General features: G+C 44.1%; 3 long non-coding RNA genes across 3 annotated transcripts; all 3 read left to right on the top strand.

Moving 5' to 3' along the window:
• Positions 1–6427: 6427 nt before the first annotated feature.
• Positions 6428–40683, top strand: LOC140696339 (uncharacterized). Its single transcript, XR_012072519.1, has 2 exons — positions 6428–6638; positions 40479–40683. It is a non-coding gene; the product is annotated as an uncharacterized lncRNA (long non-coding RNA).
• On the top strand, positions 7512–27584 carry LOC140696338 (uncharacterized). Its single transcript, XR_012072518.1, has 3 exons — positions 7512–7661; positions 13160–13295; positions 26675–27584. It is a non-coding gene; the product is annotated as an uncharacterized lncRNA (long non-coding RNA).
• A 5645-nt stretch (positions 40684–46328) lies between the features above and the next one.
• LOC140696340 (uncharacterized) lies at positions 46329–50417 on the top strand. Its single transcript, XR_012072520.1, has 2 exons — positions 46329–46395; positions 49680–50417. It is a non-coding gene; the product is annotated as an uncharacterized lncRNA (long non-coding RNA).
• Positions 50418–60948: the final 10531 nt, after the last annotated feature.

Raw genomic sequence — 60948 nt, 5'->3', positions numbered from 1 at the left:
CTTTGCACAGAGCCCTGCCTTGCTCTGAGCCTATCACAATGTTGATTTATTTAAATTTACCCTTCCCCCCAAATTTGTCATTTCCACATTTCCTCCATGTGCAGTTCATGTGCGTAATTTCATAGTCATGGGTCAGTAAACTTGATTTTGTTAGACTACTGGTTTGCTCCTGGCAGTCTTAGGCTGATTGGGCTAGGACGGAAGTCCATTCGAAGTGTAAAACACAAGGAAAGAAAAAGTGGTTTTAACTGAGTATTCAGGAATGCTTCAAGAAGGCAGTGCATAATTTATTAGATGTCATTTTTTAACAGTTTGATACTACAATATGAGGCCAAGTAAACTGAATTGATTTTTTCCACTTTGACAGTTTTCAGTTTAGCATTAAATATACATGCGTGTAATGTAGTTACATAATATATACATTACATATATGTATGTAATATGTTTTGGGTATAGGTTTTGTGTGGATAACTTTTCTTTCACAAGGTAATATCTCTTCCTGGAGGGTAGAGTCTGCTTAAAATTCCATCCGCTTTTTTTTTCAGTGTCTTGACCAGCATTGTGCATACAGTAGATGTTCCATAAACACTTCCCACGTTGAATCAAAGATGCTTCACATCTTACCTGTTTCCTTGAGACTTTCCCCAAGCTTGAAACCTGATTGTCATGTCCTGTTCCTCACAATTCTACCTCTGTCTAATAAAGTACACACTACCCCGGCAGTGAGGCGCTGTGCTCCACTTGAAGTTTTTTATAGCTCCGTCTGTCTGCAGTCCCCTAAATGTCAACGGAGAGATGTCTTTGTCATAATGTGCAGTAAGTGCAAATAAGCCCCCTGTTAGTAGTATCGTTAGGGATAAAATAGTTGCACAGGAACTCAAAGAGGTGATACGCTGTCAGATTGCACTCTGAAGAAATATAGAATGTCATTTGCAGCTGAACATGTGCAGAAGTAAACGCACAATTCCTCACTCCAACCTGATTTATTTTTCAAACCTTTGCGGATTTACTTTTGTTCATCCATCACTTTGGTTGGCATAAACCATTCATTAAAAACAGCTCAGGAAAACCATAGACGACATTAATAGATCTGAATACAGCAGCATCAGAAAAGCAGCCTCGATTTACTAAGTTGTCTTCTGAGTGGGCTTTGCCATTTACGTACAGGAGGGTGGAGAAGCAGAAACCTGGCATTCAGTGGCTGTGGGTGGATCTGTGTCACTGATCTACTAACGCCTCAAGTAACACTTTTCCTTGAAACTTAGGTAAATGCAGGGATTCATAAAACCAGCAGAAGTAGGAAGTGATAGAGAAAGCCTGTTGAGTAACTAGAAAGGATTTGGTAAAAGCCCGCGTTCTGAGTAAACCCATGCTCTTCCCTCACGGTGGTGCCCCTCAGTTCATGCTTGCTTGACAGGCAGTCTTGAAAGCTCTTTTATCTAGTGTGTGGTCCCTAGTGAATGTCAGTACCTTAGATTTTGAGCTAGTGGCAAGGGGACTTACCTGTGTTCCTGTCCCCACATTCCTCCGGGCTCACTAACTGGTCCGATGAAGTGAGATCACTTCAGTGATGTACACCTGAAACAGTCTTATTTTCCCCCAAACAATGCACGTGGAGGAACCAGGAGGGAGCCATCCCAGTGTGTGCTATTACCCTCATGGAGATCCACTGTTTTGTGATCTAATCAGGTTATTAAAGTTGCAGTCGCAAGTCATCTCAAAGCCCCTGTCCTTCACCAGAGCTCAACTTGGCTGGGGCTACTCCAGGAACTTGAGGCTAAGATGTCCGGGGTCTGACCTCTCTCCTCTCACCCTCTTCTCCTGCACCTGCTCCACCAGGGGTGGGAGCTTGGGGAGTTTGCTGTCCTCTCCTGGAAGAGTTGCTGCCAACCAAGTTTCCAATCCTATAGATGCATGATGGTCAGACGGGCAACAGTAGGCCTTGCTGACTGTGCAGACAGCCTAGGCTGGTGCCTGGAGGCATCATGTGCACAGTTCTTAAAAGGCTCCTCCTGCTGTGAGGGCCCCGATGAGCTGTGGACCCCACCTCACGCACCATCCCTGTCCCCAACGACAAGGCCGGCCAGATCTCCAGCTGGAGGATGAGATGCAGGTATCTCCAAACATCAGGAAACATTCTCTTAAGGTGAGAGTTTGGGGACAAACTGAACACTTCCCTTTCTCCATGGGAAGGAGAGAGAAAAGCCACATTCTCCAGAAGAAAATTGTGTAAGGCGGACCCAGTTATCCCCATCTTTCTCCTGTGCGATTCTCAGCATGGCGGCTCTGTGTTCGGGACATCTCTTCCCATGGTTGACAGTGGGGGGTTGCTGCTTCAGGCTCAGACCCAGGCGTAATCAAGTCCAGCGGCAGAAGAGACATCTCTTCCTGGGTGGTCTTTTTTAAGAGAAAGGGCAGTTTCCCACACGCCTCCCAGAAGAGGTCTCCTTGTGTCTCCATGGTCAGAATTACAGCGCGTGTCTGTGCTACGTTGAGCGGATTTCAGTGACCGGCTTAGTGAGAGTAAGTGGCAGAGTGTGTCTTACTGAGACACGCTGGCTGCCTGGAAGGGGGGTGGTTGTGCAGGTTGGAGTGTCGGATACTCAGCCAGTAGTGTCTGCTCCACTCAGACCAGAGCAGGGACTCAAACCCAGTCTGTCTCTTCCCAGAGCCTGGGCTTGTCTCATGCAGTCCCCCAGACTCACACGTGTATAATTGTGTGTGGCTCTTATGGGAAGTGTGACTGGAACAGATCCCAGTGTTTGAGGGATTTACACTTGAAATTGTATTTGGGTTAGGTAAGTATTAAGATTTGTTCACATCCTCTGAACATTGGCCAAATGGTATGCAGAGCAACCATGGTCTTGAAGAGTGGGACTTCCTAGCAACAGGGCAACAAGCATTTAAAACTTAATTCCTCTGAGTGGTGTGCATGGTTTTCTCACACAGCGCTCCCACTCCCTCCTTAGTCGTGGCTGGTGGGTCTGGGGGGCAGACAGATCGAGGACGCCCTTGAATTCAGGCTGAAGGCTATAGGCTTTCGTTTTCTCTAAGGAATACGGAGTCATTGAAGACTTTTGCCAGAAAAAGACATGACCCCAACTGTGACTTTAAAAAGATTAATTTCTCTGAGTGGATGGGAAGAATTGATTGAGAGAAAAATTAGAGTTCTTTACATTTGTAGGAGGTATGACCCCCTGTCCATCAGGTCTAGTGTACAAGAAACACCCAGTTTTCTATGTTCTTCAGGTTGAGTTTCCAGTTTCATTCTGCTGGGCTGATAGGAAGTTCAGTCTCAGTCACTGTTTGGCACCCCTGCCTTCCCAAGGACGCTCTCAACCTTGGGAAGGAGCCCTACCCTCCTCTCCATCATGGTCGTGCTGGCATCTGTGAAGCCTACTGGTCTCCTGTGGCGTAGTGGATGGGAAGCTTTCCTAAGTCTAGGACCCTTGCAGAATAAACAAAATATCTAGGAGGCTCTCTTTCTGGAAGATGGCTGTACTCAAGGACACTAATTTTTCTAAATGTTTAGAAATCAATTCCTAAAATTCTACCAGTGCACACAGAGTGGGGAGCGTTCAGAAACCGGGGAATGTAACAGTGTGTCTGTGCAGCTTCCTCCCTCCTCCTCCCTCCCCCCCTCCATGGGTCCTGGTTGTTTCTTGGATGTAAACTCCCTCTGCCTGGAGTTGGATAGGCCCCAGCGCTAAGCCCCTGGAAGATGTGCTCCAGGCCTCTGGGAACTCATTCTGTGACAGATGGTGGCAAATTAAACAGGCAATTGAAAAAGACAGAGCATTTCCAGGCCCTCTGAGAGGGAAGGGATTCCAGAGGAGGAGAGGCAGGGAAGACAAACAGCTAGAAAATGGCCCCAGACATTCAGTGCTCGGCATCAGTTTGGTCAATAAACACTTCCTGAACGCCTGTGTAGAAGGAGCTCTGTAGGCACATACACAGATCAGAGAGACCACATCCTGTTCTCTGACTAGTAAGACTGACAGCACTCGGAGGGGCGCAGGGACAGTTCTAGCCTGGGCAGAAGGAGGAAGGGAGGCTTCTGTAAGAGTGAGCGGAAGATTGCAGTTACCATACAATGACGTGGTAATGTCTGTTGACGGGTAGGTCTTGAATGACATGAAGAGGATGAAAGAAACAAAATTCTGGGGCTGAAATGACACAAATGAACTTATTTACAAAACAGAAACAAACTCACAGACATAGAAAACAAACTTATGGTTACCAGTGGGGAAAGGGGGTGGGGAGGGATAAATTGGGGTTTGAGATTTGTAGATATTATTATATGTAGAGTAGATAAACAGCAAGGTCCTACTGTAGAGCACAGGGAGCTATATTTAGTGTCTTGTAGTAACTATAATGAAAAAGAACATGAAAAGGAATTCAGAAATTGACACAACATTGTAAACTGACTATATACATCAATAAAAAAAATTGGGAGGCTGGAAGGGAAATGTGGCATCCCCCCCGATTTAAAGGTGCAAGATGAAGTGGTTTGTTCAAGGTCAAGGTCATTCAGTTATCTGGTGCTCAGTGATTAACAGTACTCCTACTGCCAGCACTAATAATACAACAGATAATAGTACTAACTAATGAATGAGAGTGGCAATAACAGTACTAACAGTGCTACGAACAGCTAAGATTATAGAGCACGCGCTGTGTGCCAGCCACTGTTCTAAGTGCTTTAGGTGTATTATCTCATCTGATACTTGCAGCTGGTTATGTTGTTTTTACCTTCATTTCACAGAGGGAAAGACTGAGGCAGAAGAGTGCAAGTACCTTGCCCAACGTCAGCCAGTAAGTGGTGCAACTGAGGTTCACCCCAGGCAGTTGGGCTCCAAAGCACGTGCTCTTCATTTCTGAGCTACACGGCCCCTTAGGTCTCTTGACTCCTGGTCCAGTGCTCCTTGTCCAGGGACTTGGCATGTAAGGGATTGAGGAGACACTGAACAGGGAGGGAGGTGACAAAAGTGATATTAAGGTTGAATCGTGTGGCTTCAGTGGTCATGGTGGACTAGAGAAGAAATGAAGACAGGAGATCAAGTAACAGATTGTCTAGAGACAGCTGAAATGAACATCTGGACCACGGCAGGAACAGAGAAGATTGCACTGGACAGGAATGATTAGTTAGCTATCATTCAATCCACAGTATGGATCAGCCTGCTTGTTGCTTATCCTCTTAGAAAACAAAACTGTCTGCAGAAGGAGGTAATAGAGAGAGGGTAGAAAACAAAACAAAACAAAACAAAACAAAAAAGAAAGAGTAGAAATAGTACAGTATAGAGAAGGGGCAAAGGAGCAAAAGTAGAAATGGGACAAATGTTGATGGTTTCCCTGGTGTTTCTTACACATAAGACCTGGTCTTTGGGGGATGGTTTAAGTTACTTTAGGTTAATGCCTGTGTCAATTTCTTACTGAACAAGAGTAAGAAAGAACAGAATGAGAAAGATGCCATCTCCTAGTGGGAATGAGACCTTAACAAGGGAATAAACACCATAACCACATTAGGGTTAGATCAGCTGGCTTTCACATATGGGGGGTGCCCTGAGGCAGGGACCTGTTGTCCCGCTCCTGGGAGGCCTGTCAGCAGACAGCCTTTGGTTGTAGAGAGCCTCCTTGTCCCCAGTCCTGCCTTTGCCAGGTGCCCCATACCCAGTGACTGACAGATGTGCGGGCAGAAAGGCTGGGACATCTTCACAGCTCAGTTCTCCCTCCACCCACCCCTGCTTCGTCTCCCCCACCCCCGCACCACAGCCTGCCCACTGGACTGCAGAGAGGCTTCCTGAGGAACCTGGGGAACATTGGGGAAGCCTCTGGTGGCCTCCCCTGCCACCCACTGGGGCCTGACTGTTATTTGGTCTAGTGTACAAAAAACTCCTTCCTTTATCCTGTGCACTTCTTCCCCAAACCTTTGCATTGTGGAAGATGTTTGGAGAAAATCTGCTCCTCAGTTGAGCAGGTGTGTAGCCACCTCCCTTGCTAGAACCTCCAGACAGGCCCAGGCAGGTTGGTTTCTCTCACTGTTGACCACAGATATTATATATTATATAGAGTATAGAGTCTTGGAATTTTTTCGATTAGAAGTGATTTTTTTCTTTTTTTCTGTAAGGTCCTCTGACTCCCTGAGGTCAGGCAGCTCAGGCTTCAGGATCTACTGACAGATCTTCATCATGGGAGTGTGTCTTGATTAAGTTTGCGTAAGCAACCACAGCCTACTCTGGGAGGAACAGGGGGATTCACTGTTAGACACAGTGAGGCTCATGACGTCCGAGGGCAGCATGCTGCCCGGGACATGGAATGCTCCGGAACACGGAATGCTCTGGAACACCGGCAGGAGGGTCTCTGCAGCTGGCCCTGCCAGGGCTGGTGTCTGCCTGTGGCCGGCCAGCCATGGTTTCTCTCCTGCGCACGGGGGGCGGCCTCTCGGCGGCCCTGGCTGCGCAAGTTCACAGGTTCTGAACGCCATTTCCAAATTCCCAATTCTGGAAGAGCGAGAATCTGGCTGCCCAGCTGCAGTGAGATGGCCATCCCAGCCCAACCAGCTGTGGCCGGGGTCTCAGTGACAAGCATGCCAGAACCCCCACCTTCGTTAGGGGTGCGGAGTCTCAGAGGAAGGGGCCATGGTGAGCTGGAGGGGAGGACCCCCACAAAGGGAGTAATCACCGTGTGTGAATCTGTCCGGGGAGGGTTGGACCCGACAAGCAAAAGGCTTTTGAATCCAGGGATGACTAGATTTCCTGAGATACAACTCAGAGATGAATGTCCATGATGCAGAGAAGCAGAACTACAGTTCAGGGAGGAAGAGAATAGACAAGGAAGGGCTGCTTGATTTCCTGTCGTCCATCCTTCTCCGCGGGGGATCGTTCCAAGACCCCCAGTGGATGCCCGAAACCATGGACAGTACCGAACTCGGTAACATCCTATGCTTGGTACACAGGTACTATATGTACACACCTATGATAAAGCTTACTTTATTAACTAGGCACAGTAAGAGATTGACGACAGTAACTAATAACATACGACAATTATAACAATATACTGTGATGAAAGTTAGGCGAATGTGTGTCTCTCCCTCAAAATACCTTATCGTTTAAATTTAATGCCTTTTCCATCTTAACTTTCTAACTTACCACGTGCTGTGGCCATAACGTCTGCAGTTTTGAGGTTCCATAGCAAAACTGGCGTGGATTCCTTCTTTCTTCTTCACAATTTCACAGATTGATTTGTTCTTGCCGTTCATCTCAGTAACCTCAGCGTATGTTTTCTTTTTTTCCCTTTCCTCATTAAATCGAGAACTCTCCCCTTTTCACGTCAAGGGAACATTTTATTCTTTGGCGTATCTGAACTGCCAGCACCACCTCACTGGGGCTTTGGGGCCGTTATTAGGTAAAACAAGAGTGGCTTGAACACGAGAACCTGTATCACGGCTGTTGATCTGGCACCCAGACGGTTACTAAGTGTCCAAGGGGCGGGTCCACTGGACGGAGGGATGATTCATGTCCCGGCGGGATTTAAAACCGCGCGAGATTTCATCCCGTTGCTCAGCCGGGCGCGGCGTTTAAAAGGTACACACCGCTTATTTCTGGAATTTTCTCCTTAATACTTTCTGACCGTGGTGGACCATGGGTAACCGAAACCGCACGCAGGTAAGGGGTGTGCTGTGATTGTAAACTGGACAAAGGGGGCCAGAAAACAGACTCTGTTGAATCCTTCGGATTGGTTCTCAGAACCACTGTGCGTGGAGTCAGATGTTTGCGGGAATGAGCCCGACTTTGGGCGCTGAGCTGCCGTCCAGGCTTGGGGTGGTATTTCCATCGGCATTCTGTCGGCGAGCTGCCCTCAGAGGCTCTCTTTCAAGCACAGGACGTGAGCAGTTTCCCCAGTATCCACCAGGTGGTACCTTCCTACCAGAAATTAGGTTTCAGGCTGAGGAACTCCAAATGAATTTTCCACCCCGCCGACAAGCTGCGGACTCACATGCCCGTCCGGCTGCAGTCAGAGGAAAGCTGGTAAGAATGAATCCCGGGGTGGGGGTGCGGGGTGCCTATACTTTTTATTTTCAAGAATATGGAACAGAAGTCGAGTGTCCTTTCTGTGGTGGGGGAGCCGCCTTTAGAGTGCGGAACAGAGTCACAGAGAAGGTCATGTGCCAGGACAGGGCTGCGAGGGGAGCTCCCCAGAGGACCTGGTCCTCAGAGATGCCTCTGTGTTATCCCGCGAGTTGCCAAACACCTTTGGAGTCTGTGCGGCGAAATTATAATCAGTTGCCCTGTAAAAGAAAGCCTTTGTTGAGGAGGGAGGCTTCTCATATGTTCAACACTTTGGATGCTAAGCCTTGAGATGTAACCCCTCCACCCTCCCACCCCGGTTGTTCAGCATCCTTGAACTGAGGAGGGGGATAATGTTTACTGCAGGGTGATTGTCAGGTCCTGGTTGGCCTGATTCTTTCCTGCTTTTAGTGCTGAGAGTAAAACAAATTCAGAGGGTCGGTAATCCTAGTTGACTGGAACATACACACTGGGGACAAGGCTAGACCATCACACACGTTGAGTGAGCTGGGCGACTGAGTGGGGCGGTGGGATAGTATTTTCAAATTATGACTCATTTTATTGCTGGTTCTCTTCCTTGCCAACCCCCTTACCCCATTTAGCCATTGAGACGTACATCAGGAAAGGCAAAGTTTGGGAGAAAGGGTTCTTGTCTTGGCTTTTGAGTTTCAAAAATTTAGGCCTCCCTTGATAGACTTGGAGAACACGTGGTAAATAAACACACCTTTCCCAGGTTGCTGAGTGAGAAGGGAGGGGTGCAAGCGGGGCTGGTGACGAGAGATGGGGTGCAGTGAGCCTGAGCGCAGGGAGGCCCCATTGCTCTTGTCCCCTTCAGTCAAGTTCCCTGGGGAGGGACCTCGGGTGAGGGACCTGACGCCCCTGTGCTGGGGAGAACACGGGAAGGGTGGGAAGGTCTCAGAGCTGAGAGGGCTGTCTCCTCGCCCCAGAGCAGAGGCCCAGAGAGATCAGGTGCTTTGAGGGGCCCAGAACCAGCAGGGAAATCTGTGGGCTGGAAGGCACCTTTCAGTGCACTGAATCACATAGTGTCACATCCAAATCCTTGTCAACCTGGACCCTCACTCAAAATGTGACCTGATTTTGGAAATAGGGTCTTGCTGATATCATCAATTTAGGATGAGGTCGTTCTGGTTTAGGGTGGGCCCTAATCCAATAGTTTACTGTCCTTATAAGCAGAGGGAAATTTGGACAAGAGCTCCAGAGAGAAGACAGCCACTCAAAGGTGGAGACAGAGATTGGAGTGATGTAGCCACGAGTGAAGGGGCGCCACCTGCTGGCAACCACCACAAGCGAGGAAGAGGCAAGAAAGGTTTCTTTGCTTAGAGCCTCAGGAAGGAACATGGCTCTGCAGACAGCTAGATTTCAGCTTTCCAGCCTCCAGAACTGGGAGAGGACAAATTTCCATTATTTTAAGCCATCGGATTGCGGTTCTTTGTCTCGGCAGCCCTAGCAAACAGATCCTGACAGGAGTGAGGATGAGGGAGCGGGGGGGGGGGGGGCAGAAATGCCAGCACTGGGAGCTGGATGGGCCCACCCTGGCCAGCACGTCTGCAGCCAGAGTCCTGAACTATATGGCACAACATTTCCGACATCAGGGAGAATGAGGCTTGGAACAGAAACTGAGTATGAAAAAAGGAAAAGCTGCTTTAAAAATTTTTTAACTGCTTGAGTTTGTAAACTAAAATGTAATACCAGTTGCACACGCATTCTCTTATTCAATTGTCTAAAGAGTAAGGACCATTATCCAAATTTGATGGGTGAGGAGCTGAGCTCAGGGAGTCAACCAAGGCCCCCAAGTGATCTGCTGTGGTGGCTGTGGGGTTCAGGCCCACCTCTGCCTGCTTGCCAAGCCCTCCTGCTGCTTGTTAGCATTCCCATGTTTTCCTGCTACTGGCCTGATCGCTTGGCCAACCTGAACTGGGCCCCATGCCCTACTCACAGCCCCGAACTTTCTCCTAGAGCCCTCGGGTCAGGCTGTATCTCTGCAGAACAGGTCCTTCCTTTCTTGCTTCCTGTCAAAATCCTACCCTTTATTCCAGGCCCAGCTCCTGACGTCTTTCCAAGTCTCCCCAACCAGTCGTCACCTCTTTTTTAGCTCTGGGAATTGATTTGAAGTCTTGTTGCCCGCAGCGCCCTGCATCTGGTGCTCCTTTGTGTCCCCATCACACTAGCATGGTGCCCTCTGCCAGGGCAGGTCTTCATGTGCAGCTGTTGCTAGAAGTAAGAGTGTTCCACAGGCACTGTGCACAGTACCTCTTGGTGTGTGACAGAAGCAGGCCCTGTATGATTTAGGGAGTCGCCTCTTACCCTGGCTGTACTGGTCCAGTGAATGAAAGGCCGTCATCAGGACCAGAAAATCATAGGTGTGACCGGTGACTTTCCAGAAAAGTGAGTGAAAAATAAGCATTTGAGACCTCTCTGAGGGCCTGGGCCCCCTGCGCTGGAGGTGGCTCTTCTGGTCTCCCTGATAAAGTGGACTGGGATCATCAAGCCCTTGGGTGGCCTGATTTCAGCACCTCACTGACCATCTTTCACTCTCAGATCTCCCTCTGCTGATGCCTGAAATCCTTGGACTGGCTGTACACACGTGCATTCTGGAATCAGAGATCAGAAGGCAGGTTTTTCTGGGCGAGAAAAGCAGTGATTTGAATTTTCAATGAGGTCTAAGCTGCTGATAGCCAATTCTTTCCTGAGAATAGGTTTCAACATGGAGGAGGAGGTTGGGCAGAGGGAGAGCAGGGGGCCCTGAGCTGCCCCGTTGACCAGGGCCATGGTGAGCAGAAAGGAGGGGGTGGTGGGTGGAGGGAAAGAAGGCTGGGGACCCAAAGGTGAGGTTTATCTCTACCCCTTTTTTTGTCCTGGGCCCTGTCTGACTCTGGCGTTACACTACTGGATCTCTGACTTCTGATTTCACAAACCTAAAAAGTAGTTTTCTAAAAACATTTGGGAACACCAGAAAGTTGCCGTTATTTGTTTGATTAAATAAGAATATTAACAACAACAAAAAAATAGACAGAACCTCTATCACATATCGTAGCCATCCTTCCATACAGGAAAGCTGGTTTCAGTGACAAAACATGTCCTTGGGAAAGCCAATCTCAGAACAAAGGGTCTTCCTTTAAATTGGATGAATTGTTTTATAGGGGAAAAAACGACTGCTTTGCCCCTCTCTGTATCCCTTTGCTGTGGGCCCAGGGACATGTTGGCAGAGCCTGGCATCCCAGCACCAGCTGGTTTTTGAGAATCACATCCACCCTGATTCTGAAACCCGGAGCAGTTTATCATTCAAGACACCATGCTGCCCCCTGGTGACCAGAAGGAGTAGCTATAGCACACAGCGAATGTGGACCTTGTGCTGTTGATTATACTCATATTTATTTCACCGACCAGCCACTAAGGGTGAGACCATGTGGGGTAGGGACACAGGAAGATGAACAGGGCCAGGCGCTTGCTATCAAGGAGCTTTCCTAGACATTTCACAAACGTTAGCAAAATTGCTTGGATTTGTGTGTTGAAATACCAACTCCCCACCAAGGTGGTTTGACTTCCTCTCTGGGTCCAGAGGCCTTCGATGGTCAAGATGTCTGTGTGGTGGAATGCAATCAATCTGTCAGCGTCAGAGCAGTTCTGTGAACTTGGGCCCAGCAGCCAGCTAGTCCTTTATCTCCGTCCCGGCACAGAAGCCTGGGGCCACCAGTGCTGAAGACGCTGGAGAGTGACAGTAGAGACCAACGTAGTGTTTTCCACAGGACACCCCTGCTCGCAGCTCCTCTGTGCCTAAATCCTACGTATCTGACCATCCCCAGGTCAGGCAAGCCTACCTTTCCCACGATGTCCTTCCACACCTCCTTCAGACCCACTGTGCCCGCAGGGCTACTCCCTACCATCGCTTTATCTCATTTTATTTTCCAAGTAGATGAGAGATTCTTTGATGGCAGAGGTTGTGTTTTATCAGTTTTCTCTCATCTCTCCTTCTCAAATGACATCCCAAAGCTTTCAGTTTTTTCTTTTATTATGTAGAGGAGCTGCCTACTTCCTTTCAAATATTAAGCTGCAGTGCACTTAGGCCTAATCAAAATATTTTTCCATCAAAGATGGGAAATTAAGTCAGTTTAGGCTGTTTGGCTGTAACAATCCCCAAGTCTCTATGGCTTAATTAATGAAAGTTTATTTCTTCCTAATACTGCATGGCCCATGTAGGTCCCTTGGGGTTAGCGTTGTCCTAGTTAGTAAAGAAAAATATAAAAAACCCAGCTATACTTGAATTTCAAATAATCAGTCTTTTTTAAAAAAAAAGTATTAAAGTGTCTCCAAAAATGCATACTAAAATTTATTATTATTATTATTAGAAATTCAAATTTAACTGGATATCCTGGATTTTATCTGGCAAACCTACTTGAGGGTTGCCTATTGAGGTTTTCCGTTGCCCTGGTGAAAAATCAGTCTTGGCTTCCTGATTATATGATGAAGATATTGGCAGTGACATTGGGAAGGATGAGAGGATGGGAGGGTACCCACAGCTGTTTCTACAAAGCAGAACTGAGGCTGAAGTACTGAGTAGATTAAAGAGGGCCACAAATTCTTTGCTACTCATCCCCTTGAATCTGGACCAGCCTTAGTGGCCCAGTAGAATGTGGCCAAAGTGACACTGCATTATTTCCAAGTCTTGGTCAGAAGAAATTTCTTGAAGTTCCTGACTTGGTTTCTTGGAGCACTACCTCAAAGCCTCAGCTTATTGGGTGAGAACTCTGACCACCCTGAGGCTGCCGTGTTGGCACAGCTACGTGTGGGTGCTCCAGGTGACAGTCCAGCTGAGCGCATTCATGCCAGGGCCCCCCAAGGCTGGCTTGAAGCCTCCTGTTCAGCCTGCTCACCATCTAAATACCACAGACTGATCTCAGTTGAAACCTTGTGGAACGGAAATGCCCCCCAGCTAAACTTGGCCTGAACTCCTGACCCACAAAATCATGAGATATAATATTATGGCTATTGTCTTAAAGCCACTAAGATAATGACACAGATAATGTACACTTAATACTCACTCCTAAGGGCTTGATTTTCTTTTCCCCTTTACCCAGATACTTCATATTGCATGCCTAGATGCTGTAACCAGATTTCACCAGTGAGGACCTATGATTAACCTGGGATTTCCATCTTCAACAGAGATGGTCCAGTTAAACTCTACATTTAAGCAGGGTTTGGACTACACTGCAGGTACAATTCTGTTGTCAGCTTAAATCCAACAAGTAATCAATCCAGTGTTGAGTGAGCATCTCCAGGGGGAGGGAACTGTGTTGAATGGTAGTAGAAGAGGACACTCTCTCTCTCCTCTCAGTAATATAAGAGGGGTCACTGTGGTTTAACAAATGCACTCACATGCTTAATGAAATCGTTTCTTACTGTTAACCTTGTGAAGCAAGTATTATTTTGTCACACAGACAAGTCAATCAAAACCAGGGCGCACAAGCAGTAAGTGCCAGAGATGGGATTTGAACCCAGGCTTATTCACCAATTATTTACCATGATCTTAAAGCCTTGAAAGACAGATGCAAACCTTCATTTTACAAATGAGAAGACTGTAGACCAGGAAGATTAGTACCACTCTGTGCTTTCTTACTAACAATGAATTCTGAGCAGTAACACTCCAGCCTGGCCCTCAAGACTCTCTGGAGTGTAGACCAAAGCTGTGTTGAGTGTCTTCAGAACTGCTGCTTTAGGGAGGACAGTAGAGGAGATGATCCCTGCACTGCCCTTTCTTGTATGTTCCCAGGGAACATGAGTCCTTGGTCTTTCTCCTGTGGCGGATGGGGGCTATAATCTGGCTGATGAACAGTTCATGGGCCTAAAGCACTGAATTGGTAGTGTGAGCTTTTCTCTGGGGAGAGCATCCTCCCACGAAACCATCCATCCCTGTGGTTCAGGGTAAACACAGAGATAGTTTTGCCTTTGCTCCAAAGCACGAAAAACAGAGAAACAGGAAATTGGTGGGGCTGTTTGTGAGCCGTAACTTACTCAAAAGATGGTTCCTGATTCGTCCTGGGTCTCAGCTGGTCAGAGTGGTGAGATCCAAGTCAGTGTCCACCAGCAGCAGGGGAACCAGGAAAGAAGCTAGTGTGGAACATGAAACATTTACAAACAGATAGGGACCCTGTGTGATTTAGATAAGAAGTCCAAATGAAGTCAGATGCTTTAAGTTGAAGTCTTTCTGGATATTAAGTATTTATGAAGTACTTTGTACCCACAACGTAAATTTCAATCATTTATCATCTAAAAACACAGTATCACCATAACATACAAATATTTGTGTTATGGCTGATGACCCAAACTTGAATTATTGTCTATAAAAAAGGGAGACATTTTCATGCACTTGGGATCTATTCTTAACACTATTGTGAAGCAAGATCAGGAATTTTGGAAATAAATACCTGAGTTTTGATCCAGATCCATTGTTACTACCATGCAAACCTATAATTCTCTTCTATGGTGTTTCTGAAGGTTCTGGCTCTCCTGTTGACAGATAGTGAAAGGTGGGTTCTTCTGGATGAATCTCTAACTTCCCTTTCCTCTTTCTTCCATAACATGATGATTTGCCTTTGTGTAGAGCCCTTTGGGTTTGAGATGACCAGATGACATGTTGGGGTGATGGGGATTTTGAATGTGTGGCTGAGAAGACCTATTAATTAGTTTTCATCTAGAATTTAAGGTGAACTCTGCTTTGCATTGTGGTAGTCGAAGCTGTTTGCAAAACCAGGGGTTGACTGGGGCTCTTTCTGAGATAACCAAGAAGACTCCAAGAAGCCGTGGCTGCTTTTCATTTCTCCTCTGACTGTTCAGATGACCCTGTTTACAAAAAGACTTCTCTCCTTAATCTAGCTTCTTTCTCTGTTTGTCTGAGACCCTACTTTGCTTTTTAGTTTGAATTATTGACCATAGGATCTAAAAATAATTTTATAGACCGTCTGGTTCAACCTTCTTGTTTTACTGATGAAGAAACTGAGATTCTAAAAGGTTAAAAGGAAGACTAGAATCCAGTTTTCCAAGCCTTCCTTCCACTCTGTATTTCAGAATCTTGTGCTGTTTGATGTTAAATGAGTTTCCCCAGCTACTGAATACTCTTTACCTTGGATTTTTCTACATCTCACAGCGTGCCTTGTACAGGGCTCATTCACAGCACAACCAGTCGGCAGTTGATTGTTAAGGGCTGCCTGGAGGCCTGAAGACCTGGATACCTGTGTTGAGGAGTCAGTCAGACCTTTTCAGGCTGGCCCTCTGTCACTGGTCAAGTTTCTCCCAAAACGTGCGCCCCTACCTAGAGAACTTTGATCACTTGAACTAAGTGCCTTCCCTCTCCCATCTTCTCAGCCATGTTCCATCTTCCTTCCTTCTTAATTGTCTTCCTCTCATATCACATCATCTAAAATACTCTTTCTTGTGTATTGCCTTCTTCTCTCATGAGAATGTAAGCTGTAATGTAAGAAGGCAAGGACGTTGTTTTCCTGGTCCTCTGCAGTGTCTTCTGTGCCAGTTAGAGTGCTGACATGTCGGAAACACTCAGGGAATATCTGTGGAATAGATGGCCAAATGCTGTAATTGATTAGTGATGTCTGCCATGGAACATGGAGGGACAAGTCATGATGTCAGTGCCAAGCTTTTGTCATCAGAGGATTGGTTGTTATTTGCCTATCAATTCTGGATACAAAACTGGTTTCCTCCTGACATTCAGCTTGGTTCTAGTGCATCTTCGGACAACCAGTTATTAAGTACCCTGGAAATAGGAATTTCTCTTAATTACTGATTAAGAATTTAAAAGGAGAAGGCACATTTTCTGTTGTTACGTCCTTTCCTGAAAAGTATAATAGTGTCTTATTCATCATGGAACTTCTATGACATAGCACAGTTCTTTGCATGATAAATATTTATTCACTGACCATTTGTGTTTTTTCAATGCCATTTTAAAGAGATTTTCAACTTTCCTGCTAATTTAGAAAACCTACACCAGGGATTCTACATAGTATGGAGTACACAGTGCACATTGGTGTGACTGATTGAGACTCAGGTGTACAAAGCTATGGACAAAGTTCAGGGAAATATCCAAATTAAATTCTTTTAAAGTAGAGTGAGCAACATCCATTAACTTAGCACCAAGTATTGGCTGTTCTCCTCCATCCCCTCCTGGAAATCAATATTTGAAATTGGCTGGTGTGAGGCAGGAGAGGCTTGAGAAAAATAAAAGACCAAGGAGGGATTTAGTACTTAAATATATTTGTGAATTCATCTCTATTTCTTTTTATCTATTTTTAAAGAATTGTAGTGCATATGGAAACATGTGTAGCAGGTTTTTGGAAGTTGGCTCCTTTTTAACCCAATCAATACTGTTGTTTCATGTCAAAAGCGAGATACGATTCAGTGCCCTGCTAAATCTGATTTAATATTCCCTAGGACTCTGGGGCTGTATACCATCTATACTCTCCTCTGTTTGATGGTGTCAATATGACCTGACGTTTAATTATTTGCATAGCCTATTTAAAATTAAAATAGCAACAGGCTTGGAGTTCTTTTCAAGCTTTAATACACTCTCCTTTAAAAAATATATTTTTCATAAATTACTCTGCTGTCTGGCAGGCCATCACATTCTTCAGTTCCTGTAATAAAAGGGGAATGGTGCTAAGTGGGTGTGAAATGTGAAGCGTGTTGGAGAACACCGTGGTTAAACAAGAGCGGACACTGATCAAGTCCATTAATCAAAGTGCCTTTTAAATGTCTGCGAGTTGAAAACTGTAGCATCCAGGGATTGATTAAAGAGGAAATACAAAATGGCAGAAGAGGTCCAATAGCTGCCTGGGCTGGTCACATCTCAGAGCCTCTGGTTAACAGAATGTTGCTTTCAGTGGGATTTGTTTTCCCTGGGTTATTTTTTGAAGTTCATTTGCTAAAACACGGTGGGTCTGAGCTGCAGTGTCTCCTCATGGCTATGTGAAAGCCACCAAATCAATATTACAGAAGCTTATGAAGCTCTTCAAGGCCAGCATCTTACATCTTTCCATAGTCAGATTACCCTGACTCTCCTGCTGTCCGTGTAACACCCCCCAACACAAATAACTTCTCTAGTCTTTTTATTCCCCAATGCCAATCTTCCATGTCCAATGCCACGTGGATTTCTCTGCATTTTGAAGCAGAGAGTTCATGTCTATTGTCATTGGCACCATTTAGTCATTCTCTAGTTTCTTCATTATTTTATTCTTTAGCTCATTCAGATATTTACTGAACATTTATGTCTAAGCCCAAAATGACCCATGAGAAGAAAGGTGAAAAGACTCCATGACTGTTTGCCAGGTGCTTACAATACAGCAGAGTGAGAGGTCAACATTTACTACAAACTGTGATGAGGCTGGGCTACCCTAGTGATTATCCCAGGTGCAGTGGGAGTGAGTAGAAAGGAATTCTGACATCTCAGGGATGGTGTTGGGGAGGGTTCTCAGGGAAGCTCTCAGGTAGGGGAGGAGTTGCAAGGTTGGGAACGGGAGGCACAGTGTGAGTAAATGCATGTGCAAGGGAATGGAGTGGACAGGGAGGATGCCAGTGGCTTGGAACAGCAAGTGCAGCAGGATGGAGGGAGAGTGAAGCGTGCATGTGTGGGCAGGCAGGCAGGAGCCAGGGTGGAAAGGGTCCTATTCCAGGGGATGAAGGGAAGTTGTCCCAGGATCTTCAATGGGTGAAATGCATTCTATTTATATGTTGGAAAGACCATTCCTGGGGCTGCATGGATTGCAGATGAGGGTCAGGAGAGATTTGAGTGAGGAAAAAAATCTAGAAGCTGAGCCTTAATGTAGGAGAGAAATGGCTAGAGCATGAGCTTAATTAAGAGGGGTGGCCAAAGGAAATTTGGGGCATGTTCTAGAAATCTACAGGGCTAATGTGAGGTAGGCCAAGTCTGGTGAGAAAGAGGATTTCAACTTGTTCCAAGGTTGCTTTTACTTTGGTTTGCTCACAAAACCTCAAGTAGGCAGATGATATGCCGTTTGCAATATTAGGATAAAGGAAGGTCTCCCATTGCCTCCTTGGTTTCTTAGAGGTGTCCCATATTTTGGATGTTTTGGTCAGTTTACTTAAGGGAGACGTCTACCAGGTCAGAGAGGCCCAGGCTGCGGGTTTCACAACCCTGGACACATCAGCACCTGGAACCACGGATAGTTCCACACAAGACGAATCACATCCCTCACACTAAGGTCTGAATTCTGGGTCTTGAGGTTCTGGATCGAGCCATTTCCCCTTTTCACATGTGTTTTGTTTTATTTTTTATTCTAGAGTGAGACTGGAGAAAGGTAGAAACTTTTGGACATTAGAGTTTGAGCTGTTTGTGGGACTCAGGGAAGATTTAGGTCTGGAGTTGGAGTTTGGGTCATATTTGAGATTAAAACAAAAAGATGAGATGGAAACCATTGATGGAGGTGAATAATGGAGAATGTGTAGGGCATCAGGAGAGAGCCCTGGTGAACATTTGTATCTAATCAGAAGAGGAAGATTCAGGAGGGAATGCTTGTGTCCCCCCAAATTCATATATTGAAAGCCTATCCCCCACTGTGATGGTATTAAAAGATGGGGCATCTGGGAAGTAATTAGTGTTAGATGAGGTCATGAGGGTGGGGCCCTCATGGTGAGAGGAGTGGTCTTATAACAAGAGAAAGAGCTAGCCTCCCCTCCCCCAAGGACACAGTGCATGCACCCAGAGAAGGTGCTATCCACAAGCCAGGAAGAGTGCTCCCACTGGGGACTGATCAGGTGGCGTCTCACTTGGACATCCAGCCTCCAGAACTGTGAGAAATAAACTGCTGTTTAAGCCACCCCGTCTGTGGGGTTTTATTAAGGCAGCTGGAGCTAAGACAAGGAGTCTAAGAGAAAGAATGAAAAGACTGATGAGAGAGCTGAAGGGAGAACCAAGCGGTGGGGGCTTTGTGGAAGTTAAAGGATTAGACAGGGTTAGGAAGAAATGTTTCTCCAGCTGCGTCAAGAAAGCTCCAAATCGGAGGTGTCTACTGGGCTCTGTCGGTCTATTTTGGGCTTAAAGGTTTGTGTCAGCATCCTTGTGTGCGTGATATGTGGCTCTTTCAGGTGGAATAAACTGCTTAAGAAACACTATAAAGGGTACTTCTTACTTGGCTGTGGCCGTTCTCATCACCAACAAAATTTTGATTAAAATTTTGTGGGGTTTTTTGTATTATAATAGTAGCAACTATTAATTATAGGAAAATGGAAAATTTAGATTGGGATAAAGAAAAGCAAAACTCATATAAAAAATCTCCCGTATAATTATTATCTAGAGATATTGCTTATAAAGTCTCAGTTTGGAATACATCCTTCCTTGTCCTCCCTCTCTTTGTCTCTCTATATATTTATGTAGATGTATTATATAAATAGGTATTGTATAAAGACAATGGGATCGTATTATTTTGTAACCTGCCTTTTCAACCTAATTAACTCATTCTATGCCAATAAATATTTCCCCACAGAATAGTTTTTTAGATGACTGTAACCAATCTACTGTTGGCCCTTTGGGTTGCTATTATAAATGTATTGTAATGACTGTCCATATAGTCCCAAACAAATTCATATTCTCAATTACTTCCTTTGGTTAACTTCCTTAAAGTAGATCTGTAGGATCAAAAAATGTTCACACTTTGAGGAAAGCACGGGTGTGTCGACATGTTTGTGTGCTATAGATATGAAATATTGAGAGGTACTCAGAATTTGTTGAGAGTGACTAATCCATCGCCATTTTTTGGAGACCTATATGCAGTTTACCATGTGCATTTATGTAACATGTGAACTGAAAGATTTCCAGCAAACCCTGATGGCAACTTTCGGTTCTTTCACTAAGGAAGTGGCTAGAACCCACAACCAGTGGAAACAGGAGAGCATTTAGACTATTTGGGACATTCTTCTGCTTATCCACGGGCTGCAGTTACTTGTGCTAAATTCCTAGTATTTATCTGTGTACTTGTTCAAAGTTCTATCTTAAGGTACTGAATTTTTCTTAACTAATTTCTATGGAAGATTTTTCCTACTTGCTAGTAGCCTGCTTTTCTACTGATAAGAGAAAATTTTAAATCACACTTTGGCTCACGTTGTATTTCTGTTGGACAGAATGGACAATTCATCACATTATACTGTCATTATTTGTTTTATCTCTGTCTCACCCAGCAGACTGGGAGCTCAAGGAAGACAGAAAGAGTGCCTTCCAGATCCAGAGTTCAAGGTTGGCAGGCAGTCTATCTCCACAAAGTCATTCTTGAACCAAGACTAATATCAGCTCTGCCATCTTCAAAACACGGTTTCCAGGGTAGCTCTGGTCTTTGCTATTCAATCTTGCAGAATAAGAAAGAGCATAGAGGAGTGTACATGGGAGGTTTTGTGGCCTATGCCAGTAAGTGGGACCTATCACCACCACTCACATTTCTTTATTGAGTAGAAACGATGCTTCTCACTCACCAGTGGAGTGTATGTGTTTCACTTGAACTGCAAGTGATGCTGGGAAATGTAGTTTACTATGTGCTCAGCAGTTTCACCCACATGGACACTTTTAATTTTCTCCTAGTTTATCTGTATTTTCTGACTTTCCACAATGAATTTATATTTATAAAATGACGTAAATATAAATTTAATTTAAAAATAGAGAATAGGCAGGGGCAAGTAAAGATAGAGAGCACAAAAACAACTCCTGAGAAGTTTTGCTAGTGCCATTTCCGGAAGGGGGTTACTCAGTTAAGAGAAGGTTATTAAATATGGTGATACTAATATTGCCTTACAAGTTGAGAATTATTTGAGACAGGAAATAATGGATAATGAGTTTTTGAGTTGGCTACCCTTAAGCCCTTTATAGATTCTCTTTCTTCCTAGAGAAAGGAGAAAGAAGAAAAGGAAAAAATTTGAAAATAATCACTCATTCTATTTTCACTCTTGACGGAGGAAGGTTCAGGATTTCAAAGCTTCCCTGAAAGACTTGTAAACAAGAAAAAAAAAACTGTTTATTGAGCTTGACAAAGTCAACACATTTTAAACATTTTCAAAGCTAATTATTGTTGTTTTTCTTAAAAATTCCTTTGATATGCTAATAGTTTTAATTAGGGTTATTAAATACAGAAGCTCTTTAGGTTGCGAAAAACATCAGAACAATGCACTGACGTGCTGAACATGGGTGGGTGGCTATTTACTAACGAACTTTAACTATGCCACAGAAATGAGACTGTGATGCAGTGGGGCTGCTTTCACACACTTTCATGGAACTAGCTCCAATATAAGACAATCTTCTGGAAAATTTTGTGAGTGATTTAAGAAAGAAGTTCTATGGGAATCTATAAAGGGAAACTTTGTTTCACTGAGACAGTTGGGATCAGCTTCAGGGATAAAGTGGCATTTGATCAACTTCTGGAAGTCCAGTAGGATTTTGACAGGGTCCTTGGAGAGAAGACATAAGGGGCTGGGAGTGACAATATGGCTGGAAAGCAGAGGGCAGGTTTTGGGAGGAGGTAGGAATTGGCTGGACTGTGGTCGGTGAACATGAAGAGAGTCCCTGTGGAGGGGGTGAGTCCAGGAAGGGAGATGAGCACCACAGCACAGAATGTCTTGAATGCCAGCTTAAAGAGTTGTGCTTTCTACTCCGAATTCTGGCCAGTGTTTAGAAAAACGTATGTACTAATAGCATGGAGAGAGAGGTGAGGAAGAGAGAAATAATGGAAGCAGATTAAAAGGAGGTGACTGCCACGGTTTGTTCAGGCGGTAATGAACACGATGACTGCAGTTGACAGATGTGGGGAGACAATAGACTCCCCTAGAGTGTGAGGAGGAGACTTTGCAACTTACAGAGGGAACTGGGTGGTGATCACAGGACTCTTTGACCCCTTCCCAGATGGGGAACAGAGAAAATTTGGGATAGATGTCATTTTAAGAGCCAACCTGTGGATTCTTTTTCCATAGAGCACCCTTGCAAACTCTCAAGGGAAACCAGTCCTTCACATTGTTACAAGTTGTGGTGAAAATTGTATATCAAATGCTAAATGTACCAAGAAACAGATCACTAAGAGGCACCTTGAGATTTCAGGCTGTGGCATTACTGCTTTGTACCTAGCCTTGGACGCACTGAGCTCAGTCTCCTCCAAGCCTGGATGCTACAGCCCTGCTCCATCCAGTCAACTAACTCCCACCTGGAAAAGTCCTGTGCTACAATGGGATTAAGTCATGATGTTCCTTGGAGTCAAACACTCCAAGTGAACCCCAGAGAGCTGCCCTGCCTGTGCTGGCTGGCTGATCCTTGGGGTTTTGCTCCAAGCACTTCCCTCTGGGAAGGTGTCCTTGGCACCCTCACTCTCCCAATCACCCGGTCCTTTGTTTCTTGTAGTCACCTTACAGTCATGTGGCACTCTTCACTGAGCACTTTCAGGGTGTCTGCTTCCCTGTAGGGGGCCAGCAGTGAATCTGACACACGTGGCTTTGGTGGGGAAGACAGGCAAACAGACTGGGGACTGTAAGGCTCTATAAAAAGTGCTCTGATGATGGTGGACACTCAAAGTGCTCAGGGAACATGCAAGGCAGCTGCGTCAGGCATGCTTCCAGAAGGTAGGGGTCCGGTAAGAACTTCGGTCATCCTGGATGAATTCCTCTCTCATACCAGTTTCCCACACATAACCATCAATCAATTCTGTTGATTTTCCCCCTATAATCTCTGCCAGGTTAGTTCTTTTCTTTAGATTACCTTCCCATAAAGGAATTTTCACAATAGCTTCCCTGGGAGGCAGACTCTTAGAGGAACCAGGCAGGCCTGGGCATTCCAGCTGTGTGGCCTTGAGCAGGTTATTAAACCCCTCTCGGTCTCAGTCTCCAACTAAAAAATGAGGACATCAAAGCCTCCCTCATAGGTAAAGGATGAAGAACAAATAAGATAATATTTCAAAAAACCACCCCAGGCCTGGCCTTTAACAAAAATCTTTCCAGTCTCTTTCCTGGGCCTGCAACCTCTTCCATTGTTTAATGTACTCTGCTCCCAATTCATCTTCCCAAACTTTAATCTTACCTCTCCCTTGCTTGAAAATGTTCAGATTCCCATAGTCTATAGAATAACGTCTGAATCAGGAAACAGGTGCACACTCTAAGGGATGAGTGAACAGAGTGTAAGGAAGGAGGGCACAGGGCAGGCACCCAGGTCACACAGGCCACTGGCACCTGGGAGGTTCACTGAGGAAGTAATCCCTGAGCTGAGCTTTGAAGGATGGATAAGAGTTTACTCAGCAAAAGGAGGGGCGGAGGAGGTGGGAGGAGGGAAGAACATACCAATATAGCTGGAGTGCCTAGAGCAGGCAAGAGGCAGGCGAGATGAGCCAGGGGCCCACGCAGGACACAGAGCTTGGTTGGCCAAGTGTTTGTGAAAAATTTCTGTGCATGAAGCAACAGGAGCCATGGGAAAGTTTTAAGCTATTATTTGTTTACACATCAGGATCTCTTGTTAGGAAGGACTAGCTCTGTCTTCATAGTAAAGACCAGGTGCTCAAAAATTGGATGAATGGATGCAATTGTAATTGTAGAAATAGAGGAAAAGAATTCTGTGAGTTGAATTCCCTGATTGGGTGAGAGTTCACTGAGGTTTCACTGCAGCTCACCAGCCACAGTGTGTCTGAGGACTGCTGCTGAGATCGTGTGCGTTGGTTTTGGTCTCCGGGAACACGCAGATTTGACTAAAACCCCCCTCATTTCCTCAGAGGAAGAAAACTCACGCTATCCCAGAGACCCAGACAAAGGGGAGTTAAGCTCACTTAAGCCTGGGCCTGGGGACTAGAAGGCTGATGGAGGCTTTGCAGATTCTTTGGTCTCTATGGAAATGGGCAGATTTTGGGAAAGTTTCCTTCTCGGAAAGAAGAACAGTGTTGGCTCCTTCCTTTCCTCTGAACACCCTCAGATGCACAACTTATGAAGCAGCTGTCTACATGTTCACTTCAGATGTGGGGCCATTTGTACCGTTTCTGACCTCTCACTCCAGTCCCCTCTCCTGCCATGCCTTCTGTTCTCTAGTATCCAGTGTGTCCGGCTGCCCCGCCGAGAGTCAGGGCTCAGTAATGGGAGACACAAGCCACAGAACCAAGAGCCTGTGTCTGCTTCATCCTTGGATCTCTGGGCCTAGGACAGCATCTTACACAAAGTGAATGCTCAACCGTTTTTAGCAAAAAAGTTGTGAAAAATAAAAAGGATGATAGCCAAATTCCCAGGTGGCCCTCTTTCTTAGAGTTGAGAAACAAAATCACAGAGCTCAAGCTTTTCAAATTTTAAGGGCATATAATTAACTGGAGATCTTGTTCTTATTCAGTAAGTTTGGGGTGTAACCAGAAGTTCTTTTCTGACAGGCTCCCAGGTGGTGCTCCTGCTTTTGGACCACCCATTGGGTAGCAAGGAAAAAGATGAAACAGCTGACTCTACAGTCAGATTCTGAGAAAGAGCAACAGCCATAACATTTTATAAATCAGTAGCCTGCCCAACTCACCCACGTGATAAATGTGCAAACTTGAGTTCACACACACAAGGTTCAGTGTAGTCTTAGAATATTTATTTTATTTATGCTGCTGAGAAAAAAATAGACATACAAAGTAACGTTATGTTTTGGAAATCATCTCCACGCCCAACAGATCAGTGGTCAGTTCAACAGCAATTTATAGCATATAATTCCATGTGATTTTGTAATTATTTCAGAATCATTGAATAGCTATCATTTTTCATGTTTTTCTTGTTTTAGTTTTTGGTCATATCTTAATTCAACAAGCATTTGTGGAGTATTTACCATAAAGTGTCTCTCTGGGGTCTGGAAGGCACTTTCTCCTTGAGCTCCCAGTCTGCTGGGTGATACAGAGATAAAACAAATAATGACAGTGTAAGGTGGTGCACTGTCCATTCTGCCAACGGAGCTATAACGTGAGCCACAAATGTGACTTAAAATTTTATAGTGGCCACGTTAAAAAGAAGTAAAAACAAACAGGTGTAGTTAATTTTGATCACGTATTTTATTTAACCCAGTATATCCAAAATAGGTTCATCTCGATATATAATCAGTGTGAAAGGTATTAGTGGGATATTTTACATTTTATTTTCATACCAAGTTATCAAAGTCTGGTGTGTATTTGCCCTTACGGTGCATCTCAAGTCGGAGTAGCCACATTTCAGGTGCTCCATAGCCATCTGTGGCTGATGAGTACAGTTTGTTTGTTTGTTTGTTTAGGATTTTGGGGGGGAGGGTAATTAGGTCTATTTATTTATTTTTAGAAGCAGTACTGGGGATTGAACCCAGGACCTTGTGCATGCTAAGCATTCACTTGAGCGACACCCTCCCCTGACTACAGTCTAGTACGGTGCAGATCTCCACGGTGGCGTGGTAGGCAACTTTACTGGAGGCTAAGACCCCCAGCATTACATACCACCGAGGGTCTGTGGACAAATTCTCTGAACTTTGCTGTCTTGAGGATTTAGAGTATGAATAACACATAAAGTATCTATCAGGACTGATGACCTATTTTTATCTTTTTCTCTTTCCCCCTGCATTTAATACTCTAACCTACCTTTAGGATCCTCATTTAGTAAGAAAAACCAGACTTAATTTGATCAGTTTTGCTATGATCATTCACAAACAGTTGAAGACTGGCAATTTGTCTTAGTGGAGGAGGGCTGGTGTGTGGATGTGGTGCACGCTGCTTGTTGACCACTCAAGAGTCATTCCTTGACCTCCTTCTCCTGAGAAGCTCTTTCTCTGGAGGCCAGAGAACCGCGTGTGTACTTGTATGCAGAAGGCAGGCCAACCAGGTCCGTCCCTTTGTTCTCTCACGCTTCCATGCATTACTCAACAAATAGTATGTGGACATCTCATATGTGCCAGGCTCTGTTCTGTTCACTGAGGGAGACAGATAAAAAAAGATAACTAGGTAAACATGTTAGATAATGCTATGCAAAAACAGTAAAATAAAACTTGAAAGGGAACCAGGGAAGGGAAGTCGGAATTATGAATAGGGTGGTCCGGGAAGGTCTACATTGCAAAGTTAAAACGTGAGCAAAGGTTGAAAGAGGCCAAGGAGCCAATCATGTAGTTATAGAGGGGAAAAGCATGCCAGGCAGAGGGAACAGCAGGTGCAAAGGCCCCAAAGAGGGGGAAACCTGGCCTCCCAGTATTAAAATAGTGAGAACTAGTGTGGCTGGAGTGGAGTGGGCAAAGATTGTGCAGCGCGGGGAGGTCAGAGAGGGAACAAGATGGTCAGATCATGCAGGCCTTCTCAGCACCTCCGAGGAGTTTGGACTGACAAAAAGAACCAGACCATGCTGAAATGGTTCTTCCCCTTTGACTCTTCTTTGTGGATGTGATGACCTGATTTGTTGCAGCCACCTGTGGTCCAAAAACATTCTGAGACGTCAGCCAGGGGCTTTGTCGACCCCCGGAACCAAGGCCAGTGACTGCCCAGCTCCAGGTTCCCTGTGTTTTATGACGCAGCAGACTTCTGTCAGTTGCAGCTGAGTGCATATTCAGTGACACGGTGCCCTAACGACACCCTCCTCTTCCTGAACCTCTCCACTAGGACCCCAGGGGCCTGAAAGGCGAGACCCTAAGCTGCTCCAGAGAAGCAAAGGGCCCCTGTGTGACCGCGGGAGGAAAAAGGATCTGAAACATGTTCTCTCCTGATCCCCGTTCATCTGAGGTAATCTCCAAATGGACAAAGTAATCAATTCAAGTAATAAGTATGGCTCATTCAAAGGGCTGAATAAGGGGCTGGAAACAATCCCCCACACTGTGGTTTCCATTGAATAATTGAAATTATGCAAGGACATGGAAATTTTTCAACAAATAAAATGTCAGAAAATCTATTAAATACAAGTCTGCAAAATTATTTGAAAAAACCCAACTCAACAATAAAAAATAAATTACATTTCTGTTCTTGCTGTTGCTCCCTTTGGGAAGGAGCATATTACTACCACTTTGTGGACAAGTGGAACCAGTGCATTTCAGAGTAAATGACTCTCCAGGTTCTAACCATGAGGTTTAGATGATGAGATGATTCTGTGCTGAAAAAAAAAGTTCCCAGGCTTAATGTTGCTCAGATAATGTATCTACTGTTTCGTTTCATCCATGGAGGTTTTTAGAGTCTTAAGTTGCCCATTTGTGACTTTGAATGACAGACCACTGTGCTCTGAGATTTTGGAGTTCATTTAGGGCCATTTGGACCAGCCCTCAGGGGATCAGAGCGTTCACTGGACTCCCTTAATTCTGTTTTCTACTTATCCTGAGCAGAAGGGCCCAGCGGAGAAGATCCCTCCAAAGAATAAGCTGAAAAGTTGACCAAGGAAATGTAATTTTTGAACGGTAAATTTAGAGCCCTTCTGAGTAATTTCTCCCTTGAATGATGCAACCCTGTGAATTGGCTTCAAAACTTGGTTGGGGTTGTGGTTCCATCACCCACCTCTACTCCCCATATATTGGTTCAAAGCAGCTGGCCGGACATCTCTTTAAATAAAGACCATGTAGCTTAAAGTCACATTCTTTTTGTCTCTGTTTCTTCTTTTTTAACTCGTTGTTTTTGTTGTAGCACACAGTGCTGGCTTGGGTTTTGCTAAGTGCCTCAGGCAGGGCAGGCTCTGTGGTCCCCTCTTTCCAGATGGGCATCAGCATATTTCTGCCTGACTGGGCCAACCATGTTTACCACCAAGCAGAGTCATTGCCTGGGAGTCATTGCTTGGAATGGGAAGGTGATATAACCTCTCCTTGCATGGAGTCCAGACCTGTTCCCCATTGAGAACAGTCGGAGCTATGATTTCATTGCTTAAAAGAAGCCATTGCCTCTGGCCCCAAATTAAGGGGGAAAAAATCAATTACCCACATCAGTTGCCTGCTGCATCGGCAGCTCATGGGGGACTGAGGTGATAACCAACAGTTGAAGTCAAAAAATAAGACTGAAGCAACATCAAAGGCTGCTTCCTCCAAACACAGAGTAAATTTCAACTATGGCACCTGCCTTTGTCCTGTAACCAAGGGGAGTGGGTAAACAAGACCAGGGGACTTGCTGGGAGTGGAAGGGCGGTGGAGAAGGGCAGTTCTTTTCTTCCATGGTGAGAGCAAGTTTACCAAAGTTTAGAAGGAGAGTGCCTTGGTAATAGAGTTTTGAATATTTTCTGTGTGCCTGAGATCAGACCAAGCACTTTATATGTTTTAACTCATTTCATCCTCAAAACAACCTCATAATGGAGCTACTCTTTTCACCCTCATGAGGAGACAGATGCTTAGAGAAGTGAGGTAATTTGCCCAAGTCACAGGCAGAAGATGGTGCCACTGGATCTGGAGGCAGCCTGACTAGGCCACTGCTCTTCACCTCACCAGGACTGCTTTGAGGGGGGTCTTGTTGGCTTCGTCAGATGCTCGCAGTTGGCAGAACTGAGTTTCTGTCTTGTGGTGACCTGAAATTTCCTCTCTAATCTAGGTGTGAGCACCTTCTCCCTCAATTTCTCTCACCCTGCCTCGTTTCCAGTCATCCCTCAGTAAACAATGTCTGTGAGGGGGGTGACAGTGGTTACCCTGAAGCGAGCAGTTGCCCCAGTAGCTTCTGTTCTGTTTGTAGTGGGGCTCCGGCTGGGTGCAGGCAGCTGAACCTGGCGGCCACAGGCCCCGGGACAGTCCACTGGCCTCATTGCCTTCTCCCCCTCAGAAGTCAACTGAACATGGTTTTACCTGTGGTCCTAATGGCATCTGATAGATCCATTGTGGATTGTCTAGTTTCCTGATGTGACCAGAAGGAATGGCAGGAGATGCATCAGTCAAAAACAATGCAGGAGGAGTCAGAGAATGCAACAGGGAATCTAAGGGACCATCTGCTCCAGCCCTGCTGCTGTGAGAGGAGGTCACCCAGGGTGCTGGGCTGCTGACTAGGAGGATAATTGAGACTGAGGTGGTATCTGGATCCCAAGGGTGGGTCACTTTCCCACCCATCCCTGCATCCTCATTCCTATCCTGATTTCTGAAATTCCGTAATTGGATTTTTACTTTTTATTTAAGTCTTCTTAATATCAATGGTGGATTATCTTAAACACTAGTGGCAGATTGTCTAGTACTAGAGAGAAAGGAGAACATTTTTATTTTGATAGAAAGATCCAGCTTCTTGAAATCAGAAAATCTCTAAGGCACTTATTTAATTATACCATTCATGTAAGGTATGTGTGATTTAAAAAAACTGTATTTTATTTTGAATTACCTATGATAGTGACTGTGGGCTGTCGAGATCTTTTTATTGCTTTTATAAGTGCTTTAGGTCTTAATTTGCACCCAGTTAAAATATAAATGCTCTTGAGAGACTGTAGCTTTGTATTAGTTTTCTATTGCTGTATAATAAATTATTACACATTTAGTGACTTAACACCCATAAATTAGCTTTGTGCTTTTGAGTAAGGCACTTTATTTCTGGACCTCAAGTTTCTGATATGTTAATGTGCAGTGGTTGAAATGGACGTGTTTTCTAATGGTCTTATCAGTTTGGACTTTCTGAAACTTGGTTCCAAGACCACAGAAGACTTCCTAGCTTTATGGATGCTTGGCATTGCTTACAAGGAAGAGTCATGAAAGATTGAGAATGGCTCGTTACAACGCAGCCCTATTGAATGTGCACTGCTGACAGAGCCCCAAGTGTCCTTAGTGTCTGGGGGTAGTGTCTGGAGGGCAGCTTTCAAAAAGTAATTTATGTCAGAGAATAAGCAAGACAAGGGTGACCAGACTGGTGTTTCACAAGTTAACTCTTTCAAGGGCTCTTACTCCCAATCGTCTGGACACAATTCCAGACACAACTAGGGTTTCAAAAATCAAAGTAAAAACCAAATAATAACAAGGCTTCCTATATTTGGGAGCAAGGCGGATGTGGAAGTCACTTGTGCTGCCCTCCAGTATTCCTGCTTTCTGTCTGGTGGGCGAGCAGTAGAATGTCCTTCCCAGCCTCTGAACAGGGACATTCCATGTGATCATTTTGTCACTGACATGTGAATGGAAGAGGTGTAGGTCACTTCTGGGTGGAAGTGCTTAAGAACTGATGTGTGGTCCTCCATGTCCTCCCTCCTATGGTGATCATACAGGTAGGCGGTGAGACAGGCTGCAATACCAATGTCAGCTTCCTGGAAGGTGCCAGAACTCACAGTATGCTTTGCATGACTGGGAAATATGCCAATGTTTTAAGCTTTTAAGATATTGAGGGTTGTCAGTTACTGCCATGTAAGCTAGCATAACCCGACTGATACAGAAAGAAACAGACCACAACACTGGTAAATGGAGATTCTGATCTAGGGAAATATCACCTACTGACAGAGGAAGAAACAAAAGAGCCGTGATAATCTAAATTCCTGGATGAGGTATTTCGATTTTTCTTTTTCTGCTTCCTCCCAGGATTGAGGGAGTCAGTGAAGTGTTAAAAAGCACATAGCAGGGTTCTGGAAGAGATGAAGAATTAGTCTGGATTCACAGATCGAACTGCCAACCTCTGGCCAACCGAGAGTTGGCTGGACTTGCAGGCTTGGTTTTCTAAGGGTATACCTTTTATCATCTTGTCCAAAATCCTCTCCTGGTTTACTTGTTTTAAATCAGATGGGCTGCATGCAAAAAAAAAAAAAAAAAAGCATTGGAATTCTGCCTTTCAACAAAGTAACTTGGGATTTTTTGAACTCTTGTTATGTTTGGGCTGATGTGTTTTGGCCATCTTCTCGAAAACCTTTTCCTGTTGCTTCTGACTCAGATCAATTTCCTGGAATTCCTCGGAGCTAACCTTTCACTCTCTGTCTTTCTTTTCTTCCTTCAGAGGAAAATCTGTTACAAGCCAAACATCAATCCCCAAATCTAAAATTTAGGACTTTTTATGGAAACTGAGCTGGCATTGGCTTTCTCAATTTGCCTCACTCCATGAGATAGTTACTCTCAGCCCCCAGAGGAGATGACATGAAATTCAAAAGCAGGTAGAAGTAAGTTAAAAGTCAAAGGAAACCCATTTGTTTGCTTGTTCATTTTTATCACAAGCACTGATTGAGCTCATTTTCTTTATTTTTAAAATTTTATTTTGCATCAGTAATATACTCATGTGATTCAAAATTACAAAAGTGTAATTCTGTAAAAGAGTATACTGTAAAAGGTCTCATTCCATCTCCCAGCCTCTCAGTTCCCCTCTCTGCTGTGATTAATTTATGTACCTTTGCAGATATGTGTTATGCGTAAATAAGGACATCTTCTCTATATTCCTTCTTTTCTCTCTTTTACACCATTGATAACATTCTATCCTTTGTTATGCTTCTGGCTTCTCTTGAGAATGATTTATCTGTCTTGTAGATCTTTCCACATCAGTACGTAAAGAGCTTCCTCATTTTAAAAATTCCATTACATTTATTTAACCAAATTCCATACTGATGGGCATTTAGATTGTTTCCAACCTTTGCTTTTACAAACCATGTGGTAATGAATGACTTTATCCTTAAGTCAGTTCGCATATGTGTGAATATTTTTGTGGAAATAACTTCTAGAAGTAGAGTTGCTAGGCTACTGTACTAGTCCAATGGTGAGTTTAAGGTGTACCCGAGCGAGACTGCAGAGGACTCAGAAATGCACTCTCCCAAATCTAGTGCTCAGGGCCTAGCATGTACAATTGCTCCTAGTTTCAAATTGTCATTACAGCATACACTAAGTATAATTTTGTTCCTGTTGTGTGCCTGGCACTATGTAGGTGCTAGAGATAAAGCAATAAACAAAGTATGTAAGAATGATGCCTCCCTAAGCCATTTATGAGGCAGAAAGGGCAGTGTGGTGGTTAATTTTATATGTCAACTTGGCTGGACTATGGTAAGTAGTTGTCTGATTAAGCACCAGTCTAAATGTTATGGTAAAGTTTTTTTTTTTTGATATTATTAACATTTACAATCAATTGACTTTAGGTAAAGCAGATTACTCTTCATAATGTGGATGAGACTCACCTAATCAGCTGAAGGCCCTAAGAATAGAGACTGAGGTTTCCCAAAGGAAAAAAATTATCCTCAAGGTTGTAACATAGAAACCCTTCCTGAGTTCTAGTTTGCTGCCCTGCAGAATTCAGACTCAAGCCTGCAACATCAATTCTTACTTGAAGTTTCCAGCTTGCTGGCCTACCCTACAAATTTTAGACTTGCTTGCTAGCCTCCACCAACATGTGAGTCAATTCCTTAAAATAAATCTCTCTCCCTATACTTGTCCTATTGATTCAGTTTCTCTGGAGATCCCAGAATAATACAGGCAGGAGTGATGATCTCCACCCAGCAGATAAGGAAGCAGAGGCTGAGAGGGTTCACATCCCTCTAGAGCCCAGACTCTAAAATCAAATCTCTTTCTCTTGCCATGAAATTTAATTAAGGCTCAAAATAGGGCACACACAGTGACAACCCCATTGTAGAACACTAGGCACGCCCATTAAGGTGCTTACTCTGCCTACAGACCCTGCTGCTGGGAAGTCATGGCTTGGAGTGTGAGATCTCCCTGGTTACCACTGATTGGATCAGAGACGGTGCTGCAACGCAATGGCAGCCAGGCTGCAGACTGGTCCCTGACTAGTGGGTGGAAAGATAACCTGGGCTGATGACATTCATGCAGAGACTGAGTAATGGGGCAGTAAACAGTGGGAGCAGAAGCTGACATGCTGTGATGTAGGGAGAAACAGCGCAGGCCACAAGAAGATGGATGCAAGCTGAAGCTGTAAGAGAACAGAACAATGAAGTAGAGAAGAGAAGCAAATCCCCCACGACAGAGTGGGCAAGGGATGGCATGGCATGTCTCCAGGGCTGCCTCAGACCCTCGTGGCGTTGCAGCTCCATGTGTACCCTTACAGCAAACCCACTTCGCCTTCAGGAAACTCAGGCTTTTTACAGCTGGTTTTTACATTCCTGAAACAAGAAAACATCACACAAAACTTAAAGACAGGTCTTGAATAGGCCAGTTTGAACTTGATCAGTTGTCCTTGGAGTTCAAAGGCTGGAGGCAAGATTTTCTTGGTCTAACTGAAGGCTGGGAAACTAAGTTGCTTTCGCTTTACTAAAATCTCTATTTTACAGCTGGGGGAAGCAGGGAACTAGTGAACATTCAGGCCACACCTGGTTTGCTGATATCGGAGAGTAGCAGAATGTCACTCCAGGTCACAGGGAGGTTTGCTGTAGTGGGGCAGGAAGGCTTTCTACTCACCTTTGTAGCCACTTCAGCAATACTTGCAAAACAGGCAGGTCTACTTGCCTGGTTACCAAGTTCTTTATAGCATCACTCTCTAAAGACTAAACCTCTTTGGTGGTTTTAGAAATGTATGAATTATACAACCCCTAGGAAATATTTTTGAAGTTCAATATCAGCTCCCTTGATGTATAATAGAAAAAGGTTGTTTCTTGAAAAAAAAAATAAAGATAGAGGAAAACTCATATTCTCTGAGAACTGAATAGAATATATCCAAGTGCTAATTTGGGAGTTCAGTCAAAACCTTGTGACTGGGATCCAGTAATGTCATTCAGTAAGTGTAGAAAATTCAGAAAATTGAGAAGGAATTATGTAAGTGGCTTTCAAATTTTAAGTATGGACAATTCCCTGGAAAACACAGTTGTCTTGATCTCTGTAATAGGATAACAATTTCAGTGACTTAAACAGAATAGAAGTTTATTTCTGTCTCACTTTTAAGCCTGATTTGGCAGTCTAAAAATCCACCATAAGAAGGACCTAAGTTCCTTCTGTCTTGTTGCTCTTGCCATCCTCAACACACAGCTTCTACCTCATGGTCAAGGTGGTGGCTCTAGCTCCTTCCATAAGGCCTTTGTTCCAGCTGATGGACAGTGGTAAAGGGGAAAGGAAGGCAGCTTTTTCTCTTTAAGGGCATCATCCTGAATTTGCACACATCACTGCTGCTCACATTCTATTGGCCACAATTTAGTCATGTGGCTTTAACTATTGCCAAAGGAGACTGGGAAATGTAGTCTTTAGAGAGGTGATCAGGTTCCTAATTAAAATTCTGTTACTATGTAATAAGGGGAAAGTAGATCCTGGGGAACAACTATCAGTTCTGTGACACGGCCTATGGCTTCCCTTCTTTTTCACTTTTAAGTTACTTCTTTTTTAATTTTAATTTTAATATTTTGGGATGGAGGTAATTTCTTTCTTTCTTTCTTTCTTTCTTTCTTTCTTTCTTTCTTTCTTTCTTTCTTTCTTTCTTTCTTTCTTTCTTTCTTTCTTTCTCTCTCTCTCTTTCTTTCTCTCTTTCTTTCTTCCTTCCTTCCTTCCTTCCTTCCTTCCTTCCTTCCTTCCTTCCTTCCTTCCTTCCTTTCTTTCTTTCTTTCCTTCCTTCCTTCCTTCCTTCCTTCCTTCCTTCCTTCCTTCCTTTCTTTCTTTCTTTCTTTCTTTCTTTCTTTCTTTCTTTCTTTCTTTCTTTCTTTCTTTCTTTCTTTTTTTTTCTTTCTTTCTTTCTTTCTTTCTTTCTTTTCTTTCTTTTCTTTCTTTTCTTTCTCTCTTTCTTTCTGGGTTTGAACCCAGGACCTTGTGCATGCTAGGCATGTACTCTACCTCTGAGCTGTACCCTCTCCCTCTTTTTCACGTTTGAGAATGACTGAAAGTTCAGATATTCTTAACTTAATAAACATTAAAAATTATCACACCTATGAAAAAGCAGTGTTAGGTACTTTGGGAATAAAAAGGTGAGTAAGAACCACTCTCTGCTCTCAAAATATTTACACCTCTAGCTATCAAGTCATATACTGCAATAATTGAGTAAAAATGTATATATGGTAAAGAAAGTTCCAAAAGCACTCTTTTTCTGAATTACTATGTTGGTGGCTTTGATGGATTAATTCTGTTATCACTATAACCTGAATAAACTGTGGGACATCTCAAGGCTCAGTTTAGACAGTGTTATGTTCAAGGAAGCAATATGGTGGCTGAAAGGTTATAAAATACACTTCAATTCTTTACTCAATCTCTTCCTGAAATTGAAAAGAAGCTAGTATGTTCTTAATACATAGCCAGCCTCTTTTAGAATAGATTTTTTTCTCCCATCACTGTTCCTTTTAATAGCCTTTGTTCCCGAAAAGTCTCTCTCTTCCGCTTGCATTTCCCTATCCCTGAAGACCATCTCCTGACAGTGGTAAACATAATTGTTCTTTCCTTTTTCCCTTTTGTGCTATCCAGAGTCTCCACACTGCAGGACACCCCAAGAACTGAACTGGCTTGTAAGAATTCTTTCCTCTTAGATGCCAGAGTGAAGAGTCACACATACATTTTTGTCCCTATTTCACAGTAATATTTTTTATCTGTGTTAAATATTGAGAATATTTACACTAAATATGAATCTCAACCTTTGAACAGCATTTCCACAGCATTTCTCCATTGCCATTTTGCAACTGAGCATGACACAGGACAAAATATACTGGCCTGAGGGACTCAGGAGCTCTGCCCTTACTGGATGCATCACTTTGGAAAAGTCATTGAACACTAGGATTATTTGGTTGCTTAACCTGTAAAATAAGAGGAGATGCATTAGTTGGATCTCTGAGGTCTCTGGTCCAATAATAAGTGGAATCCTGGGTAATCCTTGCCTAGGGGAGGGCAGGCACTAAGTGCGGGAGAGAGCTTGGCACCATCCTTGTGACCAGAATAAGGCAACACAGCTAGAGAAAGCCCTCTTTTCTCATGTAACTTTTAGTTCAAGTACAGCATGTTTGGCCCTATGTTGAATCTTGAAACTTGTCAAGGATGGTTAATCAGGCTATGACAAAGATAAGAATATTTCAACAGTTTGAAAGGAAAGTTATTCACCTTGCACTTCTTGACTGTCTTGGCTCCCTTTTTCCTTCTTTCTTTTCCTTTCCTTTTGTTCATCTTCATCACAGCAACTACAGCTTGTGATTCCTAATGTGGATGTGGCTATACCATGGTGCTTTTTCCTGCTGGATGATTGGTAGGTAGCATGAACTGTTCCTGTAAGCACATGGAATGCTCACATGTCCAGCAAGGTACCACTCTGTGTTAACTTTCCTGTTGCAGTTTCACCTTGGGCTTCTTATTTTGGCAACAACTATACCGAGATACATTTCACATACCATGCAATTCACACATTTAAAATGTGTAATTCAGCGCTTTTTAGTACATTCTCAGTGTTGTGCAACCATCACGACAATCAATTTTATAATATTTCCATCACCCCAAGAAGAAACCCTGGCCCCATTAGCAATCACTCCCCATCCCCATTTCCCCAGCTGCTGGCAACCACTAACCACTAATCTGTCTCTACAGATTTGCCTATTTTAGGCATTTCACGTAAATGGAATCCTATACTTTGTGGTCCTTTGAGACTGGCTTCTCTTACTTAGCACAGTGTTTTCAATGTTCGCCACATTGCAGGGGTGTCAGCTCTTCAGTCCCTTTTATAGTCACGTAGTATTCCCTTGTATGGATTTAGTGCATTTTGTTTATTCGTTTACCGTTCATGGACCATAGTTTCCTTTCTTCCCCTCTGTTTTCTCAAACTTAGTCTGAAAATGTTGCTGAGAAATGTTATGATTTCAAAAGTCGCTGGATAGGAAGCCCACAGCTGTTAGCTTCTTTACAATCGATTTATATTCAGGGTGGGGGGCACCCCCAAACTTTGTGTGTGAAAACCTACATAAAAACTGTTGATCCCAGTGAAGGACATAGGCTTTGAGTCAGACAGCCTGGTTTGCAATTTTAGTTTTGCCACTTTCTCTCCAGCAGCACTTGGCCTCTTTAAGCCTGGTGTTCTCATCTTCAAAATGGGAATTACACTAGCACCTGTTGATGGTGGAGACTGCTAGCCAGTCCTTAGTTCCAAGGTGATAAAGCCCCACTTTTGGGGCCAGTATAGGGCTGCCCAGGGTGGAGGCTGCGTTTCTTAGCTCTTCTTTTAGTTCTTCTTAGTCTCTGCCTTCTCGCAAGCAAATGATATGCAAGGAAAAGCATCCTATAACAGCTTTTAAGAGCCTTCTTTTAAAGACGTGACACACGCCCCTTTCCCTTTTTAACTTTGTCTCTTCCTCTGTCCTGCTCCTTTGGAAACTGATGCTATAATCCTGGACGTAAGATCAAGACCAAGAATAGCTTCAAGGCAGCATTTGGTTCCTGAAGTGAGAGACTGAAATGCCCAGAGCCTAAGCATGTGGCATAGGATTAGTTGAAGGGGTCAGGTAGTAAGTGGGAATACACAGATACTGCAGGATAGTAAACTGGTGAGCTGGCTAGCTGGTTTTGTGGTGGCAAAGCATTCAGTAAAAGCTCTTTCCTGAGTTCATCGGGAGATGGAGCAGAAGCAGTATTCAGCACCTGGTGGGAAAATTTGGTGATGTGGTGTGGGTTGACTTGTTTCTTGACATTTTGCCACAAGAGAGCTGAGCTCTGGGCAGGCTTGGCAGCCTGGAGGCATTGGTGGAGGGGGTACAGCTCTGCTAAAATAGGACTCTACTGTGTCCCGTAACCTAGGTTGATAAAGGGTTCAGTAACTGGGTCCTAGCAGAGCTGAAAATGCCAAGGACACCTGTATTACAAACCGAAGTGCTTAGTAGTGGCTCTGACGAGGCAGCTTCTCCAGGACAGAAGCTTTCGGCTGCAGCCCCTTCTCCAGCATCGTCTATTAAGAGTTCCCTGCATCACCATAAGCAAAGTAAAGTAACTGCGACAAAGATCAGACAGAGTGTTGCCTTCCCTCTGAAGCCTACTATCTCGGGTGGCTTCAAGGCAGCGACCATGAAGGGGAGAGAGAAGAGTGTGGAGGCCAGTAACAGCCAACGGGTGCTCACTGCAGATGTGCAGGCGCACCTCGCCTGCGCCTTGCTCTTGTACGGCCCTGACCTTCAAACAGGTGGAGGAAACTGTGGACATTTGTTTTCTCTCATGTTATATAAGTACCTACATAACACTCTTGATTTTACCTTTTGGCTCACTAAGCCCCAAATGTTTACTATCTAGCTCTTTTATAGGAAAGGTTTACCAACCTCTGGACTAGAGTCTTAGGCATAAAGATTAGGCCTAGAAAAGATCTTGCCCAAGGAGTGACTGTGGGTATATCAATAGACAAGCTTAGCAAATTCTTGAGGGAATTTTATTGCTATGAGTAACTATTACCCTCACTTGCAAATTATTTTGCATTTTGTCCAAAGTATCTGTATAATTTTTGTCTTAAAACAATTTTTTTGTGTGGTCCTGTTTTTCAGAAGCCAAAAAGTAGGCAGGGGTTGATGAAGCAGGGAAGGAAGTCTTGCTGATCTCAGTCGAGGAAGAGAAGGGGAGGACAGAGCTGCAGAAGCTGAGACAACAGCAGTAGTGCCTGGGCGGTACTCGTGCGGCTCCAGGCTCACACACAGCCCCGCCTCTGTCGGGCTAACACGGCCTGTGCAGAAAGTGGCTGTGACACAAGTACCCCATCTGCAAATTCTGTCAAGCCTGGGCCCCTTCCAGTGCTCAACCAAACAGGGAGGAGGCACTGATGCTTTCTGTGTGGGTGGGGGCATCGCGGTTTGCCAGCATGATGGCACATGACGAGCCCCAGGAGGGACCAGTTTCTACTCTGCTAGATCATTCCTCCTCTCCCCACTATATCGTGTCTGAAATTTCTTTGTGAAAGATGGTACTCCACAGTTAGAAAAGAGGCCGAGAATGCGTGGAGTGAGAACTATTAGTATGACTGGCCGGTAGCACGTCCTCTCCTCATCCCTGCAAGGAAGAGGCACTGAGAGCATGAGAAGTTGGTAATAAAGGGGTCAAATGAGGGGAAAAGGAAATGGAGAGGAACCACTAGGGTAACAAACACCCATCACTCTAGATTCACATTGTCGCCTATTGTCTGTGGAGTTGGGACTGTCTGGAGAGGAGATAGAGGGAAGTGATGAAGGGGTGCACTGTGTGGGGGTCTCCCCTTTACCTCCCAGATGGGGCATGCTCTGTGCCTACCATATAAGCACTATCTTAGATTCGTTGTATCTATTTATTTTTACTGAAGTGCAGTTGATTTACAGTGTTTCAGGTGTATAGCAAATATATATATTCTTTTTCAGATTCTTTTCCATTATAGTTTTTTTAATTGAATTATAGTCATTTACAATGTGTAATTTCTGATGTATAGCATAATGTTTCAGCCATACATATATATATACATGTTAATTTTCATATTCTTTTTTATTATAGTTACTACAAGATATTGAATATAGTTCCCTGTGCTATACAGAAGAAATTTGTTTTTTTATCTATTTTATACATTGTACTTAATATTTGCAAATCTCGAATTCCTAATTTATCCCTTCCCACCCCCTTTTCCCCTGGATAACCATACGTTTGTTTACTGTGTGAGTTTGTTTCTGTTTTGTAGTTAAGTTCATTAGCATAGTTAAGTTCTTTTTTTTTTTTTAGATTCCTCATATGAGTGATATATCGTATTTTTCTTTCTCTTTCTGGATTACTTTATTAGAATGACAATCTCCCAATCCATCCATGTTGCTGCAAGTGGCATTATTTTGTTCTTTTTTATGGCTGACTATTATTCCACTGTATAAATATACCACAACTTCTTTATCCAGTCATCTGTTGATGGACATTTAGGTTGCTTCCATGTCTTGGTTATTGTATATAATGCAGCTGTGAACATTTGGGTGCATGTATCTTTTTGAATTAGAGTTCCCTCTGGATATATGCCCAGGTGTGGGATTGCTGGATCATATGGTAAATCTATTTTTAGTTTTTTAAGGAATCACTGTAGTGTCCTCCATAGTGGCTACACCCAAACTACATTCCCACCAACAGTGTAGGAGGGCTCCCTTTTCTCCACACCCTCTCCAGCATTTATCGTTTGTGGACTTTTGAATGATGGCCATTCTGACTGGTATGAAGTGATAGCTTGTTGCAGTTTTGATTTACATTTCTCTGATAACTAGCAATATTTAGCATTTTTTCATATGCCTATTGGCCATTTGTATGTTCATTATAGGTTATTACAAGCTATTGAATATAGTTCCCTGTGCTATACAGGAGCACTTTGTTGTTTGTCTATTTTATGTATGGTCGTTTTTATCTGCTAATCCCAAATTCCCAATTTATCCCTCTCCACCCTTTCCCCTTTGGTAACCATAAATTTGTTTTCTATGTCTGTGAGTCTCTTTCTGTTTTATCAGTAAGTTCTTTTGTATCTTTTTTTTTTTTGGATTCCACATATAAGTGATGTCATATGGTATTTGTCTTTCTCTGTCTGACTTACTGCATTTAGTATGATTATCGCTAGGTCTATCCATGTTGCTGCAGATGGCATTATTTCATTCTTTTTTATGGCTGAGTAATATTTTAGGTTCATTTTAAACATTCTTGTTTCCAAAACGCAGAGACATGTGGTTTCACTTCTCCTCCAGTATGCTGACCCCTTGGTAGAGTCATCTGAATCGACAATCTCTTCCAGTAAGTGCTGAGGGCTGGAGCCTCATCCAGGAAGACACACAAAAAAAGAAGAGCAAGGAAGGAGGAGCCCAAGAGGAAGCAAGGGGGAGGCCATCTGGAGAGAAAAAGTGGTGCATTAAAGGTTCAGAAGTTCCCAGTTGTCAAAGTCCCAGTTGGCTATGTGGTCATCTTTAATGTGCATTAAGGAAGTGGTTCACACACCACATCACCACCAAAGTCACCTCTGCTGAGTGACATGCTGAAGCAGGTGGCCCAGATGAAGGCCAGTGAAGCTCCCTCTTGTCTCAGGCAAACTCTCACATTTAATGGTTCGAAAGCCCATACATCACACACCATTAAAGCTGCCAGTTTCCATCTCTTTCACACCATTAGTTGAATATATATATCATTAAAGGAAGTGAGTTCCAGTATAAAAATATGGTAATTCAGATGGTCAGGTCACAATTGACAGCACATTTTGGGGGCTGCGTTCCTGAACTGTCTCCAGAGACCCTATATTTAGTGAAAAGACATTTCCCAGAAAAGTTTTCATAAATATTCTCCACGGGGGGAAAAATGTATATTTATCTCTTCACATAAAAAGAAATCTAAAGTAAATGTTTTAGTAGCTGGCTTCTCAGAAAGTGAGTGGTTATTTTTAATCCATAGCTGAAGAGTTTTTCTTATCAACGTTATGAAAGTCAGGGAATGCTGTAGGCTGGGTTACCAGCAATGCTATTAGCAGCAACATCCTTATTTTTTTTCTTTCCCTTGTTTGTCCTCTCTGCAGCCATACTCCATGTTCTGATCCTGGTGTTGGATATTTTTAATTTTCTGTACTTAGGATGCTGTGGTATCTTGGAGACTTGCTGGCTGGGAAGAGACTGCCCCTCCCAGGGTGTGCCAGTTCGTAAGACAGCAGATGAATCCCCTATAACTGCACCTTTCACATACCAACCACCCAGTCCAGAGCCCAGTCCTGCTCACCTCCATAATTGGGCTCTCAGACCCTGGGCCACTACCCCCAGCCCTAATCACCCCAGGGTCAGGCACCAGACAATGAGGGACAGCCCCTGTGCCCTGGAACCCACAGAAAGAATTCAAACCAGCCAACCCTTCTGTACTTCGACTGTTTTTCCTTCCCAAACTATGATCAAGATTCGTACCCATGCTGCCCCCTCACTCCCTCTGCCTCCTGACCCACCCTGGTCCTTCTTTGTGGACGCCCTGTTGGTGCAATGTCCCCCCTCCTCTTGGGGACCATGAGTAGCAAACTACTGTGGCATTTGTCTCCTGATCTGTTGTCTTCACCAGAACTTAATAATAATAAGAAAATCTTCATTTTAAAGCAGGGAGGTGGAGACATGTTATGATTCTGCTCTTTGATGGCTCAGAGCAGTGGGTTAAGGACTGTCCCTCGAACTGCTTGTAAATATTCCTGACTGGCCTCTTCTTTATCATGCTTGGTCTCCGTGGAAGAGACCTTTCTCCGGTTCTGTGGGTCAACCTGCTCACTATCTGAGTGAAACTAGACCTTGAAGAAAAGCCTTGGAGTCCAGCAGCCGTGGGAGAGAAGTAGGGAAATGAAACTGGAAAGCCTGAGGTTAGTCCAGGCAGGACCAAGCTGGCGGGGGTAGTTTATTGAGGCAAGAAGACTATAAAAAGGGAGGCAGAAAAGTCAGATTTAAGGTAGAATAAGAGGGAGAAAATTCAATTCAACAGCAGTCCTCCTGGGCAGGGCTCTGGGTTCTGATGAGTGCCTCAACAGATGAGCTGGACAGCATGCTCAGTCTGAGACCAGAGATGAAGGGTGCAGGTACCGTGTGTGAGGACGGCGCTGCTTCCTCGGGTGGGCAGCCGAGGGTCACGGACAATAACTACTTGGTGTGAGTGCCCTGGTGGGGTAAGTATGGGGCTGCAGGAGCACAAAGTGGGGAAGTCAGGGAAGCCATCCAGTAGGATCAGGAGGAGTCATTTGCCTGGAGCACAGTTAGCAGGGGAGGGGAGGTATTTTGAAGAAGTTTCCAAGACAGATTGTACAAAAGCCAGAGAGAAAGTGAGCCAAGGAAGGGTTTACAAAGGGCAATTATATGTACAAATTTCCTTTAAATTTTTTTTTAAATTGTAAAAATCATGTAACATGCAATTTATCATCTTTGCCATTTTTAAGTATATAGTTCAGGAGGGTTAAGGATGCATACATTGCAACAGATTTCTAGAAGTTTTTCATCTTGCAAAACTGAAGGTCTACCCTCAGTGAAGAACTCCTCATTCCCCTTCCCCCTCCCACCTAGTAAGCACCATTCTATTTTCTGTTTCTGTGAGTTTATGTTAGATACCTCATATAGTGGGATAATTCATTTGTCTTTTAGTGATTGGCTTATTTCACTTAGCGTAATGTTCTTAAGGTTTCTCCATGTTGTAGCATGTGACAAGATTTCCTTCTTTTTCAAGGCAGAATAATATTTCACAGAATGTATATATTGCATTTTCTTTATTCATTCATCTATTCTTAGAACAGGGCAGCAGCAGCAAGTGTGCAAAGGAGAGCTTAGACATACATAGACTCTCTAGTATTATGTGGTGTGTAGCTGATTGTAGGGTCTTACAGAAGAGATGCCTATCAGAATTTTGATGGGTAGTGTGACACTGAGCTACTTGGAATTGTGATACATATTTTGCATCGTTTTAGATAAACTGATTTTGAGATATACATGTAACTATAGACAGATAACTAGTTGGGAATACTGGAATCCCAGTTTAGTACTTTTAAATTACAGCTTAGGACAGGGGTCAGGCTGGAGGTATAGATGTAGAAGTTAGTTATCAACATGTAGATGAGAAGGAGGTGATGGGATAAGTGAAACTTAACCAAGGAAAGCAGAATGGAGGGCAAAGGATAAAACCTGGTGGACCACCATCTTCGGGGCAAGTGCAGGAAGAAGAACCAGGAGAGGAGCATGGGAAGGGCTAGGAGTGGAACAAAGGAGAGAGAAGCGTGGGGGATGCTAAGGAAGGAAGACAGAAATAGGGCAAAGACGATTTTTGGGTAGGTGGGCAGATATCGGCTAAGGGTGTGTGGACAGAACTGATGTGAAAGGAGAGGGTTGTTCTGTCTCTGCCTTTAGCTGCCTTATAAACCTGTCAACACAAAGTTTTCCCCACGTGGATAGTGTTCATTTCTGTTCCTCTGTGAAGACTAGTTCTCGGTGGGATAGAGGTGATTTTCTCTCTCCGGGTTCATTTTTTGTTGTCACAGTGGAGCAGGGATACTTCTGAGCAGCTGGTGGTTAAGAAGGTGGGAACTCTGCTCAATATCCTACAATGCACAGGACAGCATCCCCCGCCCTACCACCCCTGGTCCCCAGCAAAGATTCATCCAGCACCAAACATCAAGTAAGAAGGCTGAGAAACCCTGACACAGACTTTGTGTGTTGGGTACACTCATTCTGCACAACTTCTTAAAGCCTCAGGTACTGTGTTCCAGCTCCTTATAGTTTGTAGTTCAATAGCAGGACCCCCTTAAAAGCAGAATTTGAAGGATTCTGGAGAGCCAGCCCACCTTTCCAACCAATGCAAGCTGTGCATTAGCATGGTAATTTAGGAATAGTTCTTAATAAATGCCATAATAGAGTTAAGGGAAGTGTGTTCCAAGAATTGAACCCCTGAACTCAGCAAGGTCACTCTTTCCTTGGTCCTCTCCTCCCACCTGCTGCTGCAAGTCCACCTGCTTCCGAGCCTGGGAGTGAACCGGGTCTTCTCCGAGTTGTGCTCTCAGGGTCCTTTGAGGCTTTAGCCCTACTGATGGCCCCATGCCTGTTGGTTACGGAGTCCTTGAGATCTTTCAGCTCAGGTGAGCACACTGGGGCTTTCTTCAGTGAGAGCACTCGCTAAGAACTCCATTTCCTGGAAACAAGCAGCATTCACTCCCATCGCCCAGCAGCTCAGTTTCCTGAACATCCAGCTGATTCCTGTGGGTCCTCATTTCCGTTCATCGGGCAGTGCAGCCACAGCAGGAACATGGGATGCTCTGTGTTCCAACCAACACTTGCACATAGCTTTGTCTCAGTTTCACCTCTCAGCTCTCGGAACCCAGGGTTGGAGAGTCTGAGTAGGGGCTTTGAAGTGGCACTGCCTGGGTTAGAGCCTGCTTGGCTATCCATCAGCTGGGTAACAAACGTGGGCAAGTGACTTCATATCTCTTATTTAAAATGAGAATAACTGTCCCCTCCTCAGAAGGTTGCTTTGAGGATTAAATGGGTAAATACATGTAAAGAGTTCAGAGCTATGCCTGGCACAGAGGAACCTCTCAAAATAATGTTAGCCATGTTAGTTAATCTGTACTCTACTACTTTCCCAGGGGTGCTTCAACAAAGTACTATGAACTGGATGGTGTTAAACAACAGAAATGAATTTTCAAACGGTTCTGGAAGCTGAAAGTCTGACATCAAGGTGTTGGCAGGGCTGAATTTCCTCTGAAGGTTCTAGGGAAGAATCTTTCCTTGCCTTTTCCTAGCTTCTGGTGGTTGCTGGCATCCTTGACTTGCAGCCCCAGCTTCTGCCTCCATCCTTGTTCCTTCCCACTTGTGAGTGTCTGTGTATCTGTAAACATTCCTCTCTTTATAAGGACACCAGTCATTGGATATAGGACCCACCCCCACCTAATCCAGTATAACTTCATCTTAATTAATGACATCTGCAAAGATCCTATTTCCAAGTAGGGTCACATTCCAGGGTTTCTGATGGATGTGAATTTTGGGGGAAACACTGTTCAACCCACTACAGTACCATTAAAGTTAAGTGACAAATTCATATTGATTTAGCAAGTGGTTCTCTTGGTCAGGAAAATCTATCAATAGGTTTAGTTTTTTTTTTCAGATGAAACTTAAAAGCTGGTTCTTTAAAACCCTCTGCATATTATAGCCTGAACATCATCCTGTAAAGACAATTTACAAAAAATTGAAAATAGTGTTTGACTCAGACTTCCTCTGACATGAGAGCTGGCAGGGAGAATTAGGGTAGGAGGAGGAGGCTGAATCCAATTCAGCCTACCACCTGTCCACTAACAAGGTGACAGACCTCTGTGAAATCAACCCAGGCAGCATAATGTGTCATGGAAAGAGCCACTTTTCTGGTTTATGCCAAACCAAATGAGATCTGTGCATTCAGAGCATTAAGCCCTCCCAGGACTCCAGTGCATCATCAGAAAACATGTACTAAGAGAATGGTGCCAGTCAAAACCCTATTTATGGGCAGAACATCCATCTGAGTATCTCTTTAGATGGGTGTCCCGTCCCCCCAGGTTTCCCAAGTTGGAAAGATTGCCAGGTGCTCAGCATTCATACATACATTCAGATGTCTGTTGCTTCAAGTCCAAGGCGTGTGCTGATTCCTTCACATTCTTGTCCTGCATGAGAACCAGGTGATGTTTTCCAAGTCAATCTCTGAATGTAGGCAAATGCATTAGATACCCATTTAACTCTCACAGAATCCACCTGAAAATATTCAACTTCTTTGTATCTGTTGATGACTGCCCTTGTGGGCATGTCTTCTATAGTGGTGGTTCTCAAATCTTTGTGTGCAAACAGATCACTTGAAAATCTCATTAAAATGTGGATTCAGATTCTATGTGTCCTGGATGGGCCCAAGATTCTGCATTCTGTAAAGCTCCCAGGTGATGCTGATGTGGCTGGTCCACGGCAAGGGCAATGGACAGCGTAACTAGCAAGGCTTTGTGTGAAAAGCCCTCCCCAAATCCTTTCCAGCAGGTGTGCAGCCGGAGGAAAGATACTTGTAAATAAACCTCCTGGAATCTGAGAGTGAGAAATGTGTGCACCGTCCAAGGAAAGAATGCTAGACCAGAAAGTAGGTACCAGATATTGGCATTTAAGTCCTGACTTTGCTCACGAGCAGCTATATGATCTTGGATGCATCCTCTAACCTCTTTAATACCTCAGTTTCTTAACCTGTACAGTCAGAGTGATGATGCTTCCTTTTACTGCCCATCATTCAGAGTTGGTGAGAATTAACTGAGGTGATACATTAAAAAAAAAAAAACAACGAAACTGTGAAAGGTGGAAAGCATTATTAAAGGTACTTTGTTCTTTCATGCTGTCTGGAGCATGAAAGACGAGTGTTGTCCCATGCAGGAGACCGCTGTGACAGAGAGCTCCATCCATGGTATCTGTCCGGGTCTCTTTGAGAAATGTATCCTTCAGAGTGCTCCAGGACAGACTCATGTCCAGATGTAAAGCTTTTATTAATAACTTCTAGTAATTCAGTGTATTTAGCATTTACTCAGCTCTCTGTATGTGCCAGGTGTCCTGGGGCTGTGGGTATATGAAGATAAATAAGGCAGGGCTCTTGACCTAGAGGAGTTAAGTTCCACCATGAGAGCTGGATCACGGACCTGGCGTTCCAGACAAAGTAGGCTGTGCCACGTGTAGTTATGCGGGGGTCCTCCCTGCCCAGTGCCACTGATCCACCCACCACACAGCCTTCTCCATCATTTCCCCAATGCTGCCTCTTGGGCCCTGCACTCTCTCGTTTCTTGTTTTTTCCATGTGTCCAGAGTCATGAGGGGTGGTGTTGAACAGTGATTGAAACCGGGGATCTGGAGCCAGACTTTCGGGTTTGAAGCTCAGCTCTATGTCACACTGGGTAGTTTATATAAACTCTCTGTGCCACAGAGATGCTGGTCTATATGTTGGAGATGCTGTAATAGTGTCTGCCATAGAGAGTTGTTGTGATGATTAAATACTTAAATAAGTATAAATTATATATATGTATATACACACGTGTGTACACACACACACGTATATACACACACATGTACACACACACACACAGTAAGCTCTATGGGCCAGCTATTAATGTTGAGTCAAAGGGGAGTCCAAGAAAGAACAGTAGGGGTGGGGCTCAGCCAGTGTGGGGCCCAGGTGGATGCACTTCCTTCCTCTGGTGGATAATCCACAGGCAGAGACTAGGTGCCTGAAGTGGAAGGCCCGCCCTGGTGCCAGACATGGACAGTTAATAGGGCTTCCTGCTTGGATAATGTGGTGCCTTGAGTGGCAGCAAGTGACCCACAGTAGTGCCTTGGTTTTCACCCTCTGGTTAGGCTCCCCTGCTACTTCCTGGAGACGACACACAGGACCTGACCCCTGGGCTTCCCTTCCTCTCCCCCTGGTCCCCAGGCAGAAAGTCTGGTCTCTCCTCTCAGATGTCCTCCAACGTCACACCTTATTGCCCTCCCCCACCCCGGGGCCCCTTTCCTCATCTCCCTGAGGGCAGAAGAGGGTGGAGATAGGTTATCTCTTCCTTTCTCCTTCCCCCAGTCCAGTTCTCCTGGTGGGCACAGGTTTACCTCCTGCTTATCTCACTTCTGTTTTAATGGTAAAATATGTAAATATTCATTCCCTCTGCATTAGGACCCTCAGTCTCAAGGTACCATGGAGGCCTCGTGCATGGCTGGAGGGAAAAGAAAAACAAAAATTCCGATTTAACTTACAAAGCCTCTACATCTACTGCAGGAAAAGTGCAAACACAGGGAAGGAGGGCAGAGGAGGGGCCAGGAATCAACCAACACATATTTATTTGTTGTCATTTTTACACAAGACACTGTCGGGGTGTGCAGAAGGGGTTAAGTCTGCAGAGAGCAGGTTTCCCAGTGATGTGTGGCTAGGGAAAGACAGAGCCCTCGGGGAATCTGAAAGAGAGGAAAATGTTCACTAAGGGAAGATGTAAGGTGCTGAGGAAGGAATGCCAGCTTCCTGATCATCACCTCCTCCAGGAAGTCTTGCTAGCTCTAACCTGGAGGAATTTATTCATTCATTCATTCATTCATTCATTCGTTCATCCATCCATCTAGTAGACCTTGCTTTTTCCCTGTTCCAGGCCACATAAGGCTAGTATAGTGGCTTATACATTTCTCATTATTGTCTAATTAGCCCACCTCCCTTTCCTATAACATAGTGGATCACAGTGAATGTGGTTTCTTTCAGAATTTCAGCTCAGCAAAATGAGAAGAATGTGGAGTGGATTTTGGCTCTACCACTTACTGGCTGTATATGATCTTGAGCAAGTTTTTAATCTTTCTGAGTTCAGTTTTCTAATCTACTAAATAAGAATGGCCATACCCGTACTATTCAGCTTGGGCTGACAAACAGAATACCGTAGACTAAGTGGCTTGAACAGTAGGAATTTATTTTCTCATAGTTCTTCAGGCTGGAAATCCCAGATCAAGGTCTGGCAGGTTTGGTTCCTGGTGAGAGCTTTCTTCCTGGCTTGCAGACAGTTACCTTCTCTCTGTATCCTCGCATGGTAGAGAGAGAGAGAGACAGGCTACAGTCCTATCAGATTAGGACTCTTACCTTTGTAATCTCATTTAACCTTGTTACTTCCTAACAATCCTGTCTCCAGAGACAGTCACAGTGGGGGTTAGGGCTCCAACATGTGAATTTGAGCTGGGGGGCACAATTCAGTCCATATCAAACTGCATGTAGTCATTTCCCACAAGTTTCCTCCTCCATGGAGGAGGTCCAAAGGGAGTCTGCAGGGCCTGCCGCAGCCCTCCCCGCTGAGGAGCAAGATCTGGGTTGAGTAATGCTCCCCGCCAGTGGAACGTTTCTTCTCGGGAGCCTGTTGTCCTTTGCTGCCGGCTGCTACCTCAGTCGATGGACTTGTCCAGGAACTTTAAACAACAGAAGGAGGGGCCCTGGTCTGACTCCACTTCCTTTCAGAGGCCCCGAGGCCTTGGGGGAAGTTAGCAGATGCCGATGTCCATCAGGGAAGGGCGCCAACTGACTTCTCCCACCTCTCACTGCAGATCTCCTGCCAAGACGAAGGCATCTGGGTAGGCAGTTCCTCCAGGATGAATGGGGACTTGCTTTAACCTAAGTAAGTTAGAGAAGCCACTCTGATGCCTCTTCTCAGAGCAGCAATCTGCTCCAACATGGGGTTTCCGATTCTAGAAATAGGAAGGCCTAGGACTTGAGAAAGTCTGTTTTCTTACCAGTGATTAAAAGCATATGTTCATATGTGGTAAAGTTCTGCTTTACTGGGCACATCACTATATTTAAAAATAAAATAAAATCAACCTTTTTTTTTTTTTTTGTAATTGGGTTTATTGTATTTCTGGTTGTTATATGCAGGACTCTTTGCTAGACGCCAATCTGGAGATGGTGATCAATGAAAGACAAGGTTCCTGCTCTTAAAAAGCTTCCAATCCAGCCTGAAAGACAAGGAAGACATATGTGCACAGATTAACACAGTATGGGACTTAGTGACATTTCAGGACGGCGATGACCTGCCTATTTGCAGCCACTTCATAGGGTCATGGTGAAACTGAAATTAACTGAAGGCAGAGGTAGCAGGGGCCCAAGGAATACTGGTTGAACAAATGGATAAATGCATGATGGCCATTGAGGCTGAGGTACAGGAGACGTAACAGCCAATGGGATGCGGTGGGGGGCCTGTCCTGGCTCTGGAGAGAGCTCTGGAGGACACAGAGCCTCTGCATGGCTGATCTGGAGCTGGAGCTGTCAGTCACTCAAGGGCCCCAGCTCTCCCCAGCTCCTGGAGCACTGGAATTACCCATCCACTCACAGTGCTCACAGGCAAGGGAGGATTGGTTCAATTTTTTTACATTCCACTTTTTGCCTTTCAATTGATAGAGCAGATGGAAATCTTTCTTCTCAATTACCCAGTGTCCCCATTTGATCCGAGTACATCTGGAAGATGATTGGAATACATTTGTTTTTTAAAAATGAGAGTGAAAACAGGCATGGAGTTGGGGGAGGCTTTTTATCTTTTTTTCTGCCTCTGCCTGCCCCATCAATATAGTTCCTCAAGAAAAACAAAGAAATAAACTCTTACAACATTAAGTCACAGCAGGGACTACTTCTGCTCCATTCCTTTCATCTCAAAATAAACTTAATTTATAAGGTCTGGGAGGGCTACAGTGATATTCTGCAATGCAAATAAAACACAGCATGAACACATACACAGGAAGAAAGTTTCACGCTGTAAATATACCCAGGAAGTTCAGAGAGGCATAAAAAAGTTGAGGCATGCGTGAGAAATGATTACTTTGGAAATGAATTGCAATTTTCCGTTTTTAAGGGAACATATGTCGCTACAGTTTTCTCTTCCAGGATTGACTAGAGGGTGGCCTTTAGCCAGTTTTTTACTGTGATGGATTTGGCTGGCTGTGTTGCGTTTGAAATGCCCGTGACAATGCTGTTCTTTGGGTATTTTCATTCCCACTTCTCTTCTTGCAGCCTGAGCCGTTCAAAGCAATGCACCAACAGCTCTATAATTCAACCATTTACCATTTATTTCTTCTGGCAATTAAAAAATGTGCTAACCAAGCCAGGACTGACTTACCAACAGAAGCATGTCTCCCCGCACCACACTTTTCTGAAATTCCAGTTATAAGGTTAGAAGCAAGGACTGAATGTTAAATCTTTCCCTGATTAACTATTAAGTCAGAGGATGATATTTGGACAAGACAGGGATCTAGGACCAGCTCTCAACAAAATTGTGAGGGTAGGAAGTTTACCTCTGGTCACTGCCTGTCTCCTGACTCTGCTGCTGGCTATGTTATAGCTCTCTGCAGACTCCCTACATCCCAGCGTCCTTGTTCCTGTAGTCAGGAGGAAGGCCATCTGATGGCTGTGTTCAGCCCAAGGTGTTAGAGAAACAATGAGCTATCAATCTTGAGAATATTTGAATGTATTAAATGATGCCTATACAGGATGTAGCTTAACTGAAAGGCATGTTAATAATGGTGGGGTTTCCGACACAGTAGATCTTGGGTTGAGGAAACTATTTGGGGGCATGAAAATTTCTTGACACTGAAGGAGAGACATTATTTAGTTATTTAGCTTCCTACTTATATTTTTCCCCCCTCTCTATTTATCTATATATCTGCCTACCTACCTATTATCTATTGTCTATCTACCTATCATCTGTCTATCCATCCATCTATCACCTTTGATTCTGAGAGTTTATTATTTGTAACAACTAGATGCTGTGCTCGGATATTTATGAGTGTGGGGTCTGCCTTCAGACCAGGTCAGAGTGCCCCCCAAATGCTCTCCATCCAATGCCTGTGGGGTTCTCACCTCTCCTCCCTGTGTTTAAGGGAGAGTCTGGCCTAAGCAAAGTATGGAAGGGGAAGCATTTGCGGTTTCCATCTACTTTCTCTTTATAGCTCTCCTCTTCCCTAGGTTCTATTTGGAGACACCAGGATGCCCTTTTTTCCCCTTTTATCTGAGGCAAAATTAAGGTTACTCAGGGACACTAACTCTTAGATTATCAAGAGTTTTAAACAGAACCTTAATCCCAAAAGTAAAGGGGAGAAGCTCACTGTTGCACAGAACCAGCAAAAGAGAGACTCAGTGATTCAATCTAATTCTTTGAAGTCCTTTGAATTACTTTGAAGGGCATTAAGACATTTTAATGAAGCTCAGTACTTAATTTACGGTTCTTGCCCATTGATTGTGGAGTGGTCTCTTAAGTGGCATGATTAAGGGGGCTAGTTTGTGGAGGTAAGAGCAACCTTTCTCCAGCGGTCTTCTTCCTAAATCATTAGGTGACTTGCCTAGAGGTTTGGTTGACAAGAAGATTGCACTGGTCACTAGATTTCTCTTCTGTCTCTTTGGGACTCCCCTGTAAAGAGGATGAAAGAATCAGCCTTTCATCCTGACACAGCATGCACTATATGTCTGGGTCTCTTCCAAGTGCTTTACCTATATTAACTCATTTAGTCATCATAACAGCACAGTGATGTAGGTACTATATTATTATCCTGACTTTATGGAGGAACTGAGGCACAGAGAGGTTAAGTGACTTGCCCAGCGTCCCACATTTTGTAAGCAGTAGAGCAAGCATTTGAGCCCAGGCAGTGGTCTGACTGTGAGCCCAGGCTGTTCCCCACGCCATCGCTCCGCCTCTAATCTCAACCCTCAGCCCTGCTTTCTGCTTCTCATCCTTCTCTCACCCTCTGTGTCCTCCATATACCAACACTTGCCTCTTTCCCCATCACAACACCACAGATATCCTGGGATTGGGATTTGCGTCTTACATTTGTGCTTGCACATGTTGCTGGCACAGAACATAGTGGGCGAACACCACATTTTTCTTAACTTTATTACAAAACGACTTTAGAGCAGTTCCTCGGAAAAAGAGCATGCTGCAGTCGGCCCTGGGATCCCCTGCTCCAACCGTCCTCAGCCCAAGGGACTGGGCAGTGAGCTGGCTCTGGATCTTTCCCACTCACCTCTGCTGGGGAACCTGCTGGAGTCTGGAGAGGGGCCCCTGCTGGGCTGTGGACTGAGGTGGGCTTCTTTGGCTTGTTAACTTTGTCCTGAATAATCTTAAAGTTGCCGCAGTGACTCAGCTGCAGGTGAGGCCAGACAATCTGAGAGCTGGAAGAAATCCCTGGAAAGTCCCTCCAGGCAACTGACTGACCTGCGGGACAGGTGTTTTTACTTCTGGGAGATCTTCAGGGTGGATTAAAAGGCAGTGATTTTAGTCACTCATTGCAGGCATCTCCTTAATTTTTATTCCTTCTTGTGAAAGAATATGAACTCACATAAAATTCAATCTGACGTAGAAGAGTCAAATTAAAAATAACAGTAGTGCTCACACTTTGAAAGGAACAGCAAGAATAGATGTTCCCAGGCACCTAGGATGTGCTAATTTAACATTTTTTTCATTGATCTTGGCTCCAAAAAGTGAAATAAAGTTGCATAATTTTTCTTGTAAGATGGAAGAAATTCTATAAAATTTTGATAAATGACAAATGCTCCATGGGACTAAATTCATGGTGGAACCTTGTCCACAAGGTCCTTTGAAAGAGGCATTTAGTCATTAGGGAGCTGTTTTTAAATATGAAAGACACCACTTTAAGGGATGCCTCTTATTTAGGCCTTTCCTTGAGGCATCTCTTACCAAAGACATTTCTGTGGGTGTTGGGAGATCTATATTGTGGTGGTAGATTGTTTGAGGGTATTCAAAGCATATGCACAAACATGAATGATCACCCCGGCTCATTACAGGAACCGGCTGGAAGTCGGTCAATAGCACAAGTATGACTGTCCTTAAGTTTCATGGCAACTTAGTGTTGGACCTGGGACTTGGGCCAAGGCTTCTACCCTGAACTCTTTGTACTGTGCTGTTTAAGTCCAAGTTCTTGGTTTCTAATGACCTAATACGGAAAGAGTCTAGAGACACTGGTTAATTTGTTCGAGTGGTTGACTCAATATCCAGCCCACACAAAATCAAATTACTTAGCAAATGACTATATAGCACTGATTCTTAGTATTATGGAAATGCTGCAATATTGACTAAAGTGATTGGGCAGGCAGAGTCACCATTCTGTGAGAGAATGATAAGGTTTAGGTCCTCACAAGATCATGCTAACTGGTGAATGGATCTTATTTCCTATTATCTTTGAAGGGCCAGGGGTGGCTCTCTTCCTCTGGGCTGAGAAAAGTCTGAGACTGCATCTGAACTCAGCAGATAGGATTGGGATGGGCGATTGGCAGGCAGAGGGGAGGCAGTGCCAGCACGTAGATGTGTATTATTCAAACCTGAGATGGCCAGTTTTCACTTAAAAGGAAAAAGAGATGCGGATGTCACAAATGATGGCAAACGTACATGGCTTAGTTTGAAAGGTCTGTATCATTTATTATGGAACATTTTAGGAGGCAGGTGTTACCAGTCAAAGGCTTCATTAATCAAAGAATCTTAGTACAATTCTGATGAAACTTCTGACTTCAAATTTAGCTGCATCATTGGAACAAGCCCACTAGGATGACTTTGCTGTAAAGCACACCCTTAAGTAGACACATGAAATTACTTTGTGGGCAGGCTTATTTATGAGAAATGGAATGAAAATGTGCCAAATACAACTGTCTCAGCTCTTGTGCCATGAGAGGCTGAGAGATTCTTTTGGATAATAAGTAGCCAACATGTCCAAGTGCTTCTGATGACATTAGCTAACATTTTTTGAGACTTTCCGATGCACCAGACACTATCCTAAGCACTTTGTGAGTCTTAAGGTATTTAATCTCCATAACACCTCTATCAGGAAGGCACTATTGTCACCCCCATCTTACAGATGAAGAAAGCAGTCATGGTGAAGTTAATCACCTTGTCCACAATTGCACAGTTGGTAAATGGGAGAGCCAACATTCAATGCTGGGAAGTCTAACATCATAGTCTCTGTCAAGTGCCAAGTATAGGAAGAGGGGTCCTTGAAAGACTAATTTTATGACAGCTGTTTGATGCCCACAGTGCCTCCTTCCCATCAAGCATGTCTGAAGTGGGGTGGAACTGACACAGCAGGTGAGTTCAGGGTGGGGGATTTAAAAGCCTGGCTCTCTAATCCTAGGGTTGAGAGCTACAGAGTCTGATATTGTCTTTTTATCTCTTTCCATGAAAAAGACATTGCAGAGACATTGATCTGCATCACATCTGAAGTTCTGCAGTGAGATAGAGCCAAGCAAATTTAGGAGAACTTCCTGATCCACTTTGTCAAAGGAGACTGGAGTGCTGCTCCCCAGAGAAGGGGGCGGAGATGCTGCTAAGTGGGAAAGAGCACATGTCTGCTACAGCATGTATCCAGCTCACTCACTGGCAGTGTCCCAGGACAGTAGCTTCCCATTAAATGGGCTAGGACATGGTCATGTATAGTTCTCTTGCAATGCCCCTTCATTTGGATACCCTTTAGATCTGGATTGTTTCTGCCATGGAACCATCACTCCCTACTTTGATTTCAGCACTAAAATGTCAGACTTGCTTTTCCCTCTTCTGATTCCAAGCTCTGCTTTCCCAGACTGGCCCCTATTACCCTTTTCCAGTTTATTGCAATTACTCTTTATCTGCTTTCCCTGTATCCAACCTCCTTACCGTCTCATTTGTCTGAAGCACTATTTTAATAATTAGTTTTGATAGCACAGATCGTATCATGTTCCCCAGCTAAAAAGTCTTGAAGAATTTCCCAACTTCTTTTGCACGGCTTTCAAGATTCTCTAAAATCTGACCTTTACTTATTTATCTAATTTTCTTTTTAAAAAAAACCCTGAAATGTAGTTGATTTACAATATTGTGTTATTTTCAGGTGTACAGCAAAGTGATTCAGTTATATATATGTATGTATGTGTGTGTGTGTATATCTATATATATATACATACACACACATATATTCTTTTTTAGACTCTTTTCCATTATAGGTTATTATAAGATATTGAGTATTGTTCCTTGTGCTATACAGTAGGTCCTTGTTGATTATCTATTTTATATAGGGTAGTATATGTTAATCCCAAACTCCTAATTTATCTCCTCCCCCTTTCCCTCTTTGGTAATCATGAATTTGTTTTCTATGTCTAAGTCTATTTCTGTTTTGTAAATAAGTTCGTTTGTGTCATCTTTTCAGATTCCACATACTATATGATGTTTTCTTTCTCTGTCTTACTTATTTCACTTAGTATGATTATCTCCAGATCCATCCGTGTTGCTGCAAATGGCATTATTTTATTCTTTTTTGTGGCTGAGTAGTATTCCATTGTACATATATACCACACCTTCTTTATCCATTTATCTGTTGTTAGACATTTGTGTTGCTTTTAATTTTCTTTCTAGTGACTTCTCTTGGCACATTAGGCCCCTCATCTAAATGTTTAAATTCTCCACCTTCTTGTCTTTGCTCATACCATTCTCTCTACCTGGAACATTTCCTGTTCTCCTCATAGCAATCCTACTCATCTTCTGAGGATTACTCCGAATGTTGCATCTCCATGATGCCTTCATGAATCAATTGCATTTACCTATGTCCTGTTGCATTGTTCTCAACTCCTTTTTGTGTATATAGTATATTTCTATTGCTTATGATACTTTAGGATTGCAGAAACAGAAACAACAGCTTAAACAACAAACAAACAAAAAGGACAAAATGGAAAGTTTGTTTATGAGACAGTCTCATAAGCCCAAAGGCAGGGATACAGCCAGTCAATAGGAAGGTAACTAAGAATCAGGTTCACAGATTCTCTCTCTGCCTCTCACTTCTGTATATCTTTGCCTACTCCCTTCCCTCTCTTCCTTTGCTGATTGGCTTTCTCTTCTTCTCTGTTCCACAAGGTAGAAAATGCCTACCCTTCCAGCTATAGAGTCTTACATGATTTTCAGCCCAATTCTTAATTCCCAGCAGAGTAATATTATTGGCCCATCTTGAGGAAGATGTTAGCTATGGGTCCAGGGGACCATGGCTAATGAGTGGCATTACCATACAAACATGGTTGTTGGGCTCCATCAGGGGGCATGGGGTCAGCTTCCAAAGAACTGGGGCATCAGGCCATTGGAACGGTTAGATAATTCCAAAAAGTTTCTTCTGTAGTCTCTGTTAGTTTGTGATGACCTCAAGAGTACAAATTATATTCTCTTCTTTATTGGTTTCATTTCCCCCAAACTCTCTTCTTCCCAGGGTCTAAATATGGTTGTCTTATAATGATAGTACAATAAAGCAATGTTGTTAAGGACAATACATTAGAAGAGTAACAAGTTGTTAGGTGTTAATGTTACTCTTGTCTCACGTTTTTGGTGAAGATTCCAAAGCCTGAGAACAAACTGACTGGTGCCAAGTATCCATACTCACAAGGTGACATGCTGGACAAGACCACCTGGGCAGAGCATTTAAAGAGCTGGGGAAGTTGGTCTGTCCTCATTAGCCCATCATCCACTTCTAGCATAAACAGGGGAGGGGGATTTTGAAGAGTTGAAAGAAGGGGATTCTTTGAAGGGAGCCAAGAGAGTGTGGCACGTTTCTTCTACCCTCATCAGAACTTTTCATTGATTTTAAGCCAAATGAAGGGGCATTGCAAGAGAACTACCCAGAAAGGCTGGCTGCATTCCTTAGAATCTGAAAGGCTCTGAGACTGATATTTGATTCTCCCTTGAAGTAAATAAAAGCAAGTGTCTGAGCCCTGGCTGTGTGGAGAGGGACTGAACTTCTGCTGACAGTGGGATAAAGGAGCATGTTTTCTGGGAAGATGTGGGCTGATGGAAGAGAGCTGGCATGGGTGCATCTCTTTGGGTTCCTGTCTAGGAAGATGATCTAGAGGGTTGATACAGCCCTAGCTGAGAGATGAGTTGCTGGAAACAGAAGTAGGAGTCAAAGTCATTAGCCAGAGGAGAAGCAGTGTATGAGGCAACACAACTGGAGTCACAAATGGAAAACCCCCAGAAGCCAGTAGAAGCACCTCAGGAGAGGAAGAGTCTGCTGTGGACACGTGCCATGCAAAGGCTGGAGGACACTCTCCAGATCTCAACTCTGCCGGCAGCTAGTGAGTGGCCTTGGAGGTGGAGCAGAACAGAGAGCGGGGTGTGGAGTAGGGGCCCTCTGCTTCTCCTCCACTGTGGTTTCTGAGCCCGAGGCACATGCCAGATTGGGGACAGCAGAAAGTTTAATTAAATGAAAATTTGGCTTTTATATTGCCCTGTGCGGGGGGCCACTCATGACCTGAGGACTGCCGAGCACAGAGGTTGGGCCTAAACTCCCACAGTGCAGGGCGTCAGGCTCTGAGGTTGATCTCTCAAGGACAATCTCTGTCCCGCCACCCCTTTGAGGAATGTGCCAGATGCATTAAGGCCTGAAGGAACATCCTGAGCTATCAAGTCACTAAGGACCTTTGGAAGGAGAGATGTAATCGGCATGCTTGTTAGTAATCTTAGCCTGAAGAACAATCACCTGAGATAATAGCACACGAGTCACGATGTTAGCTTAGAGGAACAATGCCTTAGTTTATCATCTTGGTTCCAGGAACTCTTAATCTTAGTTTTACGAGAACTGTAAACAATAATGATGTCTGTAACAATATACAAGTTAATGATTTTAGTACACGTTGTTAATGTGCCTTAAAACAATACCTTTGCCTACATGCAGGAATGTATGAGCTAATGGGTTAAAATCATATAAGTTAACTGCAAGAAATAAACTCGTCGTCCACTCTTGACCTAGCGTCTTGCGGGCTAGAGTGAGACCCTCTCAACCCCACCTTTTAGTCTTGTCTTTCTTTCTCAGTCCTGCAGCACAGGTTTTCTGGACCTGATCGATTGTCGGCTGGCTCCGACAGCCCTGTGTTAAAGTTGTGTGACTATAAGCTTGGGCTGGACTAATGTTCTGCTAATATTAGTTTCCATTGAACATTTTCATATCTAAAAGTGACCAAAGCAAAGGAAATCTGCCCAACATTTATTCAGGAGAGGTGATAAGGAACAACTGTGCCAATCAAAGTTATGGGGAAAGTTGAGAAAAACAAAATCAGTTTTTGCTTGCCTCCTCTTAAGTAGATTCAGTAAAATATTATTGATACTTGGAAGGAAAGATCTCTGGGCAAGGATGATCTGAGAAGGTATCACAGAATAGGAAACACTTGCAGTGTGTCTTAAAAGGATGTATTGGATGCAGAAAGATGTCTGACCTTGTTTCTTAAGAAGCATTTATTACAAAAACTCATTTTCTGTGCCCATTGGTTCTTGGTACCTCTGAACATTCTGACATCACTCAAATCGAGTTGGAGCAAATGAACTGTGCAAATCTTATGCTATTTACTGACCACTGGACAGAGAGCTTAGCTTGACGGAGACTTAGCAGTGACAATCACAATGTCACTCGAAAGGCTTAACCTGCATTCTGAAGTGTCTTGTCAAAAGTCAATGTTTGGGAAGACTTTGGGGATAGGGCAAAATCCAAGGCAGCATATCTCTATTAAATGATTTGGTATCGATTCCAAATACCCACATTATTGGCAAGAAGATACTCGGATTTCGTCAGGATGATACATGCGTCACTTAAGGAGTCTGACAGAGCACATGTCTCCTAAAGAGTTTTCACATCTGATTTTGTAAAGTCTGTGTGAGAAAGAGAAGGATGAGGATTGCTTTCCTCTTTTTATAAGGAAATTGAGCAACTTGTTCATGTTGAATCTACAGTATGTCTTAGCCCACAGTATGAATTTCATTTATACTAGAAGTTCTTTTTCTCAAAAGGGGTATCTGAACTCTGCACCTACCAGGGGGAAGTTCTCCAGGACCAAGAGTTGGCTAGTTCTTACTGATTTCCATCACAACATGTGGCAGGCTGCAAAAATGGTCACAAATTTTTCCCTTCCCTCTATCCTTGTCCTTGGGTAGGGCTACCCTACACTGACTCTGGCCTTGAGATGACCTTTGGCCAATAAAACATAAGGAAGTACAACACAAGCCGGGGCTTAAAAAGCACCTGCATATGGAAACTTTTTCCCTATTGTGCTTGGAACCCTGAGGCCACTATGTGAATGAGCCCAGGTGAGCTGTTATGGGATAAATTGTACCTCACCCCTTCTTATGTCCTAAGTCCTGCCTCTAGTATCTCAGAATGTGACTATTTAGAGATAAATCTTTAAAGAAGTACATAAGGTTAAATGAAGTCAGTAGGGTGGGCTCTAACTCAATGTGAATGGTGTCCACATAAGAAGAGGAGATTAGGACACAGACACACACGGAGGGAAAGCTGTGTGAAGACATGGGGAGAAGACGGCCATCTGGAAGCCAAGGAGAGAGGCCCTCAGGAGACAATGAGCCCTGAGCTCACACTTGCAGCCTCCAGCAACATGAGGGACTCAGCTTCCTTTGCTGAAGCCCCCGTCTGTGGTGTTTTGACGTGGCGGCCCTAGCAGACTAACACACCAGTTTAGTGGGGGATGGAGCAGTCATGTGGAGGAAAACTGAGGCATTCCATTAGAAAGCCAGCCCACTCCAGGTATGTGAGACAGGCCATCCTGGAATACCCTGCTTCCAGCTGACGGCAGGTGTACAACAAAGCTTAGCGCAGATTACGACTAGGGCTGGCCAGAGAAGGCGGGGGTCCCCTATCCTCCTGTCTTTCATAGAAAGGCTCCCTGGGCTTATGGTAAGTTTGTGTTCCAGGGAAGGAACATGGCCCCTGTGGTATCCCCTTTTCATCCGTAACTGAGTTAGTCATTTGTCAGTGGAGGGAAAAATAGTCTACTTGGCTGCTGGCTAGTCTAGAAACAGGTGTCAGCCTTTCTTTTAGGAGGTATTCTAGAAAGCCAGCTGCCAAGCACCAGGTGCCTCAGGCCATGGCAACTTGTGGCCCCTTTGGCCAGGAACGCTATTGCTTCAGGAAACTGAATCTTGGTGTAGCCCTTCCCTTCAAAAGAAGATTCCACATGAAACCCAGAGTAAGCACCAAGGATCATTTTTGGATAATTCTCATCATACCACACTTGATTGTCTATAGAAACCCAAACAAAATAAAAGAGGAACAGGCTACATTTCTCACTGGATTTCCCATCATCAAAACACAAGTTCTTGTTTTCCTGGTTAACAGATGGAAAAACCAAAGATGATGTCATG

Source organism: Vicugna pacos, chromosome 5 (assembly GCF_048564905.1).
Source record: "Vicugna pacos chromosome 5, VicPac4, whole genome shotgun sequence".
Lineage (NCBI taxonomy): Eukaryota > Metazoa > Chordata > Mammalia > Artiodactyla > Camelidae > Vicugna > Vicugna pacos.
The sequence above is the reverse complement of the archived record's forward strand: the minus strand, read 5'-3'. Positions and strand labels throughout refer to the sequence as shown.